This window comes from Gorilla gorilla, chromosome 9, assembly GCF_029281585.2.
Source record: "Gorilla gorilla gorilla isolate KB3781 chromosome 9, NHGRI_mGorGor1-v2.1_pri, whole genome shotgun sequence".
NCBI classification, from domain to species: Eukaryota; Metazoa; Chordata; class Mammalia; order Primates; family Hominidae; genus Gorilla; species Gorilla gorilla.
In genome coordinates this window covers 68,150,837-68,219,322 of record NC_073233.2, presented here as the reverse complement: position 1 = coordinate 68,219,322, position 68,486 = coordinate 68,150,837, and the positions used below count along the sequence as shown (strand labels likewise).

The 68,486-nt window shown below is 40.0% G+C and overlaps 2 protein-coding genes across 6 annotated transcripts; both read right to left on the bottom strand.

Annotated features, from left to right (window-relative positions):
- Positions 1-8,309: 8,309 nt before the first annotated feature.
- MS4A14 (membrane spanning 4-domains A14) lies at positions 8,310-29,019 on the bottom strand. Its single transcript, XM_019037246.4, is given in 9 exon segments — positions 8,310-8,522; positions 8,524-10,023; positions 19,479-19,523; positions 19,525-19,581; positions 22,411-22,560; positions 25,017-25,067; positions 27,488-27,616; positions 28,750-28,854; positions 28,856-29,019. Coding segments are annotated over 9 exon segments (2,142 nt in total). The 5' UTR covers positions 28,889-29,019; the 3' UTR covers positions 8,310-8,450.
- A 504-nt stretch (positions 29,020-29,523) lies between these two features.
- On the bottom strand, positions 29,524-46,950 carry MS4A7 (membrane spanning 4-domains A7). Of its 5 annotated transcripts, XM_055354215.2 has the most exons (9): positions 46,787-46,950; positions 45,412-45,466; positions 43,784-43,877; positions 42,180-42,340; positions 40,246-40,380; positions 38,696-38,752; positions 35,872-36,078; positions 32,678-32,779; positions 31,507-31,680 (listed from the first exon to the last, which is right to left on the bottom strand). In XM_055354215.2, exons 4-9 carry the CDS (start codon positions 42,324-42,326, stop codon positions 31,606-31,608), a joined length of 723 nt encoding a protein of 240 aa, XP_055210190.1. In that variant the 5' UTR covers positions 42,327-42,340; positions 43,784-43,877; positions 45,412-45,466; positions 46,787-46,950; the 3' UTR covers positions 31,507-31,605. The 5 variants fall into 5 exon arrangements, with proteins under 5 accessions (XP_004051319.2, XP_004051320.2, XP_055210190.1 ...); XM_055354216.2 differs by lacking the exon at positions 43,784-43,877 and having other exon boundaries at positions 42,180-42,339; XM_055354214.2 differs by lacking the exon at positions 45,412-45,466.
- Between the last annotated feature and the right edge of the window lie 21,536 nt (positions 46,951-68,486).

Genomic DNA, 68,486 nt, shown 5'->3' with positions numbered 1-68,486 from the left:
CATTCTTTAATTATCCAATCTTCTTGACAACCCTGTGCTGAGTACTACTCCTGTTCATATTTATAGGTGAGGAAACTTAGGCATGGAAATTTTAAGAAACTTTCCCAAAGTATCCCAGCTAGTAATGGTGCTGGGTCAAAATTATGATCCAGTTGCTTTACCTTTAGATTCCATGTACTCAATTTGATGCTTCAGAGCTTTGCCTTGAGAACTAAAGCTTTCTCCAGTGATGCATAAAACTTTAAGTCTCTGACCAGAAACTCCACATTTGAATCCTAGGGTAGGTCAGAGAAGTAAAAAAAAAAAAAAAAAAAAAAAAAATCACAGGGACCACAGGGAAAGAAAGGTGTATGTGTGTATGTGTTAGTGGGGGAAGCAGAGTGAGAGATGAGAATTTCCAAATGTCCAAAGAGTACCTTGTGAACTGATGGAGGATATTATGGCTGAAAAAGAGATCTGCACTTTCCTTAGGACTCTTTGTGTCTGTGTGGTTCACTAACAGTAACAGCCTTTTAGAAATGTGATGGGCCTGCATGCCTTTCTAGGCATGATAACCACAAGTGAGAGGTTGCATAAATATAGATTATTATTTTCCAGAGAAGATCTCTGGATCCATGTTTTAAAATAATACATTTTTGTTCCTGCTAATCCTATATCTCAATGAGTACTTGCTTAGTATACATTTGCATCCCAGCAACTCCTCTGATCTGTGCAGGTGATTTCAACTAAGACTCATTCCAGATTGTGGCCCCAAGACTGTGAGTATAAACAAGATACGATGGTTAACTTTATGTGTCAACTTGACCAGGTCATAGACTGCCCAGATACTTAATTAAAACATTATTTTGGCTGTGTCTGTGAGGGTGTGTATGGATAAGATTAACATTTGAATCAGACCTATGGTGTGGGTGTGGGCTAGTTGATTATGGTGTTCCTAGAGGTAATATAGACAGAAATCCTTTTAAATTACTCCTTGATCTATATAGGCAGAAAAGTTCTAGGTCATTGAATGAAAGCCTAACCTGAATCATAAAAATATAGACTCATAGCCCCTCAATCCATTCCCAGACCTGAGCCAGTTTACAGACCTGCAATAAAATTTACAAACCCAGAAAGAACTCCTTGAATGAAAGAGGAGACCAGGTCTCCTTAAGGAAGGACCTGGTGCATTACCAAGAATTCGTACTGTTGATCTTTCTCACAGCCTTCCTCAAAGGGACCTGCAGCCTTTTTCCAGGGTACTGAGCATTGGGGAAAAGGAAATAACCAGACCTCTCAGGGACTACTAGACACTGACTCTGAATTGATACTAATTCCAGGAGACTCAAAGCATCACTGTGGCTTACCACTCAGAGTAAGTGGTTGTGGAGGTCCGATGATCCATGGAGTTTTATCTCTGGTTAATCTCACAATGGGTGCAGTGGGCTCCCAAACCCATCCTGCGATTATTCCCCCAATTCCAGAATGCATAACTAAAATAAATATACTCAGTAGGTGGTAGAATCTCATATTATTTTCTTACTCTGTGGAGTAAGGACCTTCATGGTGGAGAATACCAAGTGGAAGCCTCTAGTACTGCCTCTGCCTAGGAAAATAGTAAAGCAAAAGCATCACCACATTCCTGATGGTACTGCAGAAATTAATAAATCCAGCAGTTACTTAAAAGATGCAAGGTTGGTGACTCCCAACACATTCCTGGAGGGGCTACAGAGATTAATGACACCATCAGTAACTTGAAAGTTGCAGGGGTGGTGATTCCCACCACATTCCTATTCAACTTGTATGTTTGGCATGTGCAGAAGACAGATGGATCTTGGAAGATGACAGTGGATTACCAATTGGAGGTGACTCTAATTGCAACTGCCTTACCAAATGTGGTTTCATTACTTGAGCAAATTAACACATCTTCTAGTACCCAGTATAATGTTATTGATCTGATAAATGCTTTTTCTTGATAGCTATTAGTAAAGACCACCAGGAACAGTTTGCTTTCAGATGACAAGGCCAGCAATACACATTCACTGTCATACCTCGGGGGTATATCAACTTTATAGCTCTATGTCATAATTTAGTTCACAGGGATCTTAATTGCCCTTTCCTTCCACAGGATATCACACTGGTCCATTAGATTGATGACATTATGCTGATTGGACCTAGCGAATAAGACGTAGTAACTACTCTAGATTTATTCATAAGATATTTACATGCCAGAGTGTGGAAAATAAATCTGATAAAACCTCAGGGTCTTGTACCTCAGTGAAATTTCTAGGGATCAAGTGGTGTGGGGAATATTGAGAATCTCTTCCAGCATGAGGATAAGTTGTCGTATCTGGCTTCCACAATGAATAGGAGGCACAACATCTAATGAGTTTCTTTGGATTTTGGAGGCAACATATTCCTCACTTGGGTGTGTTGCTCTGGCCAATTTGCCAAGTGACTTACAGAGCTGCTACCTTTGAGTAGGACCAGAAGAAAAGCTTCACAACAGGCCTCGGCTTCCATGTAAGCTGACTTCTGCTTGGACCATACCATCAGCAGATCCAATGGTGCTTGAAGTGTCAATGGCAGATAGGGATGCTATGTAGAGCCTCTGGGAAGGTAGGCTCCTATAGGTTTATTGCTGAATTTTGGAGAAAAGCCCTTCCATCCTCTTCAGATAACTGAAAGGGGTTACTGTGCTGGATAGGGTGATTGTTTCTGACGACTAAGGGGAAATTAGACCACTATTCCACAATGGAGGTAAGGGAACACTATGCTTGGAATATAGGAAATCCCTTCATGCATCTCTTAGTATTACCATGATCTGTGATTAAGGTCAATTAAGAAAACTGCAACAGCTCAATCCAGTCAGGACCACTAAGTATCCAGGCTTTTCAGGAATGAAGTTTGGGTCATTCTACCAGATAAAGAACCATGGCCAGCTAAGGTGCTTGCTGAAGGCAAAGGGACTACAGAATGGGTAGTAGAATAAGGTAGTTATAAATACGAGTTACGTCCACATATCCAGTTATAGAAACTACACACACACACACACACATACACACACACAATCTGTTCTTTCTCATTCTCTAATCATGTAACATAAGGCATGTTTATATTATAGTATTAAGTATTGTTAACTTTACATCATACAATTTAAATCAGAGAAGTTGCTAGACAGTAAGGAGAAGAGTAAACATCATTCACAGACTTTACCCCTTCTTCTGAGAAGAGGTTGGTACATTTCCAGTTGTATACATGATAGTTGTAACATATTATGAAGAATTATCACCTTTTAGTCTTTATTTGGAGATTAAGTATGGCTTAAGGAGATGCATATGAGTGTCAGGTTCACAAGGGATGGCCTTTTGATGTTTAAATTATGCATCATCTTGATTGAACAATAGGTGCCAAGACTTTTGGTTAAACTTTATTCTGAGTGTGTCTATGAGGATGAGTCTGAATGAGGTTTTTACATTGGTAAACTGAATAAAGCAGACGCCCTCCCCAATATGGGTGGGCCTCATTTAATCTCTCATTCTTCTGTTACTGCAGCTGAAAGTCAATTTTCTTTGTTTCTAAGTTTCTTTTATTTTTCTCTGCTGTTAAAGCCTTCCTTTAAAAAGATCCATATCCATACTCTGGAGAGAAAAACTCTGGGAGCAGAGCTAGAGCAGTTAACTGTTGTGGCAAGATGTCACCCGCTTAGGAGTCTCCAGATCCTCTAGTTTTCTTTTTTTTAAAATTATAAATAATAATAGTGTCTTTAAATCTTATTCCATGAATGGTGGTAAAACCCAGTGTTACTCTCAATGTCTCCAATGAGGGCTTAAATAAAACCAAAGCCTGAGCAAGAGAGAATTTGCTTTCTCTGCCTGGCTTTGAGCTGGGACACTGGTCTTTTCCTACCTTCAGACTAAGACTTGAACTGGAATTTAAACTCTTGGTTCTGAGGCCTTCGTACTCAGGCTGGAACTATACCATCAGCTCTCCTGGGTCTCCAGCTTTCAGATCTTGGGACTTCTCAGCCTTATAATCATGTGAGCCAATTCCTTATCTATCTATCTATCTATCTATCTATCTATCTATCTATCTATCTATCTATCATCTATCTATCTTCTATATATCTATCATCTATATATCTATCTATAGCTGTCTGTCTATCTATCTAATCCTCTTGGTTCTGTTTCCCTGTAGAACCCTGCCTAATACACTACATTAGAAAGAACTGACTATGCCCCTTACTCTTGCTCCAACCTGTGCTTCTTTATCTGTTTTGTTGATGGTAATGATGTCTCAGCCAGCTAATCTTTTAAGCTAGAGCAGATGGTTTATTCTTCATTTTCTTCAATGCTACACCTCTAGTTTCTGTCCCATCCTGACAATTTTACTCTTGAATTATCATTTTAGTCTCTACTCTTCTATACATCCCTACATCACTTAGCACCTCTTTCTTCACTATTTTAAGAGTTTCCAGTTGACTCCCTGCCGCCATCTTTCTTTCTCCAGTTCATCCTCCACACTGCAGCCACAGTAATCTCTTTAAAACACCAATTCAGTTAGTTCCTGCCTTAAAAGTCAAACATGTTTCTAAGAAATTAGGAAAACATTAATTTTTAAAATTGTGTGTATTTTTCCATGTGACTATTTATGGGAGCCCATAATCTTTCCTGATTGTGGTTATCTTCAATGAGAAAAGGAACTTTGCACAGAAATTTAAGGTTATTAATCAATTTATCCTAAAATAGGTTATCTTGGATTATTCCAGTAAGTCTAGTGTAATAAAAGGACTCCTTAAAACCAGATGCAGGAGAGGGAGTCAGATTTGGGTTTGAGAAGACTTGACACACTGTTACCTGGTTGAAGATGGAAGGGATCACATGAGAAGGGATGCAGGAGCAGTTCCCAGTTGACAGCCAGCAAGGAAATGGGAACCTCAGTCCTGCAGCCATGAGGACTGGATTCTTCCAACAATGGATGAACTTTGAAGAGGAGCTCAACCCCAGAACTACTGCCCCAGCCAGTCCTCTGATTTTAGCCATGTGATATTCTGCACAAATAATTTAACCAAGCTTTCCTGGCCTTCTGAACTGAGAGATAATAAGCTTGTTGTTTTAAGCAGCTACCTTTATGTTAATTTGTTATGCAGCAATAGGTAACTAACACAAGGAGACACGAGTAAGAGTCCTGCCATTTTGAGCAAGATTTGACTTTTTTGTGCCTTAAAGACTCTATTACTCAGCTTAGACTACCTTCTAGCCAAACAGCTCCATGCATTCCTTGCCCTAATATGGGTTTTTCTTTTAGATCACAATCCAGTTGAATATTCAAACTGGAGGTAATCCACACAATGATTTATGGACCAGGCTCCATTCTCTAGAGACTCAGGGTCTTGTGGATCCTAGATTCTCTGCATCTGGCCAGTGCACAAGGGAAACAAATATTGTAGATATAATGTTGGTGATTTTAGGAGTCAAACTTTACATTCTGTTGGCAATAGTTACCATCTCACCTACCTAGATGCAAGGTGGCTGGGAAGTATAATTTAGCTGTAGGTTGTTGATTCTAGTAAATGAAAATGCAATTGTAAGCAGCCAGCTTATTTTTTTTTCCACAGTTCTTGGGAACTGAGTGTATAAGGTAGCAGTATCTCAAATCAACTTTTCCCAATTTTACTACAAATAAGCCTGACATATTCTAGGAAAGACATATTATATTTGTAATAAGACAGTTTTTAATAAAAAAATTAGGTTGCCTTTAAGCAAATCATAAATTTTCTAGTTTACCACAGCCTTTTGCATTTTGTCTTTTAAACAGATACTTCAAACATTATTTTTCCTTATGGGTCTTAAACACATTTGATTTTGTCAACTTCAGACCCAAACTCATTGATAGGACAGTATTAGGTGTCTCAGAAAGGGGAGGTCAAGGGAAAATGCCTTCAAGAAACAGAGAGAAAAGAGAGTCTTCTGTAGACTAGAAAGGTAACTATGGGTTCTGGGGGCCTTGGGAGCTTCTGACTTGCCCCTTAGCATCTCCCTCAGTGGGATGGAAAGGCCTCAGAAGAAGTGGTTTTTTACATTCTTCCATTCTCACATTGTAAGTCTAACCTATAGGCGTTGTATTCTTGCAATTTTGGAAAAATTTCCGTGTTCCAAATGTAGCATAGAAGCAACAAGTTCACAGGACACATACGGTATATTTGAACTTGGCCTATAAGTTTCTCAGTGGTAACTGGTGTGGACTAGTCGCTGATGATGGAAATTGCCTCTCCAGTGACTTGGCACTATTTAAGATTCCAGGATCTTTGTACATTTCTGCAGAAATGTATGTGTGTATATTGGGTAGATATAGGGATGAACTGGCAAGAGTAACTGTGTGGGCTGGCTTCTCAAAGAATGTGATACAAAATTGTGTGTGTATATATATATATACACACACACATTCTCTCTCTCTCTCTCTCTCTCTCTCTATATATATATATATATATATATATATATATACTTCCTAAACACCCAAGTTTGTAGACTGAAAGTTAAACTCTACATAAGCACTGTAGAAACATGTGCTAATCTAGCTAAAGAAAAAGGTAGAAATTATTAGTATTATTCAGAGTAAGTTAAGTACCAGGTGGTGGTCATTCAGGAACTAAAGACTAACTCAGATAAGGACTCTATCAAGGTCAAGCAATCATGTGAAGCTCAGGAAGCTAATATTTTACTACAAAGGCACAGGCAGCAAGGAACATATAGCCAGTCATAAGGAGCTCTGTATCTTATTATACTACTACATATAACTTCTCCGTTCACCTCTAAGTAGAGACTCCAGGCTCCCATTATGCCCTTAAAAATGTTTTATTGAATGTATTCTTGAATCAAGCCTTCGTGCTGAAATTCTGTAGAAGACACAAATATGACAGTCTGGATTATTCACAAGAAGGTGAGAGAACTGTAATAGTGAATTGTCATTACAAAAAATGAATAAAGTTGGGGAGAGATCCCTAGAAATACCTATTATAGAATTTTTGAAACAGGAAGTGCAAAACACAGAAGTTAATGGGGGTGATAAAAATGGAAAGAAAAGGGATTGTTAACCTTTCCAAATGTATCAAAGAGATAAAGGGAAAGAGGATTGGAAAAAAAAACACGATTAGGCTTGGAAGATTGAGGTAACTGATAGCTTTTGATAACACAATTTCCTTTGATGACAGAGGATGAAATTATGTATCATAAGGGTTGAGAAATTAGAATCAGTAAATGCAGGCATAAAGAAGGGAGCTGAAGCTTCACTGAATACAATACAGTATGTCATATTTTCTATTATGACATCTGCATCTCTGTTCTTGCCTAATTTCTACTTTCCTGTCTCTAGATATCTCTTAATCCCTCCCACTCCATCGTCACATTCTGTATTCATTGCCACATTCTACCTCATTAATAATTGAGCAAACTCAGTCCATATATCCTCAACATAAATATGAGGAGGGAGAGTAAATAAGAGGATTGGAAACAGCAAGACAGGGAAATGGGAGAAATTTTTGTTCCTTGCTGACTCTTTTGGTTCTTGAACCCTTAGAGAGCCTTCATAGACTTCCCTGTGGTTGATTTTCTGAACTCCTATAATGCCAAAAGGGGGAGATGAAAAATACTAGCATCATACCAAAGTAGGGCCATTAAACATTAAGTTATAAAATGAAATCGTGATTATAAACTGAAGCACTAACTTTGATGACAAGGAATATACATGTGAATTATTTCTTCACATACATAAAGTGATGATACAGTGTTAACATTTGGTTTGTTGTCATTTTATTTTAAGTAAGAACAAATTGTTTGAGTGCTCAGCATGCCCTTCATTTTTTTGTAAGTTAATGAGGTGGCAACCACAGTTAAGAACACAGATTGGAGGAGGCAATATTGTTTTTCCCAATTTAATTCCATTAATGGGGGCAGTGTGGTATTGGGTAGATTCTGCATGTTAGTCAGAGTCTTCAGATTGCTGTTGATCTTTTGGATCACATGAAGTAGAAGTTAAATTCACGTCTTCTTTATATGAATTTGAGGAAGCTGAAGTGTCTGGTTGCACATCTTGTTCTGAATCTAGATTGGACAAATAGGCTAAACATGTGTCTTGTACTGAGCTTTGGCCAGAAGAAGAATGAAAATCTGCCTTCATGTCTTCTGATTGCAGGTCCCCTGAGGTTTGCCCTATACATTTCATGTCCCCTGGTTTGATGTCTCTAGTGTACATATCTCCTTTTTGTGTAACTCTGGATTGAAGGTCTTGTTGGTCTTTATCTTGAGTGTCTTGACATTCTAGGTTATGTTGGGCTGTTGTGTGCTGGGTTTGGACTTCTCGGTATAGAGCTTTCTGCTTTAGGGCTTCTTTCTCTAATAGATCCTGTGTTTGCCAGTGCTTCATTTCAAATTGCCATTCTCGTGCTTTATAATCTTTGTTTCTCCAGCCCTGAGTTATCCAGTCAGGGGATTCTTGGCCAAAAGATTGACAGTCCTGGGTTGTCCAGCCTGGAGATTGCTTTTGTGGGAATTGCCAGAATTGGTATTGCTGTATTTGGGATTCTGAATCTTGACATAACAGTTTTGGCACTTTCTCCACCTGAGCTTGCTGTCCTTCGGCTTGAACATTTTGGAATTGTCCTTTCGGGGATTTCTTCTCTTGGGCCGGCTGGTCTTCAGTTTGCTGATCCTGGGTTTGCTTCTTTGAGTTTTGCTCCTTATCAGTCTGCTGGTCTTTAACTTGTCCATCTTTAGATTGTCCTTCTGGGTATTGTTCCCCTTTGGCTTGCTGATCTTCAGCTTGCTGATCTGGGAGTTGCTCTTTAGTTTGATTAAGTTGAGCTTGCTTATCTATGGAGTGCTTCTTCGGGGATAGCCAGTCTTTGATTTGCTGGTCTAAGGATTTCCGCTTTGGAGATTGCCAGCCTTTGCTTTGCTGATCTAAGGAATGCCTCTTTGAGGATTTCTGGCCTTTGGCTTGCACGTCTAAAGAATGTCTCCTTAAGTATTGCAAGGCTTTGGTTTCCTGGTTTAAGGAATGCCGTCTTGAGGATTTTCTTCTATGGAGTTCCTCCTCAGATTTCCATTCTTTGGTCTCTTCCATAACTTCTGATCTAATATCTTGATATGACATTTGTAAAATTTGCTGGTTTTGAGGTTCAGTGTTTTCTGGTTGAAGATCTGGGGGCTGCTGAAGTAGGTGTTGTATTTCAGGGAACTGCACAATATGGGATGTTGAGGCTTCAGGTAATATGGCATGCGCTGATAGAGCTTGGGATAGCATATCTTGGGAAGGTATGTCTTGAGGTGGCATGGCGTGGGATGGTGTGTCTTGAGATAGCATATATAGGGATTGCATGTCTTGGGATGTCATGTCATGAAACAGCATATCTTGAGATGATGTGTCTTGGGATAGTATGCCTTGAGGGGGCAGGTCATTAGCTGTCAGATTAGAAGACTGTTTGACATGGGATGATGTAGACTTAGATGGCATGGTTTGTTCTGACAGGCCTTCTACTGGTAGAGCTTGGGATGGCAAATCTTCAGGTGATATATCTTCGAGTTTTAGTGCAGAATGGGATGGAAAAACTTGGAGTGACACAGCTTGGTCCTGCAGAAGCTTGGTTTGCATTTGGGAAGGTTGTACAATAGCAGATTGTAGATCTTCATCTTTCATTTGTTTAAATGTAGAGTCTAGCTGAATGGACATATTTTCTGAGGACTTTTTCTCTAGTGTGGGAGGCAAAGGTTCAATTTCTTCCTCTGAAAATTTGGGAGATGGAAGGATACTTTGCTTTTGTTCATTTGGCACAAATTCCCTACCTTTATTACCTGGTTGGGAGACTAAAGGACTTCTAGAGAGTCTTAACTTGAAGAAAGCATAGCCTCCAAAGAAAACAGAGTGTGCATTTGTTGTTGAATCATCACTGGAAAACTCTTCTTGAAGCACAAATTGTAATTGATCATTTTCTTCTGGGGCAGGTTGTTCACTATTTTGAGTAACATCCGAAGGCAAGAAAAACAGAACCTATAAAAGCAAAGATGAGGGTAATTAATATGACAGAATCATGTCTGATTTTTTTTTTGTTTTCCAAGTTACTTTTCATTTCTGACTTAAGACAGTAGATAGGAAATAACATCTAAATGAGAAGGCAGAAAACGAATGCCAGTCCTGCCTTTACCATTAACTTATTGGTATTATTTTAGAAAAGTCATCACCTTTTAGTCTTTCAAATATTGAACAGAGGAATTTGATTAAGATTGCCTCAAAAATTCCTCCCATACTTAATATTATAAAGCTTCTGAGACATTTTATATCATCTAGTCAATATTCATATATTCATGCTTAATCTATAATAGTTTATTGATCACCCAGATGAACTAAATGCTGGGAATCAAAGACAATTAGATGTGGGATTTTCCCTTAAGGTGCTCACAACTATCTGTACATCAACATATAAATAGATAATAGTAATACAATTCAGCAAATGCAATTACGTAAATAGGTACTTAGTGCTTTATGGGAACGTAGAAGATGACCTAATTCTGAGACAACTTGGAAATGCTTTACAGAAGAGGCAATATTTAATCTATATCTTAACAGCTGAGTAGGAATTACTCAGGCATAGATGGTAAGATGAAATAAGACAGGAGTCAGAATCCAGGTAGAAGCAGCAGTGGAATAGCGGGTACAAAAACACAATGTTGTGATATAGCATGGTGTGATGGCAGATGGTAAGCAGTTAGATATTACTGATATTATTAGGTGGTATGCTAGGCTAGGAAATTTGGACTTTCCTTTACAAATAAGAGGAAGCAATTGGAGTTTTTTAAACAGCTAAGTGACCACATCTGATACAACCTGCAATGCTTCCCATTAGTTCTCCTTTTATTATTATGATTTTTAGGAGGTTGTTACTGCAGCACAACCTGCTGCTTTTTATTCTGACTCCATGAATTACACCTTTCTGAGATAATTCATAGAGTCAGAATAGACTACTTGTTCTATTTGATGAAGTGGATCAGAACTCAGTGATTAAATGAATTAATTATGCTTACCTCGTTCGCTAATAGCAGGCCTAGATTGAGAATCTACACATTCTCTGAAATAATACATTGCATTTCCCACTCTTCTAACTAGTTTTTCACACCTATATTTTATCCCTATTGGAGGACTATTTATGTGAGTATAAATGGTACTTTGGAAGAGATTTCTATATTTCTAAGAATCCTCAAACTTTTGTTTCATGTGGATTTTAATTTATTCTTCCACTTAAAAAGAGGTTTGGAAGAAAGAATTATAGTTTCTCTGTTTATTAAAGCTCTTAAGTGCTATGATTTTAAATTTCCTCATCCATTAATGAGAACTCAGTGATTACCAGATGCTAGACAATGTTCCAAAGTCATCACAAAAATTGGTATGACATCCCTATGAAGTTATTATCCTTCTTTTAGAATTGAGGGAATTGAGGTTTAGAGATGTTAAATAACCAGACCAGTATCGTAGAGCTGTTTACCTGGGAAGGATTTAAAAATTGTAGTTGAATCTGAGGTCCTGTGCTTTCCTCTCTGATCTAGCTTCTTGTATTAATAACGTCACCTACTTCCTACTTCAGGGTGGCTAAGACTAAAGACCAAATGAAATAATACTTTCAAGCACAGAAACTGGCACAGAGAAATTTCTCCGTAAATGTAGAGTTCACTTTCCCTTTCCTTTTCTTGAGATCAAGGTACATATTTTATTATTTTTGAATCCCCTGTTGTACTTTGCACATTACTGTGCCATTAGTGGATTAAAGATCTGTATTCACTAAATTCAATTGAAGAGTTATTTAGTGTAAGTAACTTATTTTAGTATTGTTTCTAAAGGGCTTAAAACAGGGTTTGTACTCTCCTCTAGTTGTATAATATACAGATAATACAATAAAGATGAAAGCATGAGATGAAAAATGACAAAAGCCAATACCCATTCATGATTTTAAAAAATCTGCACAACAGGGTAAATTTACTCTGTAAAAAACTTACAAAAAAACATCATATTTAAGGGTAAAATATTGAACATTTTCACCCTAAGATCAAGAACAAGGAAAGATTGACTATTTTCATCACTTATTTTAAACATTGTATTGGAGACTACACAGTGTAATAGGGCAAGAAAAATGAGGCATAAAGTTTGGGAGTAAAAATGTCTTTATTAATACTTAAAATGGTTATCTACTAAGAAAATTCTAGAAACTCTATTAAAAAAAAGTTATGGGAACTAATAAGTTAGTTTAGAAAGGTCGTAGTAGACCAGTATATAAAAATAAATTGCATTTCTATATGTAGGAATGAACATTTAAAAAATAAAATTAAAAATACCATGTACAATATCAAGAAAAAATGAAATAATTACAGATACATTTAACAAAGTATGCATAAGACTTATACATTGTAAATAATAAAATAGTGCTGAGAGAATAAATGAGATGTAAGAAAATACAGACATGTTTCATGGACATGGATCAGAAGACTACATATTACTAAGAAGTAAATTGTTTATAAATTATCTATAGGCTCAGTACAATTCCAACCAAAATCCCAGCAAGATTTTTGTAGCAATCAATAAACTAATTCTAAAACTTATATGGAAATTCATATGACCTAGAACAGCCAAAACAATTTTGAAAAAGAACAAAGTTGGAAGATTTACACTATCTGATTTCAAGAATTACTCTAGCATAATTTTAGTGGGGCAGAAGAGAAATCTCCATAGAGAATTGAAAAACAATAGAGAAAATCAATGAACCCAAATGTTGATTCTTTTAAAAGATCAACAAAATTGATAAACCTTTACCTATACTGAAAAGCAAAAAGACAATAAAACAACTAAAACAAGACATAAAAGTAAGACATTATTACTGACCTTATAGAGAGTAAAAGTATAAAGTATTGTAAAAGAATACTATAAAATCTTATATGCCAAGAAATCAGATACTGTGTAAGAAATGGGCAAATTCCTTGCAACACACAAATTACCTAAAATGATTCAAGAAGAAATAGAAAATCTTTACAGATCCATAACAAGTAAAAAGATTCGTAATCTAAAAGTTCCTAACAAAGGAAACTTCTGGATCAGATGGCTTCACCAGTGAATTCTACCAAAATTTAAAGAAAAAAAAAAAACAATTATTCTCAAACTCTTCTGAAAACTTGAAGAGAAGGGAAAATTGCCTAACTCATTCTATGAGGCCACCATTACCTTGATACCAAAAACAGATAATTATGCTACAAGAAAAGAAAATTACAGATTAATATCCTTTATAAGTGTAGATACAAAAATTGCCAACAAAATATTAGAAAAGGATTATTCATATGATGAAGTGAAATTTATAAGCAAAATACAAGGATGGTACAATAAGAAAATCAATAAATGTAATACATTACATTAATATAATGTTGGAAAACCCCCACACAGTCATCTCACTTGGAGTAGAAAAGGCATTTGATGAAATGCCTTTCATGAGAAAACCTCTCATAAAACTAGGAAGAGGTGGAAAATTCCTCAATATGTAAAGTTTATTTATAAAACACCCACAGCCAATATCATACTCAGTGGTGAAAGATTAAAAGCTTTCCCCCTAAGATCAGGAACTATATAAGAATGCTTTCTTTCACTGCTGCTATTAAATATTGTACTAAAAGTTCTAGCTAGAGCTATTAGAAAACAAAAAGAAGTAAAATTCATCCAAATTAGAAAAGAGGAGATTAAGGCCATCTCTATTTCCAGATGACATGATCTTCCTATATAGAAAATCCTCCCAAATCCACAGGAAAGCTACTAGACCTAATACAGGATTGCAACAAGGTTCAAGATACAAGAGCAACCCACAAAAAATCATTGTTGTTTCTGTATAACAGCAATAAACAATATAAAAATAGCATTTAAAAAGCAATTTCATTTATAATACCACCTAAAATAATTACATACTTTAGAATAAATCTAACCAATGGGATGAAAGACCTCTATGCTAAAAAATACAAATCATTGCTGAAAGTAATTAGAGACCTAAATAAATGAAAAGACATCTTGTGTTCATGTATAAGAAGATTTAAAATTGTTAAGATGTCAGTGCTGCTCAAAGCAATATACAGATTCAATACAATTTCTATCAAAATTCCAACAATCTTTTTCTTATAAATGGAAAAATGGATCCTCAAGTTCATATTGAATTTTAAGAAGCCCTGAATAGCCAAAACAATAATGAAAAAGAATAATACAGTTTGAGTGATTATACTTTCCAACTTTGAAACGTACTGTAAAGCTACACTAATTAAAACAATACAGGGCTGGGCGTGGTGGCTCACGCCTGTAATCCTAGCACTTTGGGAGGCCGAGGCGGGTGGATCACCTGAGGTCAGGAGCTCGAGATGAGCCTGGCCAATATGGTGAAACCTCGTCTCTACTAAAAATACAAAAATTAGCCTGGCATGGTGGCATGCGCCTATAGTCCCAGCTACTTAGGAGGCCGAGGCAGAAGAATTGCTTGAACCCGGGAGGCAGAGTTTGCAGTGAGCTGAGATCTCACCACTGCACTCCAGCCTGGGTGACAGAGCAAGACTCCATCAAAACAAAAAACAAAACACAACAACAAAAAAAAAACCCCAAAAAATATGGTACCTGGCATAAGGGAAGATATATAGACCAATGGAATCATTCAGAAATAAATGCTCACTTATATCACATATATAGTAAATCAATTTTCAACATAGACACCAAGAATATTCAATGGGGAAAGGAATTTTTTCAACATATGATGCTGGAATAACTGGGCATCCACATGTGAAAGAATAGAGTTGGACCCTTACCTTATACCATATACAAACATTAACTCAAAATCAATCAGACACTAAGCCTAAGAGCTAAAACCATACATTTCATGGAAAAAAGTTGGAAGATATCTTCATGACAATTTGGCAATAATTTCATGGATGTGACAAGAAAGGCACAGAAAACAACAACAAAATAATAGATTAATTATACTTCATAAAGAACTTTTGTGCATCAAAAGTCATCAAGAAAGTGCAAAGACAACCTACAGAATAGGAGAAAATATTTGCAAATCATATACCTACTGAGGGACTAAGATCCAGAATATATAAAGAACTCTACAATTCAACAACAAAAAACAAACAGCCCAATTAAGAAACAGGCAAGACTATAACAGATATTTCTCCAAAGAAGATGTATACATGGATGCTCAACATCAAATCATTAGGTAAAAGCAAATCAAAAGTATGAGATACCACTTCACACCCATTAAGATGGCCATTATATAAGGCTGGGTGTAGTGACTCATGCCTTTAATCCCAGCAGTTTGGAAGGCCAAGGGGGAAGGATGGCTTAAAGGCAGGAGTTCAAGACCAGCCCTGACAGCATAGCAAGACCTTGTCTCTACAAAAATAAAAATAAAAATAAAAATTTATGTGGGTGTGGTGGCACATGCCTTTCATCCCAGGTACTCAGGAGACTGAAACAGGAGAATCACTTAAGCCCAGGAGTTTGAGGCTGCAGTGAGCTATGATCTTGTGCCACTGTAGCCTAAGTGACATAGTCTTTGTATAAAAATTAAAGAAAGAAAGAAAAAGAAAGAAAGAAAGAAAGAAGCAAAGAAAGAAAGAAAGAAAGAAAGAAAGAAAGAAAGAAAAAAAAGATGGCCATGATAAAAACAAATATGATCCAGAAATCCCATTACAGGGTATATATTCAAAGGAAATGAAGACAGTTGGAGAAACATCTGTACTCCCATATTTACTGCAGTGCTATTCACAAGAGCCAAGATGAGGAATCAACCTAAATGCCTATCTACACATAAATGAATAAAGAAAATGTAATATATATATATAAAATATACATTATATATTACATATATATAATGTACACACACACACAAACAATAGAATACTATTCAGCCATGAAACAGAACGTAATTCTGTCATTTGTGGCAACATGAATTAACCTGGAGGACATTATATTAAGTGAAATAAGCCAGGCTGAGAAAGACAAACACTGCATGATCTCACGCACATTTGGAATCTAAAAAAGTTGACTTCATGGAAGTGAAGACTAGAATAGTGGTTACCAGAGGCTAGGGAAGGTAGGGAGGATGAGAGGACCGGGAAGGATTGGTCAATGGGTATAAAATTCTAGACAGGAAGAGTAAGTTCTTACTTACTATAGATAGTAAGAATAAGTTCTATACATAGTAGCATGACTATAGCAAATTACAACGTAGTGTATATTTCCAGGTGACTAGAAGGGAAAATTTTGAATGTCATCACTACAAAGAAATGATGTTTAAAGTGATGAATGTGGTAATTACCATGATTTGATCATTAGAAAATGTAACATGCATTGAAGCATCACACTGTACCCCATAAATATGTACAATTATGTGTCAATCATAAATTGAAAATTAAAAATAAATGGAAAATAATTACTCCCCCTTTTCCCCTGTTGGTTGGTATTGATGGAGATGTGGAGAAATTGGAATCCTTGTACACTGCTGGTGGAAATGTAAGATGGTGCAACCAAGGTGAAAAACAATTTGGCATTTTCTCAAAACATTAAACACAGAACTTCCATATGAGCCAGCAATTTCGCTCTTAGGTATATATCCAAAAGAATTGAAAACAGGGACTTGAGCAGATATTTTTACACCAATGTTCGTAACAGCATTATTCACAATATGCAAAAGGCAGAAATATCTGTGTCCATCAACAAATTAATGGCTAAGCAAAATATGGTATATACACAAAATGGAATTTTATTTAGTCATAGAAGGAATGAAATTTTGATATATGCTACAACATGAATTAATCTTGAAAATATTATGCTTACTCAAATAAGCCAGTTAGAGAAGACAAATATTGTAAGATTCCACTTACATGAGGTCTCCAGAAAAGGCAAATTCATAATATAGGAAGTAGGATAGAGGGTACCAGGGGCAATCAGGAGGGGAATCGGGGAGTGATTGTTTTGTGGTACAGAGTTTGTGTTGGGGATGATGAAAAATTTTGGGGCATAGATAGTGGTGAGAGTTACACAACATTATTAATGTATTCAATTATTTGAACAAATGACTAAAATGATACCTATTATGTTACATATATTTCACCACAATGCAAAAGAATTACTCTAAAGATACAGAAATTAAGAGAGTGTAGAATACGTGGAAGGATAGACATAGTGGCCAGAGGGAAAAGTATCCAAAAGAGACCTACAAATAAATAATAAGTAAATTGATTTTCAACAAAAATACCAAGGTGATGGAGGAAAGCGTTGCATTTTCAACAAATGGCGTTAACAACTGGATATCTCCATGAGGGGGGATGTGCATTAACTTCTAACCTTACCCTACAACTGTACATGAAAATTAAGTTAAAATAGACCATACATCTAAACGCAAAAGCTAAAATTATAAAACTTCTGTAGGAAAAGATAGAAGAAAACCTTCATGATTTGGGGGTAGGGAAAACCTTGTTAAACAGAACACAAAAACCATAACCGTAAAAGCAAAAATGATAAATGGAATTTCATCAAATTTGTTTTTTTTCAAAGAAGCTATTAAGAAAATGAAAAGGCAAGTCACAGTGTGAAAAAATATTTGTAAAGGATTTGTATTAAGAATTAATTAGGCTGCTATAAGGCCAATAAGAAGAAGATAATCCAATAAAATTCAGCTAAATATTTGAACAGACATCTCAAAAGAAGATACACAAATGGATAATAAACATATAGCAAGAGTGTCATCATCATTAGTCATTAGGGAAATGTAAATTAAAACTACAATGAGGTGCCACTACATACCAACTAAAATAGCTAAATTATTAATAAAACTGACAGTTTCAAGTGTTAATGATATTATGGAGCAACTGCCCCTCTCACATATTGTTGATGAGAATGAAAAGCAATACAGCCACTTTGACAAACTGTTTGGTATTTTCTTATAAAGTTAAACATCTGGTTACCATATGAACTCGCAATCAAATCCTAGATGCAACACTCCAGGAGAAATGAAACTATGTCCACACAAACATATGAACTCAAATATTCTTAGTAACTTATGATAATAGTTCAGAACTTTAAACAATCTAAATACCCATCAAAAGGTAAATGGACTGGGCGCAGTGGCGCACACCTGTAATCCCAGAACTTTGGAAGGTCATGGTGGGTGTATCACTTGAGCCAAGGAGTTTGAGACCAGCCTGGGCAACGTGGCAAAACCCTATTTCTACAAAAAAAATACAAAAAAAATTTAGCTGGGGGTGGTGGCGCATGCTTGCAGTCCCAGCTATTTGGGAGGCTGAGGTGGAAAGGTTGCTTGAGTCCAGGAGATTGAGGCTGCAGTGAGCCGAGACAGTGCCACTGCATTCCAGCCTGGGTGATAGAGTGAGGTCTTGACTCAAAAAAAAAAAAAAAAAAAAAGGTAAATTGATAAACAAATTGTGGTGTACCCATACATAAAGGGAATGAATTCTTGATAGAGGCAACAGCATGGATGACTCTCAAAAACATATTTCTGTGTGGAAGAAGCCATATAAGCCATATACAGAGAGTACTTATGATTCCATGAATATGAAATTTTGGAAAGTCAAAACCAATCTAGATGATGAGAACATTGACTACAAAGGGGTTCCAGTGAACCTTCCGGGATGCTAGGAATGCACTATACCTTGATTGTGATGGTAGCTAAACATAGGTACATTTTGTTGTTTATAAATGATACCTCTATAAAGTTGATGTAAAAAAAAAGAGAGAGCTAGAGAGAGAAATGAAAACTCCATAAATCACAAGGCCTGTACTGGTATTTGGGACTTAGTGAGCAGGCTCTGGAGACATATCACAGGGGTCAGAATCCTGATGTTTTGTGATACTGGAGAGGTTAGTTTAGCCTCTTTGTGCCTTACTTCCTTCATATGTAAAATAAAGATGTTATAATAGTTTTGTTAAGATTAAGTTGGTGCTCAGTGATTATAACAGTGACTGACATAGTCAGAATTCAGTAAATATAATCTATAACAATTATTATAAATACTATGTAGTATCAGTATTAATAGCTTTTTTTCCTATTTCTTTTGTGGTGGTGGAACTGTGTCACACATCTTATGATCCAAGAATACACACCCCATGTCACAGTAATTTGGGTTCCCGTTAAGTCTGATATTACATATTTTTGGCAGAGACATAAGGAGCTATGTCTTAACAGAGATGACTGAGTATAAAGCAGATAGTACAAGAAAGGAAAGCATAGTTGTTTCAGATGGTGGGGTGAGCTTCAATCTTAAGCTTGCCCCTCTCTGACCTTCCTAAATTTAGATGTTTTATTTCAGCATCTGAGCATGCTGCTCTTCCTACTAATAAATCAGACATCATTGTGTGCAGTATCCCAACAGGAACAGGAACCTGTTCTCTTAATAATATTAAGAGACATCAGAACACACCTCATCTGACTGTGTCCAGCACTTGCTTCTAAAGGATGCAATCAATAGTCACAGAGATGCTGAGCTCTGCTATGCTGATGATCAGTAAGATTAACAAAATTCCCTGCAAATAATGAGGAGAAATAAATGGCATTTGAAATGAGAGCTGTTATTTTAAATATATAAGCTGAGAACCCCTTACACTCTATCACCAAGTATGGGAAACCCATATTTTGGATGGTTCTGTAGCCATCAGACACTGCACAATTTTCATCTTGTGTCTTTCTGATGAGGCAGGGATAACAAACTCCAATGTCCATGGGAGCTGGGCAGTCATTGTGAACTAAACAGGGAAAGAGTAGAGAGTAATAGTATTCATAGGAGGCATCCATTACTCAATTCCAGCCAATTGCTGTCATGTGGGAACATGGATACCATAATGCCTATTTTGTTTGTTTTTCCCTAAAGAGCCAGATAGAACATATATACAGGCTGGATATAGCCCACAGATTGCCATTTTGCCCATTTTGCTTTAAGGTAATGTTTATATTGAGAAGTAACATGGTACCTTATGGTGTCTCAAAAGTTTAAACTATGAAGACAGAAAGACCTGAGTTAAAGTGGGTCCAAGGTCGGCCGGGCACGGTGGTTCACGCCTGTAATCCCAGCACTTTGGGAGGCCAAGGCAGGAGGATTAACTGAGGTTGGGAGTTTGCGACCAGCCTGACCAACATGGAGAAACCCCCTTTCTACTAAAAATACAAAATTAGCTGGGCCTGGTGGTGCATGCCTGTAATCCCAGCTACTCGGGAGGCTGAGGCAGGAGAATTGCTTGAACCTAGGAGGCGGAGGTTGTGGTGAGCCGAGATCGTGCCATTGCACTCCAACCTGGGCAACAAGAGCAAAACTCCATCTCAAAAAAAAAAAAAAAAGTGGGTCCAAAGTCCCACTTAACCTTGAACAAATAACTGTGTGTTTCTGAATCTTGGTTTCCCTGCAATACACCCAAAATCTTAAATATTCAATATTTGTTGGTAAAACTGAAATGTATGAAGACCCTATTGTATGCAATTTACTGACTTTCTCCATTGAACAAGATATACCTGGTCTTGGATTTTGTAGAACTTACATCATGGTAAGGGAGGCAGACAATAACAAGTAATTCGATAATTATTTACCTAACTAAATTGTGATAAATGCTGTGAAGAAGGATTGGGAGCTATGCGCTACTCTAATGGGGGATCTATGCAGATATGAGCATAGGGGTGAGGTCAGGAAGAACTTCCTTAAAGAAGTGGTATTTCAGTTGAGATTTAAGTATGAGGATGAGTTAATTGTATAACTGGCCTGGTGACCGTTCGAAGCTGGAAGAAGCTGATCCTATGATCATCTTGGGGCCGTGGATACTTGACACATTAAGGGATTATAGGAAGTGGCTGGAGTGTGGAGGAGTGAGAAGGATGAAGTCCTGGAATAATGTTGGAAAGATAGGTAGGATAGGTGTTACAGGGTTTGGTAAGGCTGTTAAGACTTGGGTCTTAATCATCATACGTTTTACAGGAAGCCATTAAGTAATGGCTCAGATATACATTTTTAAATGATTACTCTAGCCACAGTATAGACAATAGATTGGTCTTTAGGACAGGGGTCAGTCCAAGAGACATCTAAAGCCCACTGTTCTGGCTCTTTTAGCTTATGATGTTTGGGTTACAGCAAGAAATTGTTAAGTTATGTAAGTGAGAACTAGGAAGAGATTGTTCATGGTTCTGTATGCAGGTAACTAATCTTGCAATACCCATCCATGGACAGCAGGAAATAGCGGAATTTCATATATCTGGAGATTTAACCCTTTCGGGTATATACAAGTTCTTCCTCGTGTATACCAACATAACAAACAGTAGTTGCCTCCTGTCCATTCAGCAGTGGCCAAGAATTATAATGTTGTATCATGTTCCTGGTCCAGTTAGGACAGGGTTTTATCGCTTATGTTGTTTTCTGGCTTTCTTTAGTAATCTATCATGAGTCTAATTTTAGAATTTATCTCAGAACACATGAGAGAGTCCCTGGGACCATTTCACTGAGTGATTGTGAGGATTAAATTACCTCTTGTATTCAGGAACTAACTTCTCATTTCTTATTTACTGAGGAAGACCGTTTTCTGTGATTCCACTTTATTTCCCTTCTAACGGATTCAAATATTCTTCAAATTATAGAACCCATGCTTCAAGATATAGCTGGTAGGAATAAAATAAAACCCCAGGACTTGCTTAGGGAACTAGAGAGAAAGGGCTATTGGAGTCACTGACATGCTTAAAAATAATGTCACTGATTACTTGTTAGATAAATACTTTAAATTGCACAGACAACTACATTTCCTGGTAAAAGATCTCTCATCTGCTTTAATGAATAAAATTGCCACAATTATGTGAAATAATGTATGTCTTAAGCTTATAAAAATCCTTATTTTATTAAATGACTTCTAAATACCTTCCCCCACTGTATTTTGATCTCAGTGTTATTGAGCAAACTTTTAGATCATTTTGTTCATTAATGCTGAAACAGTAAAATTTAATTCAATCTATGGCCATAATAATTGTATTAGCTAAACCTACTGACTATTTAACTGTGCAAGGTACTGTTTTAATTTAAGCAATCCTCACAACAACCCATGAGGTAAGCATTCTCATTATGTTCATTTTCCACTTGAGGAAAACCGAAGCTTAGAGAGAATACAATATTAGGCCAAGGTGACAAGCTTGTGTGAACAGGATTCAAGTCCAGAAAATATCGCTCCTTAACCATTGTAACAGTAACCCCACAGTACCCTTCTCAACTGTCAGTTCAAATGCTGACACAACTTCATTTAATAAAATAAAAATCAGTGAATCATTACATCATGGACACAGTTCAGAGAAGATTTTAGAGATTCTTCATGCAAAATAAGAACACTTACAATGAAAAGAGTTCTACCAAAAACACATATTTCTTCAAAGGATGGCATCTGGCAGTACTTGTCTTGATGTCTGTAGCTGAGAATGGTGAAAGTAATCCCAGTTATCACAACCAAGGAGCTGATAACATTCATGCCCGTGACACCTTGACCCTGAAAGATAGTTTAAAAATGATAAAATAAATAAGATCGAAACCAAAGCAAAAATATCTTGTAAGAAATTTTTAATGCTTTTATCTTTCCAGATACTTCTCAGGGAAGAGTTGTTCTATCAGGTCAGTATGACTGGAAGGCTTAATAAACTAAATTCTAACTCATTAAAGTCAGAAGACAAACCAAGTTTTAGAATGGGCTAAGGATGCTCTATGGCTAATGCTAAAGAAAATGTTCATTTTATCCCATTTTATCTCATTTTATCACCACCATCTTTCATAATCTGGAAGCAGTACAATGTGTTAGCAAATATCTTTGCTTGGAAATGAAACCTCATTTCAAGTCCAAGTTTCACTAGGACCTTAGGCAAGTAACCTAATCTCCTGGAATCTCAATTTCTGCCTTTAAAAATGTGAATGTGTCACCTAACTTTTAGGGTAGTATCCATTTATTCATTTATTTCATAAATATTTAATGTGCACCAGATACATGTGAGTACTGCATTAGGCCCTGGAGAAACAAAAATGAACAAAAGAGGTGACATCCTGCAATCATGCGGTTTACAGTCATTCCCTGGGAGAATTCAAGCAATGATCAACAGAATCGTTAACATTTAAAGATGTTAACCTATTTGGACTGGAGTTTAAAGGTGTTTTTTCTTGAACTCATTGTTGCAATAAAAATATTTCACATTGCCCCACCCAATTCCCTTTATTCATTCCTATTTTTTTGGAGGGGAGTGTGGGTGGGTGGGGTATGTATATCCGAGTTCCTTTACAGGAAGGGGGTCATCTGATTTGTTCCTTCCTACCCACTCCCAGGACTGATATCACTCTTTTAAAGGAAAAACAAAGAAAAGCTTCACATTTCCATTCATCAGGTATTTGCTGTACCTTTATTGATTGTGTTATGACTACTGTGGTGGAAAATACAATGATGCCTTTACACAGCCAGTCCTTTCTGGAAGTTTGTGGCTTGGTGTGGCAAACCTCAGAAGTGTACTTGTGACTTAATGTTTACCTCAATCCCAGGTTTTTATTGCAAATAGGCACTTTGGCAGAAAATGCACAGGAACATATAGATAGGCCGTCTCTCTCTTGGTTTTTAGTCCCCTTGTTTTCTCAAGGCTCTATTTTGGCTCCTATAGGACATTTTATAGACTAAGGTCTCTAGATAATCAATCCCTCATGTGTATTGGGCTTTACAAAGAACATGCCCAGCCTAATCTCTTCTGATTCTCATTATACTTTTGTGCTGCAGGAAGGACACTTGTTGTTATCCCCATTTTACAGATAAATGGAATTAAGGAAGTAAGTGACTGTGAGCAATCACTTTCATGGTTTGTGGAAGGGCTGTGATGAAAAGCCAGGTCTTCTGATGCCTGGTTCAGCATCCTGCCTCCATCATTCCTGCGCACCTCCATCTGCATAGCTCTCAGTGAGTCAGGAGTAGGTTTTCCTTACCCATAGTTTATTTCTCAGCTCTGGAAGGAAGTCAATACAGGGAGAACAGCATTTGGGGCTTCATCTGCATTGTCTGCATGTATTTCCATAAGCAGGGATGGAAACATTTATCCGCCCTCCCCTCAGAATGTCTCTATGCCTTGTAACTATCCCTAGAGGAAATTGGCAGAGGACCATAAGAACAGAGTTCAACTGACTTTCAGAGAGGCCCACATCCCCAGGACCTTAAATAAGATCAGAGTGGTTAGAAAGGAGTATGAACATTTAAGCATCATCTTGCCTTTTATAAGTAATGTCTCATTAAACCCTCAAAATAACCCTTAGAAGTAGGCACTTTTCCCTTCAGGTTAACACAGAAGTGAGTGATAGCCTTGGTTCAATCCTAGAACAATCCAGCATTGATGCCCAAACTCTTTCTTCCAGACCTTGGGCAGGATCTAAAGAAAAGCCTCGGTTGGTATTGGAGATAGGGCTAGGATTGGGAGGAAGAATTAGTGAGAGCTTAGGATTGGTTTTGGTTAGAGCAAGGTTTCTCAACCTTGGTACTATAAACATTTTTTGTTGGATAATTTTTGTGTTGGGGGGAGGCTGCCTTGTGCATTTTAGATGCTTAGAAATGTCCCTGGCCTCTACTCACTTGTTGCCAATAACACCAGTTGTAATGACCAAAAATGTCTTCAGATGTTGTCCAATATTTCTGGGTCCTGGGGGTGCAGGGAAGGGAGTTACCCCTAATTACAAACAATGAATTACAGGGATACAGAATGGTTTCCAATAAACAACTCTTTTAGTTTACTTGACCAGGGAAATGGGAACAAGTGTAAGAATGTCTGTCAGGCAAACAGTGGCACTGGCAAATAGGAATGATCTGAACTGCAACTTTGATGCATACAGATTTTCCTGAAAGGTAACTTTATTACTAAAGGCTTCATACGTAAAGATGATATAAAACAAATAGAAGATTTTAAATTTTATGTAGTTTAAGTGGCTTACCAGAATTTTTGATTTCTTATTGGTTACTGTGAGGTATCCTGTAAGAATAAACTGTTAAGAAGACAAGAGACAAAAGTTAACAGGTGATGTGTTTGACCACCTTGCAGTATAATTTCCCTTGGATTTGCAAAATATCTGTCTGTGAATCTCCAAGACCATCCCGTTTTTCCACCTGAGCATCAGGGAGTAGGGAAGGTAGGCGTAGGTAGGGTAGGAAGAAACTTTGTGCTGGATTTGCTCAGCACTGAACAAGCGCTCTCTGCCAGGGCCAACTGGGACAAGCAGGCTCCTCTAAGATCCAGAGGACCAGATGTTTGGTCCAGCTGGGGCTCCAAAAAGAGATTCCTGAGCTCTGGGCCTTGAAGAGAACAGGAGGAGCTGTGCCTGTTCTGAGCAGGTGAAGGGAGACTTTCTCAAGGAAGACCCCTCTAAAGGCTGATATGGGGACTGATATCTAGTGTAGTTATCACAGTCCCTCATTTCTCATGATCGTAGAGCCTAGTACCACCTCAGGAAAATGAGAACTCTGTCACTCCATGTGGAGTCCCTTACTTTTTTAATGTTCTGGGGATGGGAACCTTCTCTGTGGGAACTGGCCTTGGACTTTGGGGACATCTGGGTCTTAGAGTCCAAGGATCTGCAGCTGACTTGCAGAGATCAGAAAGTTACCTTTGATACCTCCCTCTGCTTCACTCCCCACATTGGATTGCCAAGTCCTGTCACTTCTACCTCCGAGTCACTCTCAAGGCTCTCCATCTCTAGCTCCATTGCCACCAAGCTAGTTTGGGAAACTCTTTCCTCATCTGTGTGATTGCAGCCTCCTCTCATTGGATTCTCCTAGGTTTACTGTTATAATTGAATTAATTTCTCACTTGAAAAACACAATGATACTTCAACAAGTCTTCAAATGTCACTATCCTCTTTAAAAACGTTCAGTGGCTTTCCCATGCTTTCACATTGAAGTTCCATTTTCTTAACATGACTATAGGGGTTGGCATGACCTGGTTACACCCTACCTTTATAGCCTCATTTTATGCCATCACGATAGATTCATTGGTCTTCTTTTGGTTACTCTTTCCCACATCAAGCCCTTGGCTCATGCTTTATCTTTGCCAGGGATGCTTTCCTTCCACTTCGCCTAGTGAGCAGCTACGCAGAAAGCACTTGCCTGATCTCCATGGTCAGGTGAGTCGTCTATTAAACCGTCACATCGCACCTGGAACTCTCCTCTTAGAGCACTTAGCACAAGCGTAGGAACAAATATTTGGGGTTACTTTTGACTTTCTCATGTCTAATCTCCCAGTTAGATGACAAACTGTCTAAATCTAAGAACAATTCACCACTTCTCTCAGAGAGGAGCTGTTTTCCAGTATTCTCAGTCTCAGCACCTAGGATGCCATTGAAGATGCGTTATGTGCTCAGTAAATATCTTTTAAGTGAAAAGTAGAGTTTTCAAAAGCAGCAGGCCAGAACCTCATTTTAATTCACACATGCAGAGTACACAGAGTCACACTGGGACAATTCTGTTGTGAAATGAGAAAGTGAGGGGTTGGTCTGTTTGATTTTCTACAGTATGGCATGTATAGTTTGAAAATCATATTGAATATTACATTATTTATATTGGGAAAATGAAAACACTGCTGGTTGTTTCTGAAATGCACATTATAGAAAAGGCATGGAGTATTTCTGTTTATCAAAAGAGACTGTGGATTTTTAATAGTCAGAGATAGTGGCCTAATTTATTTATTATTTCACCTATTTGTTCATTGATTGATTGATTGATTCATTCCTTCGTTCATGCACACTATGCCTCAAGCATGATTCTAGGTTCTCAGAATATAACAACTAAAACAGACAGTAACACTGCTGTCTTCTCAGGAGTGTATGTTATAGTAGGAGAAGCTCTCATGAGTCTGTCCTTAAATATTATGGCACAAAATTAGGAATCCAGGCTGTGGGGATTGGATAGAAATAGCACTGTATTAAGAATAATATTTATGGCTATATGATTATCTAGATGAGTGCCACTCATAAAGTTGTCTCTGGGGCTAAGAAGGAGGATGAGTGATAATAATTTTAAAATTCTTTTTAAGCTTTCAGAGTCTGTGATTCCATGAGTGCTAGCTAGGCTAGATATGTTTAAGTTATTCTCTACTTTTGAGCTCAGTTTCCTTATTTGCAAAGGAATAAGTAGGATATTTGTGCATCTAGTCTCCCAGGTTGGTATTGAGGAGCAAATGTCTTACTATACACACAAGGGATTTGGAAACTTTTAAGCACCTGAGAGTAGTTATTACAATGATGATGGTAGTGCAGTGACCAAATGGAGTTGCTTCTTTTGCCGTGAGGGGAGCTGCCTTTTTTGGTCTCCTGGAGGGCCATATTTATGGAATTCATTACCCTAGGACGTGAAGCAGTTCAAATCTATCTTTATAGCAATTTCTCCAAAGCTTCTAATCGACAGTACTCACAATAAGTGCTCCCCAGAATGGATATCCTGTGAGGACAACAAGGGGAAGTCTTTGGGAGAAACGGATGTAATTAAGTGCAAATATAGTTCCAAAGCCCACAATGATTAGAGCAAGCAGGATCTGGGTAGCCTGTGAGAAGAGAAATGGGTACATGAGGTTACAAGTATCCAAGACCCTGTGGGCTACCCCACGTCCCTCAGGGTGTGCCTCCATGGCACACCTTTCCCTCCATCCAAATGCCTTCCTCTCTCATTTGTCAATCATTCTCAGATTGTTAAGAGACTCAGTTCAATGTGTTTCCTTCCCACTTTGCTTGCCTGGATCCTTCAGGTTCAAATCCTTCACTTTTATTCTTTATTATTTTCTATCTTCCCTGGTGTTACCAATTAATCTTATATCAGACAGATTTGAGTACATGTCTGACTACCCCCCAGATTATAAGCTTCTTGAGCACAGGGACTATAAACTATTCACCTTTACATTTGTTTTTTCTTCTGTCTCACCAGTATCCTATTATTATCCTAACAGCCCCCACCCCCACATTTTCCAGCACTCAGTATAGGCTTTTGGAATTGGGGCTCATCCCAGTTGTCTAAAAGTTTAAAAAGTTTGATGACATAGAGTGGAGAACCTGAGATGAGCTTGCATTTCACCTCCCCTTCATCCATGGACCCAACTAGGGATGAGAATAGCCCAGTGGGCCTATCAGCTTGTAGGAATCTGCAGGGAAAAGAATAGCAGCAGTGGTTCTCAGGGCGCAACTTCTCTGGCAGTCTAGATTTTGTCCCCAGGCCACATCTCTGGGCTGTGGCACACCAAGTAATGATTTTTGCTGTTGTACAAAGGATGGAGGCTGTGCATACAGCTCTCCCCTGGGTGCATTTGTGATGAAAAATGTTTTGCATGCCTTATCATTTGGTTCACTGTGGAGCTTTGAATATGGGTTTTGAAGCACTCCCAATTCCTTTAAGAGCATGAAGGGGAAGTCAAACCTCTCCACTTATGGTTTCTTAGCTTCAAGGGAGGTGCTACCACACCCTGAAGTCACTTCCTCAATGAGATATTTTAAAAAGTTATACTAGTTTCTTGCTTCCCCCTCTGCTGGGATTCAAAGATCAGTACTAATTTCTCATGTAAGGTGAAGGGGGAAAAGTAGAATTAACTCCCTCCCTGAAAATAATTGCATATCTCTGCAGACATACATGAATAAATAAACTTCTTTTCTCCCCTTCTGGAAGACCTATTGATTGGAGAGGACTTACCCCCAAGACTCTTGGCTCTCCCTTCAGAAAATCCAGCAGAGAGCTATGAGGTCTGTAGGGAAATGCAGTCAATACAGTTTCGTTTGGTTTTATAGTGATGACGTTGAGTTGCCCTTCTGTCCTGGGATGTTGACTCCATGATTCTATGGCAGAACTCTAGTAAGGGAAAGAGTGAGCAAACATTGCTGCCCAAATCATGGTCTACCTCTCCACCAGAGTCACATGGAGCCCTTAGAGATGAGCCCTTAGTGATGACTCTACTCAGTAGTAGAATCTCAGAATCATAGTTGAGTCACAGAGTTTTAGAATTCTAGAGCATGCTCAGCCCCCCATCTTCCTGGTAAAAAGTACCGTATCCAGAAGACTTATTCTCTTGTCAATTTGCTTACAAACATATGGTAAACAAAGAATAGATGGTATATATGAAACAAGTCCTTATACATATGTTAATGAGTTATAAAGGAACTAAAACTTATGGAATATTCCTTATGTTCTGGGAACTGTGTAGAAGGTGTTGACATGCACTAACATTTACTCTTTTAACAGTTCTACAATGCTGAAACTGAGGAACAGCAAGATTATGTCACCCAAAGACATACGGGACAGGGGAAGGGGCAAACTCAACTTGACCTGTCTCCAAAATCTATGTTTTTTAAACTCAGCCACGCTTCTGCTCTCCTTTGAAAGGAGTTTCTCACTTTTACTTGATGAATTTTCTAACTTACTGTTTAACCATATTTCTCTGTATTATAAAAATCAGTAGATAACTTTGAATTTCGATTTTTTTCCATCTTTATTGAGGTATATTTGACAAATAAAAATTATATATATTTAGGGTGTACTACATGTTTTGATATACATATACATTCCAAAATGATTACCACAATCCAGCTAATTAACATATCCATCACCTCACGTAGTTATCTTTTTTTTTGTAGTGAGAACATTTAAGAACATTTAACAATTCTTTGCATTTTCAAATTAAACAAAAAAAAATCAGTAGTAAAGATGCTATAGGACCAGATGGAGTTGCCCCTTTATAACAGAGAATATTTTAGCTTTCATAAAGTTAAGCAAAATCTAATGATAGTCAAATCCTTCCTGGTTTGAACTACACAAATACTAATTAAAACAACAGAAACTGCCTTTAGAAATTTTGCTTCCCATATTGATCCTTTATATTCCTAAATTTATTACAATTTTAACTATGAGATAATGAAGGTAAATTGTTCCATAAAACTAAAACCAATGTATACACATAATAACTTGAGTATTTCCTGGTTTGTAGCGACCATCGATAGCAGGGTATCTCAAAATGAGCACTGATGACATTTGGACTCAATAATTCTTTGTTGTAGAAAGTTATAAGATATATATTTTTTAAACTATGCTACTCTTCATTTATTTAGGAAGCCTCATATGCATAGAGAGTGCGAAGTTAAACTGCAGCCACACTGGAATTTCCATAATTGCCCAAGAAATCGAGTTTAATGCAGAGGCTCACACAGAACGTATTACACAAAGAACAGACAAGATAATTGCAGCAATGACTGGGAAGAAAGAATACGCCCATGTGGTACAAAGTGCAGGGGTGATGATCTGAATTACAAAACTGTGCTATAGATCAAACTAGAGCTAATACCCAAACAAACAAATAGACATTATTCTTTTCAGCATGAGCAGCATTTAGCTCCAAGCTAGAAGCAGAAAACATGCCAGTCAGAGATTATCTGTAACTTAAGACTAAGATGTCTTCATTGACTCCTACCCTGAAATGACAGAAGAGAACACAGTTTATGTGCCAATGACTAAATATTCTTTTTTATTTTATTTTATTCATTTATTTAAAATAAATGAATTCAAAGACTATATATAGTCTATTTTTATTTTTATTTATTTATTTTATTTATCTTGAGATGGAGTTTTGTTCTTGTAGGCCAGGCTGGAATGCAATGGTGCAGTCTCCGCTCACTGCAACCTCCCCCTCCCGGGTTCAAGTGATTCTTCTGCCTCAGCCTCCCAAGTAGCTGGAACTACAGGTGCGCACCACCATGCCTGGCTAATTTTTTGTATTTTTAGTAGAGACGGGGTTTCACCTTGTTGGCCAGGCTGGTCTCAAACTCCTGACCTCGGGTGATCCGCCCACCTCGGCCTACCAAAATGCTGGGATTACAGGCGTGAGCCACTGTGCCCAGCCAAGAAGGCCGTTTTTAAACAATAGAACGAGCACCACTGGTTGGTGCCACAGGATTGCAGAGATTTGGATTTACATGGTAAGATTCATGGGAGGCAGGGACGTGCTTGCTGTGTGTTCAGAGGTAATCCTGAGCACTTGAGAAGATCTCTTTGCTGCCTTCCACCTAATGGCTCATGAAAAAGGGCCCAGTAGGTCTGTTTCTCAGAGAGTGTCCAGGGCAGAGTAGTTTAATTATATATAGTCTTTAATTTTTAATTAAAGTTTTCTTACAATCCCTAATATGTAATATTTAAGCAATATCAGTGTGAAAATAATACAGAAACAGCCTGCAGAGTCACGCGACTTACCAAACTCACACTAGCATGAGTGCACATTTTCCCTTCTGTGTATCACCTTCTGCTCAGTTTACCCAAAGCAGTTTATAAAGTTTATGACCATTTTGGAAGACTGGCTGATAACATTTTACTGACTTGGGCTTTGAGGAAATTATTTTCAAGAGAAATTAAATAATGACTCATAGTAAACAAACACAAAACAAAGGTTTTTTTTTTTTTTAGTTTATTTCACAGTATCTAAAATGGCAGAGATTTCAGGAAAGTCTAATCACACTTGACCATGAGTGTTGGGTTGCTTTTCCTTCCTCTGAGGCCAAGAGTTACTTATATCCAAGACCGTGAAGAACTCTTTTTGACCTGTTGGATATGATCTTGTGACTGGGTCAAGGAAAATGAACTCTAGAAAATACATAATTGGTTAGAATTTTTAAACTTTGATTTCGGAGATTAAAAAAGATAACTCATAATACCTTTTCCCCAAGTTTTGTGTAGTACTAGTTCTTCCAACTTTGCCATAATATGTAATTGCAGCAATATTAATTAAAAATAATGCAATTCTCCAGTCTGCTAATTATTTTACTATTTTAAATAGGATCATAGTTAAATCATAATTCATCCAAATTCTATAAACATTTCTTTTGTTGTAGCCTTTAGGGGAAATGAAAATATTTTAAAATTATAACATCAAGAGCTAAGGGGATGTAAGGAAGAGCACAGGGAAGCATAAACAGGACAGAGACATTCTAGTAAAGTCTCATCACATTAACAAGGAAACTTGGCGAGGGAGACTCTCTCGGGAGGCAGGTGGCTGTGTTCCCGATAAAAGTGAGGGGATACGCGTTCTCATTCTCAGCCCAATAGTCTGTGTCATTCATTTTCTATGTAATTTTATCCAAGCCGTGGTTCTTTCATGAGGGGTTGGGCTATGTGATTTCTAAAACCAACTAGCTTAATATTAAGCAATTCTCTAACTGGTCTGCTTCCCAGTAGACACCAGCTGATCCCAGAAGACTAGAGTGTCCTCCGGAAGGAGCCCATTTATATAAAGTCTTTTTTTTTTTGAGACTGAGTCTCACTCTGTCACCCAGGCTGCAGTGCAGTGGTGTGATCTCAGCTCACTGCAACCTCCACCTCCTGGGTTCAAGCAATTCTCCTGCCTCAGCCTCCCAACTAGCTGGGACTACAGGCATGTGCCACTGCACCTGGCTAGTTTTTCGTATTTTTAGTAGAGACGGGGTTTCACTGTTAAACTCATTTTTTTTTGTTATAAAAGTGGCCTTCCATATGCACCTCATGAACAATAATTGATTCTTCTTTTTGCCACTTTTTGAGCCTGGATTATTGTAGCCTGGACCTGAGACACAGCAGGTATCACATGACATGTCAGCATACTCACCCCAGGGTTGTTGGAGTAGAGCTGTTTCCACCAAAAGACAGAACTGTATGCAGCTAATAAGAGCTCCAGCACAGTGAAGACGAGCATCACCACTAGGACACCCTGCAAATCAGGACATGAATGGCTGGTACGCAACACAAGCTAGCCCTTGTGCCTGGCTAAGAGGAGACAGGGCGATGAGGCTCCAGCAATGCAGAGAAAAGGAGACAGGGAAAATTGTTTAATCCTCTTTTCTGCTTTCTCTTTCAGATTTCTTAATGGATGAAAGGAAATAAGCAGCAACTGCATCATCTCAGAACTTTGGTATCCCACCTAATGATAGATGAGAGTAATCTGCCACTTATCTCTGGTTGCTTTTATTATTTTCTTTTTGACTATGGTGTTTTTATTGTCATGATGATATTTCTAGGTGTGTATTTGATTCTGTGTATCCTGCAGTGGTCTCAGTGCATTCCTTCAATCTGAAATCTCATGTTTTTATTAAATTCTAAAAAATTTCTAGTTATTTACTTTTGCATATACTCTCTCTTTTATAATCTCTTACTGGGACTCCTACTAGATATGTATTGAACATCTCCACTTCCCTGCATCCATCATGCCTTTTAGGCTTTCATCCATCTTTTTCAAACACACATAATGTGTTGTGTTCTGTGTGATTTAATCAAATCGAAATTCCATTTCACTCTTTGTTTCCTTGAATATATTGAATCTGCTGTTTAACTGATCTGCTCAGTTTTTAATTTCAAAGACAATTTTCATTTCCAATGATGTGATTTCGTTTTTTTCTCAAATGCACATATATTTTTTTTCCTTTACTGTCCTTTTTTTTTTTTTCCATTTTGGTTTCTATTACTTTTTTTTTTTTTTTTTAGACAGGGTCTCATTCTGTCACCCAGTCTGGAGTGCAATGGTGTGATCTCAGCTCACTGCAACCTCTGCCTCCCGAGTTCAAGTGATTCCCCTGCCTCAGCCTCCCAAGTAGCTAGGATTACAGGCATGTACCACCCTCCCTGGCTAATTTTTGTATTTTTAGTAGAGACGGCATTTCACCATGTTGGCCAGGCTGGTCTCAAACTCCTGGCCTCGGGTGATCCCCCTGCCTCAGCTTCCCAATGTGCTGGGATTACAGGTGTGAGCCACTGCACCTGGCCTGGTTTCTATTACTTTTTAAACATCTTTAATGATTTAAAATGTATTTTCATAATAGCCTTGTTCAAATTATTATGTTATCTCCAATTCTTGAGCTTCTGACTTTCATGTTTCCCCATTTGCTGCCGCTACTCATTTTTTTGTGCTGTTGTTATGTTTCTCATAATATTTGGTTATTAGATAACTTCAGTGTGTAGATGGTGGTAGTAGTAGGGTTCTTTGATAGGGAGGCATCTTGTAAGTTGGGTTTACGGACATCTCCTTAGATAGTAGTTTTAGATTTGATTCTGCTAGAACCTTAGAAGTTTCACATATCTCGTAACAGTTTTTAACTTAATGCTTTTATTTGAGATTCCCCTATTTTATATGTAATTTTGAATTCAGATGGCACACTTGCACAAAGCTTAGTGAGCTGATGGAAGGTTTTCTTGAAACTTCTTGGGATGTTGGGCAGAATTTTCTTTATATTATTTTCACAAATTGAGTAAATATTCAGTATCAGCTTTCAACATTTTTGCAGGGTACTCCATATGAGCTTTATGGCCCTGTCCAATGCCAAATCTTGTCATGGATGTTAAAACTGTGTGATCCTAGCCTCTAATACCAATATTCCTATTCAGACTTCCTTGGTATTTTGGCCTCAGCTCTTGTTTGATGATTTGGCTTTAGGATCCTTCTTAGCTTCTGGAACCTAAGTCATCATTCTTCTTAGATTTGTTTTTCCTTCTGCCCTCCCTTCCTTTCTTCTTCCAACTTTGGCTATATATTTTTTAATTTTTAAAATTTCATTACTTTTGTTCAGGTAATTGCTGTGTTAATTAACAAAGAGTAGGCCTTTGGAGTCTGCTTAGTCTGCTGTATTGCAACTTCTCTGATATTGTAGGAAGTTCTTTTGGACTCCAGTTGTCTCAGAATGGGAGGCAGTTTGAGGTAATGAAATTCATTTTCTTTAAATTAAACCCCCAATATGCCTCTCCCACCCCCATTGCTTTACCAGATGTCTGTTGTGCACCAGGATGACACTATCTACTGGGTTTCCTCCAGACGGGTCTCTGTGCTCTTCCACTTCCTCAAGTTCCTGAACCAAAGGGGTTGCTTTTGACAATCTCTGGGTCACATGAGCAGACCCACGGGAGTGCAAAAGCTAGCACACATTTTCTGAGATTTGTGAGATAGATGGATCCAAGGGAATGAGAGATACTACCTTGGGTTCCCTGTGCTCCTACTAGGAGGATTCACAGAGGAAGAAGTCTTTCTTCTTAAAAGGCCACTGGTTTATGGTTTTAACACCATGATACTATATTTATAGGATTGAATAAGCAAGGCTTGTCACCACAAACAGGTAGTGATCATCAAGTTTGGGAGAAAGGTGCCAAGAAAATGCTGCCCAGAGAGGTTGACATTTTTTCTAGAAGTCAAATCTGCTGTCTCCCTTCCCACCACTCTCTGTCAGCCCTGTTAGACCAAAGTACAAAATAACTATGTATTTGGACTTAAGGTTCAAGTTTTGTGCCTAACATAATGTAGCATACAGGCTTGCATTTGAAGATTAACTTAAACACTGTACAGCCTCTACTAGTCCTCAATTCACTGATGATCAGAAGACAAGCATCTTTAAGGGGTAGGGGCATCCAACCCCTGGAAAAGAACCCAAAAGAGATAATCCCAAATTAAAATATAATTCAAATGAAGAATATTTCTGCCTGTGATGAGTAGGAAGAATATTTCTGCCTGTGATGAGTACAACAAAGGTTGTACTTTAAGAGTTAAACCCATTAAGGTTGGAATGTTTGTGATTAAGAAAGACCAGTGGAGGGATAGACTCCCTACTGTCCTTCTTGATTTCCTCTTTCGACTTTCTATAGTACATCCCCCACACCATGCAGTCAGCAGACAGGCCTCTTCCAACCACAAGTTTTTGTTTATTTCTGTCTGTCTCCAGGCATTCGGACCGACCAACCAGAGACTGCCAGAAAAGCAGAGAGTATGCAAAGGGGAGACACAGAGATTTCACATGACAGGATATTCAATCTGAAACTACTCACTGTTAAACTGACACTGGTCAGGAGACAATCTTTGATTTCATATATTGGATAATAGTACTCCGAATAAGGCAATGAGGATAGATAATCCATTTCTGAGCCACAATGTTGAGAGGCAGTCCTCAGGGCTACCATGCTGTCAGCAAGGAGGAAGAGGCCTGCTCCTGCAGTAACAGAACTCACTGCATTTGAGGTCAAGCTGCTCAGGTCCTGAAAGAGAAACTCTGCATTGGGTTCTCATCACAGAATCAGCACGTGACACTATTAGTCCTCTGTCCATTGTACTGCAATGGTGCTTCCTTGGGTCTGTTTCCTTCCTGTTTCCTTGTGTGGGTACAAACTGTGTTTTATTCATCTTTGTATCTCTTGTCGTTATTTAGTTAATCATGTGATATAATTAGTAAATGCTTATTGAATAAGAAAATGCATGGATAATTCCTTCTTAGGGAGAGGGGTTCTGGCCCCTTGACTCTCTATAGCTCTCAAGATAGAGACAGTGCTGCTCAGGTCACTGCCAACATCTCCCATGACTTCCTCAATAGCCTTAGAATCATTCTGTTGCCTTCAGGGCTTCTAGAATATGGGCTTCGGTCCCCTCTGGTAAACTGAATCCATGACTTTGATTTACATAAAAGAGCAGCTTCAGAGAAAAGGTGGAGGCAAACTGGAAAAGTTGGAAAACCTATCTATAGGTCTGTGGGAACATAAAATAGACTTTCAATTGACAAGCAATTGATCCTGAATTGACAATCAATATTTGTTCAATATGACAAGCGTATGCCTTCGATTTTCCTAAGTGACAGGGCATGAGGCAGAGGCGCATGGGCTTAGACCCTGTGCTTCTCTCTCCACCCATTCACAAACAGAAATATTATCAGACTGTAGCCACTTTTCCCACAAACCTTGGAGGGAGAAAGGGAGGAAGCAGCTATAAAGCCTTTGCTTCTCTCCGTAGCAGCCTTTCTCTCTTCCCTGCCACACACCCATAGAGGTGATTTAGGGAAAAGCCACATCCTGACTCAAGAAGATACAGGGCCTGGTTAGGCACAGATGAGGACACATGGATGGTGCATGAGGCTGGTATATGCTCCTGATGATTGAAGCTGCAGTCTAGAACCCAGGATTATGGAAGAGAGTTTTGAAGAGTTCACAGCATTCATTGGTTGGAGTCATACTTCTGGACTTAGAATCTGAAATCCTCTCCTCCTATTCCCAGCTCTGTCACTGGCCCATCATCTGTCACTGATCCATCTGTGTGCTTGAGCAAGTCCTTCTTACTCTGGGCTTCAGTTATCTCTTTTATAAAATGTGGAAGATGAATCTTCTGATCTCAGAAGTGGCTTCCCAAATGCACTGAATACACAGAAAGGGAAATCTATGCTTGGACTTGACAACAATGTGGGCTCCACAAGTGGGACAAAGAACAACATGTGGGCTCCATTGCTCATATGGTAGCTTTGGGCAAAGATACTGCCCACTGGGACTACTTTTCCTTCAAAGACTCAGCACGTGAATCCATATAGCTACAGAGCTGGAGTAGAAAAGGGCAGGACAACCATCCTTCCCAACATACATTGTCTTCCAATGATGCTTAAACAGAGAGGAGCATGTGCTGGAAACCTCGCACAGAGCCTGGCACATCAGTGTCTTTGCTAGTGAATCTTCATGCTATGGGAGAATCCTGTCTCCTAAAATGTAGAAGAGGAGTTGGGAAATGGTGTGGTGAATGTGGTTCTCATAGGCCTGATCCACCTGTAGGTATTCCAACTTTTTCAGTTTGCTTTTGTCTTTTCTCTGAAGCCACTTTTTTAAGTAAGAAGACATACATTGGGTTTCTAGGGAGGGACCAAAGGTCATATTCTAGATGCACTTAGGGCAATGTAATAATTCTAAAGTTGTTGAGGAAGCCAGGGGTATGTTGGCAGTGGCATGAGTGGTATTGTCTTTGAGTTTGGTGCTGCAATCAGTGCTGACATTGCAGACATCCCCCTCACCCCTACTCCATCACCCTCATTTTCTCCCACCTTACTTTAAACTGATTTTTTTTCTCAAACATCGAATTATCAAGCATGGGTCTTTGGATGGAAATAGTCTCCTCCAGCCTGGATGAAGATGGCAACACCCTCTTCTGACAGAGGAATGAATGCCTCCCCACCTGATATTTGACTGAATGAGGTTTATTTCAGTTGCTTAAATAGTAGAACTTTGAAAATATATCATGGACTTCTTTCAACTTGTTACCATGGTCACAGAGTAGGGTAAACCAGTTATTCTGGTTTGCCTGGGGAGTAAGGGGTTTCCCAGGATATAGGCTTTCTGGGCTAAAACTGAGACAGTCCTGGGAAAACCAAGACAATTGGTCACCCTGACGCTGAAGGGCTAGAATTTGTGTGAAGTCCCAACTCTATGAATTGGGACATTTGGCATCAAAAAGAACCCCAAGAAGCAGGTTTTATAGAAAAAAGGATCTGTAGGCTCTCTCTGGGATGGGTGGCTACCTTACTCAAGGTCAAGGTTACAAGCTATAAAGAGTCCATGGTACATTTAAAAATGTACACTTTTTAAATAACTGAGGTAAACCTCCTCCAAGCTTGGAATATAATCCAGGAGCAACATTGTGTAGACGAAAGAGCACTGGTCTAGAAGGCAAGAAATTTGGGCTCTACTCTTGGTTCTACCAATGGGACAGCCAGGAAAACCTGGGCTTCCTAGCCTGTTCTAGGCTTTTTCTCTCTAAATTGTAAAATAGGGATTTTTAAACTAGAAGAATTAACTCTGACGTTCCTTCAATTCCAACCAGCTGAGATTTGATGGTCCTTATACTTACAAAGGGCTTAGTTGATTGTTTTCCAGAGATAATTGAGAGGGATCCAGTAATGCCAAACTGCCCAGAAGAGAGAGAAATGATCAGTTCAGTTGTCTTGTGGAAATGTGCCCACCATGTCACTGTCAATCACTCAATCAAAAAGTGATGTTGGAAAACTTTTAGGGAGAGAACACTGCAGAAATCATGTGGATCTATATTGCTAGATAGGCCTAATTCCCACCTGATATAAGAATGTCTATATTGACTTTGAATGACATGCAGATGCACAGAGGGGTTGGATTTGTTTTAGTGGAAATCACTAGGAACTGAGGAGGCCTGGAGAAAAGGTGTACCTGGGAAGGAGAAGAGTGTTACTAAATTACAGGGTTGAAAGAGAGGAGGTTGAGATGGACCAATGACTTGAATGGACAGAGAGATTGGAACAGCCAACAGAAGCACTCAGGAAAGAGGCTCTGATGGGACAAGGTGCGAAACACATGGACTGGAAGTTATTGGTGTATGTTGCTTGAGTCAGAATGGGAGTCGAGGAAAGTGGGAAGAGCAGGCTCAGATGTGAAGTCTTTATCATAAAGCCCCAGAAATCAGTATTTAATCTCAGTGGTATTAAAGATCCAGCTGGCAGAGGAAGGGTATTCTGAGAAGCTGAAAAGTTGCTTAAGTGTGTGGCTTGGATATTGAATAATCACAGGCAAAGAGGGTCCAGTATGAGCTAACGCTAGCTTCTCTAAGGAGATGTGGGACCCCCAACCACTGGTTACAGGAGAAGTCAAGGACAAATTGTGCTCTGGGGCAGGACCAGGGCCTCCTTATGTGACTGCACAGTTTGTGTTCACACAGGGACTGTATCCACACAGAAGTGGTACCTTAGTATAGTTCATCTGCCTAGAATATTTGCTTTTTATCCTTTGTACCAAATATTACGTGGAGAAGAAATAACCCTTTGTGGGAAGTGTGAGTCTGCCCTGGCCACTCTCTGAAAAATGGATCTACTGGGCCCTTTTTCATGAGCCATTAGGTGGAAGGCAGCAAAGAGAGTTTCTCTAGTGCTCAGGGTTACCTCTGGACACACAGCAAGCATGTCCCTGCCTCCCATGAATCTTACCCTTGTTAATCCAAATCTCTGCAAACCTGTGGCATCAACCAGTGGTGCTCGTTTTATTGTTTAAAAATGGCCTTCTCACTCTCTACCTGAAAAGTTGATTATTCTTACAATGGAGGGAATCCAATGGCCTCATCAAAGCCTCAAAGAGGGATATGGAAAAGCATCCACTTTTCTAGAGGTATGCTGTAATGCCAGGTAAGAAATTCTGTGCTGGTATACCCATTGTATTACCATTCCCTCTTGCCCCCTGCTCTGCAGGAAGACAGATTAAGTCTCTCTGCTGCTCTTCTTGAATAGGGGAAATGTGATGTGGGGCAATGATAGAAGGAAAGTCGAGGCCTTGCCGCCTTTTGCCTCCTGGCCTCTTGGAGTCTGAGTCACTCCACAACTATGCACCTGGTTAGCATTTATAAAGCATGTCCCCTCTTAGAGTCCCCATTCTACTCACACACAGAGCTCCTAAAAATGGGTACCCAGACATCAAAGTGGTGGAAATTGCTGGATTGAAGTGGGAGGGGTAGGGAGCAAAAACCAAGATGGCCCCCAGACTTGAAATCAACAGGCAACACAGGATCTGGACAGTCTACAAGAGAGAAGACAGGAAATCTAGACTGCACTTCAAACAGATAAAAGTGATTATTTGAATGCACATGGTAAAGTATAAAGAGTATAAAATACATTATAATTTGTTATATTAAAGAGGAAAAATGTTACAAGGAGCCAATCGATATGCTTCTAGAGGAAGTCATGTATAGCTAACCTCTTCTTTTCTGATAGGATTATTAAACCAGCAAATCGGAAAGTGATCATACACACATTTTAACTTTTTTTGAAAAAGATACTTGACAGTTTTTAAATTTATTTTCTTGAAAAGTAGATAAAAAAGTTGTCCAGTGAGGTGGAAATAGAGAGCAAACTTTTCACAGGAGTGTTAATGAAGAGATTTTTCAGTTGAAATTAGATAGAGCAGGTCATCTCTTCTGCTGTAATTCATCTTATTTTGTTCATCATTGGATTTTAATAATAATTATTTCACAAGTGGGAGAACTGAAGTTTAGCTGTTAGCTTGCTCTAAAGCCCATGCTTTTGCTCATAGTTTAATGCATGTGCAATTGAAAGATGATGCAAACATAGGAGAAATAAAAAAAGAAGTCAACCATTCACATCATCAACAGTTATTGAATACCACAACAGGTATGTTGTGTGCCAGGCACGAGGGAATGAAGCAAATGAAAATCACTACCATTGGAGAGCTTATATGTGTACTATGTCTTGTCTGTAAAGGTACAGACAAGTTCCATGCAAGGCAGAATAGAGTTAAGAGCAAAGTAGTAGGACATGAGGCTTGTGAAGTACTGGAGGCATGGTGCAAACTATGTAGGGATTTTTAGGCTATGTTTTACCAACTTTGCTTTTCATTTTGAGCAAAAAAGGAATCCCACTGGATAATTTTGAGCCAGGAGAATACATGATCTAACTTTCATTTTTAAAAGATTACTCTACCTGCTGTACTAAGAATAGATTGTAAAGAAACAGGGCAGGGAGATCCATCTAAATAGGCAGCGAATAGGACCTGGGTATTATAAGAGGGTATTCAAAACCACATGGAGATTAAAGTTCTGGATATGAGGGATGATGATCTGGGACACTTGGGTGTCTTATAGTTACTCATATGAACGGGGAAAAATGGGTCATGAGATTAGTCTTGATCGTCTCATCTCAAAATATTTGAAAAATGAGCTCAAAGTTAATTTAATCATATTGAGTAAAATCCATATGGTTAAATAGAAAATTTTTACTGTACTAACGACAAAATAAGAAAGACTAATTTGTGGCTGGGCACAGTGGCTCATGCCCGTAATCCCAGCACTTTGGGAGGCCAAGGCGGGCAGATCACGAGGTCAGGAGTTCAAGACCAGCCTGGCCAATATGGTGAAACCCCATCTCTACTAAGAATACAAAAATTAGCCGGGAGTGGTGGCGTGCACCCATAGTCCCAGCTACTCGGGAGGCTGAGGCAGAAGAATCACTTGAACCCAGGAGGCGGAGGTTGCAGTGAGCTGAGATCGTGCCACTGCACTCCATGCTGGGTGACAGAGGGAGATTCTGTCTCAAAATAAATAAATATATAAATAAATAAAATAAGAAAGTCTAACCTGTTAATTGTGAAGCATGGTAGTGAAAAAGATCTAGTGGTTTTAGTTTCTAGAAACTGCTGCAGAGCTTTAAGAGTCTTCCCTTAAAGCTCCATTTCATGTCCTCATTAGCCTGGAGTCAGCCAGAAAAGAGTGAAAGAGTTTCCCAGACCCACTGTAGATCTGTAATCTAGATACATTTACAAAGTATTTTCTCAATATTCCCCTTATAATGAGGTGGACTTACCCCAAGAACGGTGGTTTCTGTTGGCAGCCCGTTCTGCAGGTAATCTTCGTTTTGGTACATGTGTCCAGGTTTCTCTCTTTGAGGGATAGTGATGCCCTTTGGTGTAAAGCTGTGAGAAACCCCCGTGGTTTGGGATTGTAATAGCATGATGCTGATGATGCTGGAAGAGGCATCAAAACTCAGTTACTTCCCAAGGTTTGACTTACAGACATAAACTTCCCAGGGACCATACTTTGTAGGAACTTAAGAAGGTATTTGCCATTATTCCAAGGCTGGTTGTCCTTCAGAAACAAAACATGGGGATCAGTGGAGCATTGGAAAGTGGGCATGCTGGGCACAGTTCATCCATTGTGGTCAAGAAGCATGTCACTGGGAGAGTACTGTACACATTTTGAGGGGTCCCACAATTGAGAGGTGAGCAAATCACATAGAACTTGCTTTGTAGCCCTGAATGTGTCCATCTCCCTCTCCCTCCAGTGACCTCTGCTTCCAGCTTCCCTTCCCTATCTCCTGTGTCTCTGCTTCACTTGTGCTACCTTCTCACACCACATCTTCCAGGATTACACTTTTATGCTACACCTGCACTGATCAGTCTTCTACTCCAGTCTTCATTTTGTCTTCATAAAAATGTTGAGGATGAATGCTGTTCCACTTTCCTTTCCTATAGTGAGATGGCCTGTCCCATCCGGAATCTTCCTCCTTGCTTATATTGGCTTCGTAATTAGTAATGTAAACATTTACTTAACTCCTGCTGAATTCCAAGCATTAGACCATTGCAGCTCTAATCCTTATAACAACCCTATAACTTACATGTTATTAAATCAATTTTATACATTAGAAACCTGGGGCTAATAAGCTCAAGTGACTTTCATTGAATGAAATAGTCACATAAAGTACTTAGCCTGGCACTTAGAATGTGTTCAATATATGGTAGCAAATATTAACAGCCTGTGTTTACATGACTGGATTGAGACTTATCTGGCTCAGACGCTTGTGATATTTTTTTCTCTATGCCATGTTAATTCTCCTCCTCTTCCTCTTCCTTCCTAACATTTCCAGTTCCCTTGTAGATTCCAGGAGCAAGTTGTCTGCCACCACTAACTCAGCAGCATTGCTGGGCCTCTGTGGTGTCAGCAACAAGGCTCAGCACCTGAAATGTTGCCCAGATTTGTTTTCAGCTCAACATTCTCCCTACTGAAGGCCAGAGTTTAGTTAAAGGCTTGTCATCCTTGAAAGGTGCCACAGCTCTGCTGCCTGACATTTTGCCTCAATGTGTTGGTGCTTTAGGAATGGTTCCGGCCTCTCTTGGGTGGAGTGAATAACATGTAAAAATTGGAAATGACACCTAGAATCTCTTCCTAGTGAGGGAGATGGAAAAGTGCACTGGGATGGGAGTCCAGTGCCTAGGCATCTAGTTGCACATCTGAGCATATGTCTTGGAGTCCAGTCCTATGTTCAGATCCCATATCCACCAATTACTGCTAAACTCACCCTGGGCAAGGTATTTTCACCACTTCATAGGTTTGTGGTACAGGTTGGATAAGATGACACATATAATGGACTCAACATAGGGGGAGGCATGTGATAAACTCCCAAAACATATCAGTTTTATCTAATATTCATTGGAAGCCCAGTTCTGATATTGATGAGCTGGCCGTAGACAGGATACTTTCCCTCATGCATCCCCAGTTTCCTTATCTGTAAAATAAGGATAATGACACTATCCTGAAGGACTCTTGTGAGGATTTGAATGACACACTTGAGTGCCTTTTGTTGTAACTCTCTGAGTTTTATCAGGTGTTCCATAATAGTCGATCCATGTTTGGACCTCCATTTTATTTCTACTCCTAGATCTGTGCCTTAGTCTAGTTTCTCATGCTCTCCGGGCATGAGATACTTTATCTGAAGAATTATTAAGCCTAAAGTTCTCTTTGTTTAAGGAGATAATTTTCATTTCTTGGAATTTTGAAATCTGGGTAGAAGTGTGGGTGAGGTTACATGTCCTGAGGGGAATAATATTGAAGCTGAATCCCCGCAGTGGAGCCAGGGTGAGCCTTCCAGCACATCTTTAAAGCCAGAGAAGGAGAAAAAGTCTCAGGCTTAGAGAAATTCTAGGTTCCAGAATCAAACAGTAGTTCATGATAAAATGATAATCATTGCTAACATTGATTGGGCACGTACTATGAATGTGGCATTCTATTAAGAGCTTTGTGACAGTCTCATTTAATCTGCACTCTCAGAGATGGGTGCTGAACTTTGAAGATAAGAAAAATGAGGCTTGGAGAGGTGAAATAGCTTGTGCAAGGTTGCTTATCTAGCAGGTAGTGGAGGCAAGATTTGGGCACAGGCCATCTAACACCAGAGCTCTTCTATATCCCTGTAGGTTTGTGCTCGCCCGGCTAGCTACAACTGATTCTCATCCTCTCTATTCTTCCTCCCCTATTGTTGAAGCATTGGCTGCCACTCATCAGTTCCATATCCTCTCCCAGGGACATTGCTGATCTTAGGGAATATAGGTTGAAGATTTCTATTTCCCAACTTGCTTTCATGTTGTAGAAACTTGGCTTTTACCTTGCTCTGTGTGGCTCAATAGCCCAAATATACCAACTAGACTCCTTCCTACTAGTCTTCATCACCAGCCTCCTGAGTTCTGGGTTCCTTTCTTTATTTTTCGAATCTCATACCTAAGGACTGCAGAAAATGCTTGATTCTCAGCCTGAAGGTAGGACTTGAAAGTTTAATTGATACTTTCAGGCTATAGCCTATCTGATACCATGAACATTCATTTTCCTTTGTTATTTCTTAACTGTTTGTTCTGTTTGAAAGAGTGCATAAAGTACCACCATTACAAGGGAATACAGTTTGAAGAAGAAAACAAATTAGCTCCTTAACTTTCAACTGCCACCCAATCACTCTCATTTCCTATGCATATATTCTTTACGTTCTCTCTTCCCATCTGTCACTTTGTCTCTCTCCTCTTTATATATGTTCACAGACATTCACAATTCTACAGAAATAGTCATTCTATCCGTGCCATTTTATAACTGTTCCTTTTGCACTCAACATTATTCTGTAGACATCTTTGACCAATGAATAGAAATAATAAAAATCCTAAATTTAAAAGCAAATGATAGATTCTGATACATGGCACAACATGGATGAACCTTGAAGACAATATGGCAAGTGAAATAATCCAGTCACAAAAGGACAAATATTGTATGATTCTACTTACGTGAGGCACCTAGATGAGTTAAATGCACAGAAGGTAGAATGGTGGTTGCCAGGGGCTGGGGGGAGAGGGGAATGGAAAGCTGTTGTTTAATGGGCATGGAGTTCCAGTTTGGGAAGACAAGAAAGTTCTGGAGTTGGGTGGTGGTGATGGTTGCACAATGGTGTGAATGTGCTTAATGCCACTGAACTGTACACCTAAAAATGGTTAAGGCTGGGTGCAGCGGCTCATGCCTGTAATCCTAGCACTTTGGGAGGCCAAGGCGGGCAGATCACCTGAGGTCAGAAATTCAAGACCAGCGTGGCCCTTCTCTACTAAAAAAATACAAAAATTAGCCAGGCATGATGGTGAGTGCCTGTAATCCCAGCTACTCAGGAGGCTGAGATGGGAGAATCGCTTGAACCCGGAAGACGGTGGTTGCAGTAAGCCAAGATCACGCCACTGCACTCTAGCCTGGGTGGCTGAGCAAAACTCTTTCTCAATTAAAAAACCAACCAAACAAACAAACAAAACAACAACAACAAAAAAAACATGGTTAAAAGGCTACAATTATTTTAAGTATATTTTACTACAACCAAAAAGCCAAATGGTATATTTAAATAAATGGAGGTCTCTAGATTCATTTAATCAATCACATATTCATGACTATTTAGGTGGTTTCTATTTTTTCTTTTTGCCACTATGAACAATGCAGTAATGAACATCTTTGCACTTTTGTGATGCCTCCTGCATTTAATTATTTCAGAGTGACGTGTGGAAGTGGATTTATTACATTTAAATCTATGACACTTAAATTTTGATACACGTTGCTACTTCTAGGAGGAATCCTATATAACTAAGATTCTTTATGTTTCACAAAAGTCTCCAGACTGATGCTATCATCTCCAAACACCACAGTCTGAGAAGATGCTTTGTCCTTCCACATTCGCCTTGTGGAGATAGACTGGAGAGACCCACACCTTTCAAGACAGCTCTAAAATCCGTGCTTTGAAGATAAATCATGACATGGAGGTCAACAGCTCTGCCCAGCAATTTTCTGTATTACAGAATTAGAGTAGGACCATGGGGTTCTGATGCAAGATTCAGTCTAATTGCACAGTATTTGTTGAGAGTAGACTCTGTGTAAGACTGAGTGACACACCAGGAGAATGCAGAACATTGAGGAAAATCACCTCAATGAGGGAAACCTAAGAATGGTTTTACCCAATTTTCTTATTTGACAAGTGAGTAAACTGAGACCCAAAAAGGGGACTGAGCTGACGCTCCAACTCACACAGGTGGTCAGAATCAGAGACAGGATGATAATCCAATTCCCTGGCTGTCTTTTCAAAAGCACACAATCTTCCCCAAAAGTCATGATCTAAACCAAGGTGCCTACCTGTTCTCACAGCCTGGTCCTGTGTGCTGTGGCTGGGGGTCAGCTCACCTCTGGGGAGCGCTCAGCTGAAACCTCCCACTGGCTGTTCCTGCCAGAACGATCTTGGTGCTCTGCTCTCCAGCCTCTGAGACTTCCTGTCCCTTTCTTAGAGCAGTATTTATGATTACACAGGATGTGAATTTTGCTGTAGTTACAGACAGTCGATATATAAAAAGTGCCTCTGCTTCCTCTTTCTAAATTCTGAGGTCTGGAAAAATGACACAAGATAGAAGTGACACATGAGAAAAAGACCTTTGTGCAGACTAGTGATTTGTATGGTCCCAGTTAAAATTCATTTTCCCTACTCCTACATAGAATTATTTAAGTCATCTAGTCTTGCTTAGCCTGAGTTTTCTTGTCTATTAAATGGTGGATGGATAATAATAATTCCACTCTGTAGATGTTGGGAGAATTAAAGAAAAAAGATGCAAAGAGTTTACAAAAAGTAGACACTTAATAAATATTGATAATAGTAATGTTAGTTTTGAATTTTGGAGAATCTATTCTCTCACTTTCCAGGCTCTTGGTAAGCTGAAAGCAACCTGTGGAAAATTCCGTGTCTCCTTGTTACTTCTTTTGGGTGTTTCCATTCTCCATCTTTGGCCTCATGCTCAGGGAAGTCCAGGCGCATCTTGGGAAAGATGCCAGTGGATTGGCGTCAGAGGCAGAGTCATCAGGCTCCACACAAGCTCATATCTGGGGAAGTATTTGTTGTTGAGGGGACACTGTTGCCACTTTCACATCCCTTTTAAGGCTTCTTGTAGACTAGCCATTGTTCAGAAGGGTAGGGTTTAAGATGGCTCTGGGACGTGCAACAGCTGGTGGCACAACATGCTCCATATACAGTCTCCATTTCCTGAAGAGTGGCAAGGCTGTCCCTTAACAGAGGAGCAAACCTAAGCCTGGGAGATTTAAATAACTCATAAACTACTTGGAGGGTATTTTAGTCCAGTTCTTCTCCAAATGAGGTGATATTGCTGAAGGAATCTGCCCCCAGTCACATGTCTAGTCTGTGGAAGAGGCAGGAATCTAATTCACATCTCTTGGCACTGAGGTCTGGGCTTGCTTCATGGCAAGAGTCTGCCATTTGGTCAACATCTTTTTTTTTGAGATGGAGTTTTTTGCTCTTGTTGCTCAGGCTGGAGTGCAATGGTGCAATCTCAGCCCACTGTAACCTCCACCTCCCAGGTTCAAGTGATTCTCCTGCCTAAGCCTCCCCAGTAGCTGGGACTATGGGTGCCCACCACCACGCCTAATTTTTGTATTTTTACTAGAGACAGGATTTCACCATGTTGGTCAGGCTGGTCTCGAACTCCTGATCTCAGGTGATACACCTGCCTTGGCCTCCCAAAGTGCTGGGATTACAGGTGTGAGCCACTGTGCCCAGCTTAGTCAACATCTTCATATCCACAACCAGCGCTGTCTTTGCTTAAGAAAACTTCCAGGATCCAGACCTTCCTCTGGGTCTATGACCTGTTTTGACCAAATTGTCAAAGAACCTTGGTCATTTGGGCTTCTTTCACACTTCTTTTGAGCATCAGAAGGAATTCGTGAAAAAATCAGTTAAATATCCAGTTCATTTTCTCATAAACAAAATTTGAAAAAAGATTTTTCAGAATTGTTGTGAGGATCAAGTCAAATAACATAAAAGTCCCCACCATAGAGCCTGACATAAATGAACCATTTAGAAAATCTGGTATTTCTTGTCCAACATCTCCCATCCCCTTTAGAGAAAACTGTATTTTATCTCTAGATTGATCTCTGATCTCTAAGTGTAGTCTGTGTTTACTCTAAATTCATGCTCTTGTCCATTGATGGAAATCTCCTCAGCCCTTTGCAAGCAGTCCTGGTGCTCTAGACAGGCAAGTGACTCACAGTCCTAGTGCCTACTTCAAGGATACGATCTCCCCGCCATCCCCACCCCAAGCAGACCATGAAGCTAGTAAAACGGAAATGCGTCTTATGTGTTGGAGGACTCTAACAGCCTTGGACAGACTAACTGTATTTTTTTTCTCTAGCAGTGGAGATGATGGGCTGGGACTAGGGCACAAGGTCTGGCTGGTTATCCAGAGAGAGATTCCTTGGAGCAGTGTTCACAGACCCCCTTGATGTTTGACTTGGTTATTGGCTCCACTCACGGAATTTTCTCCCTGTTTCTTAGAATCTCGTATCACGCCACCGGAATGAAAGTGAAAGGATTTTTCCCCCCAACTTCAGCATTTTACAGGTGGGGAAACTAAAGACCAGGAATTGCTCAGGGAGTTAGTAGTGACTGGGCTGTGGCTGATTCATGCAGTTTCTATGTCTGTATTATTTCAGTGTTTTCTTTTTGCCTTTGCAGTTCTTTAATACACAGGTAATGACTCTTTCTAGCAAGTATTCTCTGCTAAAATAACAGGAGGTTTCTGTCTTTTGGCTGATAACCTGAATTACAGAGAGGTTAAGTAACTTACCCTGTCACACACCCTAGAAAGTAATGAAGTCTAGATTTGAATCCAGGTAATCTTAATTCAGGGACTGTGCTCTGTGATCTTTTTTTTTTTTTTTTTTTTTTTTTTTTTTTGACGGAGTCTTGCTCTGTTGCTCAGGCTGGAGTGCAGTGGCGCGATCTCGGCTCACTGCAAGCTCCGCCTCCTGGGGTCACGCCATCCTCCTGCCTCAGCCTCCCAAGTAGCTGGGACTACAGGTGCCCGCCACCACACCCGTTTAATTTTTTGTATTTTTAGTAGAGACGGGGTTTCACCGTGTTAGCCAGGATAGTCTCGATCTCCTGACCTCGTGATCTGCTCGCCTCAGCCTCCCAAAGTGCTGGGATTACAGGCGTGAGCCACTGTGCCCGGCCGGGACTGTGCTCTTAATTGCTATATTATTACTTCCAGGAACTTGCTTTACTGGTCATCTGGACTTGAACAGTAAATCCCCAAACCTGGGGTGAGACCCTACCTTCCAAGTGAAATACAAACAAATGGTTATTTCCTGGTGCTCTTGATATCAGAGTAAAACAGAATTGCTGGGACTCACCATTCAGTGATGATGAATAGGGCAAAAGAATGCAATTTTCTCAAATGGGGATGAGGCTGAGCATCTCTAGCTTTGTATAACTGGAGGCTACACATGACAATGGGCATGATGGGATGACTAAGCATGGGGGAGTCTCTTTCTACACCATCCTCAGCAGCTCTGCCAGGTTTCTGCCTCTCTTGGTCTCTGCCTCTGCTGATCTCGCCATGCACAGAGCAGGCCTCGCATGGTACTTCACAGAAAATCTCCTTACTGAAAAGGTGTAGGGCACAACATTCCTTTAAAAAATTCCACATGAAAAATATTCCTCACTTTTCATTGAAATACCATAGTTTGAGTGTTTCTTCTGTGCCAGGCTGTGTTCTAGGTGCTTGGATTGCATCAATGGACAGAACAGAAAAAACCACCTTCCTCTATGGGGTTTTCATTCTCCTAGAATGTTAAAATAGAACAGTGAGGAAGCATACTACATAGTCCCAGTAATAAGCCTAGTAACAAGGTGAATAGACCAATGGAACAGAACTGATGTTAAGAATAGCATTTTACTCAGGATTAAGAAACTTACTCAAAACCACTCAACTACATGGAAACTGAACAACCTGCTCCTGAATGACTACTGTGTACATAAAGAAATGAAGGCAGAAATAAAGATGTTCTTTGAAACCAATGAGAACAAAGACACAACATACCAGAATCTCTGGGACACATTTAAATCAGTGTGTAGAGGGAAATTTATAGCACTAAATGCCCACAAGAGAAAGCAGGAAAGATCTAAAATTGACACCCTAACATCACAATTAAAAGAACTAGAGAAGCAAGAGCAAACACATTCAAAAGCTAGCAGAAGGCAAGAAATAACTAAGATCAGAGCAGAACTGAAGGAAATAGAGACACAAAAAACTCTTCAAAAAAATCAATGAATCCAGGAGCTGGTTTTTTGAAAAGATCAACAAAATTGATAGACCGCTAGCAAGACTAATAAAGAAGAAAAGAGAGAAGAATCAAATAGATGCAATAAAAAATGATAAAGGGGATATCACCACCGATCCCACAGAAATACAAACTACCATCAGAGAATACTATAAACACCTCTACACAAATAAACTAGAAAATCTAGAAGAAATGGATAAATTCCTGGACACATGCACCCTCCCAAGACTAAACCAGGAAGAAGTTGAATCCCTGAATAGACCAATAACAGGCTCTGAAATTGAGGCAATAATTAATAGCCTACCAACCAAATGGCTCTCATGGGGTGAATAAGCTTTAACATATTGAAACGAGGGGAGTTTTCCCTTATCCCCCTTGCAGGGTGCGTGATGGGGGTGTGGCTCACTTCTTTGGTGCCCCGCAGCTCAAACCCCTAAGGGAAGCATGCAGACGGGAAGGTCATGGGGAGCGTGGGCTCTGATTCCATGGCAGCATCTAGGGTTGAGTGTTTACAGCTCCCGAAGCCCAAATGGGTGTGTGTTACAATGTGCTCTTTCAGCTTAGCTGTCCGCAGGCACCTTGCTTTAATGAGCTCAATTAGACCCTCTGCCTTATCGCAAGGACAGAGGGCTTTCTGTATCCCAGGGTTCTTGCCCAAGTGTCCCAGAAAAATCAGATCATATGTGGGCTTGGAGAGTGAGTGCAGGGTTTTACTGAGTGGTGATAGTAGTTATCAACAGATGGACAGGGAGCCAGAACAGGGATGGAGTGGGAAGGTGGTCTTCCCCTGGAGTAGGGCTGCTCAGCAGCCTGGCTCTCCTCCAACCACCCTCAGCTGAATTTCCTTTGGCATCTGCTTTGTTCTGCCATCGATGGTCTGCCAGCATCTGTTGGTGTGTTCTCCTGCCAGTGTGTTCCTCTTGACATCCAGCCACTTGTGTGTGTATACCCACTAGGGTATCAGGGTTTTTATAGGCACAGGAGGAGGGGCATGGCTGGCTTGGAAATGCAACATTTGGCATGAAAACAGGAGTGCCTGTCCTCACCTAGGTTTGTGGGCAAAGGCCGAGGGTGGAACCTCGCCAGGGACCCTGCCCTTCTCTACTCAGCACTTCCCTGCCCCTCTCCCATATCAATATGTTGATGGATTTATTTAAAAAATTGTTCTCTAGCCTAGTGTGAGAATCCTGAAACTGTTCTGGATATCAATCTGAAGACGCAAATGATAGACATTTAATGCTTGTAAGGCCCATAGCTATGGAGACGTGGTTGACCGTAATCATGAATTTTGCACATTCATTCTCGAAAGCTCACCTGAGAATGGTGACAGTGGCACATAAGAGAAAAAAGGAGGAAAAGAACAATAAAAAGGGCAAAGACAAAGATACCTATTATGTATTTAGGGGCTCAGAAAACAATACCCCAAAACAATACCTCAGAAGCAAAAGTTTTTCTCTGACTTCCTTTCCTGTCTCTCAGTCCTATCTTCCTTTGAGGCTAGCTGTACAAACAAGAATCCCTCCCCAAGGTGGGTCATAGAAACCAGACACCCCTCTTGCCACAGCCAGCCTTAAAACCTAAAAGTGTTACTCTAACTCTCCTTCCACTCTGTCTGTGTAAAACTGGTCATAAATCATCTGAGCTATCTTGTTTGACTGTAAGTCATAAGATGCCCATTCCAGAGATGGTCCTGTCCTACAACCAAAATGAAGGAATGCAACACAGAGAGGCCAAGAAAAACCTAGACAGACGGGTCTTGCTCGGTTCCAACTCAGCCTATTAGCATAGATTATATCCAGTCATATTTCTACAGGGCTGTCCTTACTTCGTTGAACCTAAGCATACAAATGGATAATTTCCCCTATATTTTTTGGATCTTCATTCTGAAGGCCCTCATGCCTATGTGTTGAATAATTTGTATGCCTTTTCTCAATTAATCTGACTTTTACAAGTTGACTTTTCAGGGAAACTTCAGAGGGCAAAGGGGAAGCTATACCCTTGGCCCCTGCAATATTCTTTTTTTTTTTTTTTTTTTTTTTTTTTTGAGGGAGTGCAGTGGTATGATCTTGGCTCCTCGGCTCACTGCAACCTCTGCCTCCCGAGTTCAAGTGATTCTCCTGCTCCAGCCTCCTGAACTGGGACTACAGGTGCGTGCCACTACGCTCAGCTAATTTTTTGTATTTTTAGTAGAGACGGGGTTTCACCATGTTGGCCAGAATGGTCTCGATCTCTTGACCTCATGATACGCCCGCCTCAGCCTCCCAAAGTGCTGGGATTACAGGCGTGAGCCACCGTGCCCGGCCCTGGGCCCCTGCAATATTCTTGCCATTCTTGTAAAGACTCTTGGAAGCTCCAATAAATTCGAATCCCATCTCTTAGTGATAGTCTTTCAATTCCTCAAAGATAGAAATATTTACAGGCAACTGTGATTCTTTAGTCTGTAATAAACTTGGAGAGAGGTCAGATAACTGTCTTTTAAACTGGGGTTTAGAAGACACTGGGATTGTGTGTAACCACAACAGGTGCCTTGCTAATCCTCTCTAGCACAGTCTCCCAAAGGTGTCTTTATCTCCAATATGACATCCTGGCTATTTTATAGGTTTGCATTTTATATCTATAAAGTTTGCTTCATCTTATGCCCTCCTTTGCACTACCACTGATCTAAGCCTATTAAAATTGTAGTTATTTCTATCTCCCAACAGCAGCTGATCTGCACTATTGCCCAGTAATTTCTCGAAATCAGAAGGACTTAATTCCACTTTCCTGATCCTCAGAAATCATCATATTCTTCAAGTTCTCATCCCATTTCTGTCACATTTGTCCATAAGATAATCCCATTTGTAGCATCTCTAAGACCTAAGACTGATTGAATTTAACAAAACAATTTGTTCCAATAATTTGCCGTAATTAGGAGAGCTAAGTGAATTTTATGAGTTCTCTTTCTTTTTTTAAAAAAATTGAATACTATTAACACTTTCTGTTAAAAAGGGCTTAGTATAAAAGGGTTTCTTAAAACGGGCCTGGGACCAATATGTGTTTGTCTGTTTTTTATTTCTCCAAATCACGCTTTACTTCCTCAGTGAAAATGCCATAGTTCCTTTTTTTGTTCACATTTTCCCTTTTTTTCCCTAGAAGTTTCTGGTGCCTATTATTACAAATGTTAACAAACTCTTAGAAATATCTAGAAATCAAACAAAGCTGCATTAAATCTAAGAGACTTCACAATCATGTTATTTTCCCTCCCAAGGTAGACAAAAATGCATTTTCCCTTTGTTTATTCCACCAGGGAAAACTCAGAAAAAAAAAATCTTATTAAATTATAGGTTCTATAGCCTTAATTCTTTATAGCTCTGCTCACTATCCACAGCATAGAAGAGCTTCTTTTACTCACATATCTTCCTGGAAGGTATGTGAGTCATTCCTGTGACATTATGTGGATTCTCCATGTCAAGGAGGGTCTGTTTATTTTGAACTGGCAGTTCTGGAAGTATGTACACATGACAAAGTCACACATCTGATTACCGTACATTATTGTATGTGTAGTGAAAAACTAGGAAGCCAATATTTAGTTAATGGCTAAAGAATCTATCTGGGCTAAAGGGACGACTAGAGACCTGGGTAGACACACAGAGATGAGCAGAACCCCCATGCCCCTCAAAACCACATAAAATACACAAATATATATGCAAACAAAACAATCCCCACAAACAAAACCCAATACAAATAATACTCTGCTGACAAAATTCTTGAGTGAGTCATTGTTTACACAGCTGTTAATTGTACAAGCTAGAAACTGAATCCGGTTCTCCATACTTTAAACTCATATTGTGCCAATCACGAAGGCGTCACAAAAACAAACTGAGACGTTCCTAGTCCTGGCAAAGGTAATATTTCCTAGGTAAACCTTTGGCTTCCCCGATAATTGGATTTGAAGGTAATTGTCTACGTCTGTGTTACACTAATGTCCAGCATCACCATAAGACATGTTGATGCAGTTATAAATTAAAGCATTTATGAGACCTTGAGAATCCAAGCTGATGAAATGCTCTCACCCTGGCCTTCATGAAATAGCTCATGTTTGCAATGCTGATATATATTCCATTATTTACTAATCTTGCTTCCCTGAGGTATTAATAGTTCTGCTGAGTACTGACAATAAATGGTAGAGAACAGGTACTATGGACCCCTGTAGGCAACACAGCATATAAGAAACAATGTTGGTCTTGGACTTATAAACTCTAAGTCTGAATCATAAATCTGGGTGAGTCACTATGGCTTTCTGTAGATTAATTTCTTCACCCGTTAAATACTAGAAATCAATAAAACCAGGAGATTTTTAAGGTAATCCCAGCTATAGCATTAAACAAATGGTGCATTCTAAATGGTGGGGAAAGGTGACTGAGGTAATTATTAGTGAAAACAATTTTAACCTCACTTTTAATATTAGAATAACTTGAAGTTTATTTGCTCATTTGTACAATTATATTATTTCTAAAAATACCTAGATTAGTATATCAGTTTGAGATTGCATTCCTTAATGCCAAAGCTTCACCAGTTAGAAAAGCAGGCTTTTTCAAGAAGTCTAGGGAAACTGTCTAGAGCTAATTAACAAGACCTACGATATTGTGACCGCTCAGTGGGTTCTCTCTGCCCGCTTCCTAGACAGAGCCAGTTTATCAAGACAGGGGAATTGCCATAGAGAGAGTTTAATTCATGCACAGCTGACTCTATGGGAGACCCTCTAGACTTTTATTATTACTCAAATCAGTCTCCCCAAAGACTCAGGGATTAGGTTTTTTAAGGATAATTTGGTGAGTAAGGGGCCAGTGAGTTGGGAGTGCTGATTGCTTGGGTCGAAGATAAAATCACAGGGAATCAAAGCTGCCCTCTTGCACTTAGTTTCTGAGTGGGGGCCACAGGACCCAGATGAGCCAGTTTATTAATGTGGGTGGTACCAGCTGATCCATCAATTGCAGGGTCTGCAAAATATCCGAAGCACTGATCTTAGGTTTTACAATAGTGATGTTATCCCCAGGAGCGACTGGGGAGGGTGAGAACTTCGCAGCCTCCAGCTATATGACTCCTAAACCATAATTTCTAATTGTGTGGCTAATTGGTTACTCCTACAAAGGCAGTCTAGACCCCAGGCAGGAAGGGGTCTTGTTTTGGAAAAGAGATATTGTCTTTGTTTCAAACTGTAAATTAAGTTCCTCCCAAAGTTAGTTTGGCCTAGGCCCAGGAATGAACAAGGATGGCTTGGAGGTTAGAAGCAAGGTGAAGTTGGTTAGGTCAGATCTCTTTCACTGTAATAATGCTCTCAGCCAGAATTTTGCAATGGCCATTTCAGTATCATCAGTGTTTTCAGATTCTCAGGTTTTTGTGCTCAGTTCTCCATAAGGTGAGCTTTCATCTCCGTGGGAGCTGTATGGTAACAAGTTGGATAATCCATTGTCAGCTTTCTATTTGCCTTTTCTTTTGAAAGAATATGAAGAACAAGAAGGAAAAGAAGGATGGTGGTGAGAGGAGAGCAGTAGAAGGGAGAGGAAGGGCTATGCCTAAATAAGAAATTAGCCCATTCCCACAAATTCCAGCAAAATTCTTCTTAGGTCTCATTAGCGAGAGCTATGTCACACTGCCATTTTTATATACAAAGAAGGCTGGGAAATATCATCTCTTAATTGTGCAGAGTCCCACTTCTGAATAAAGTAATCATTCTTTTATAAGAAAAATGGGGAGATCAGATAATAAAAAGACAAATTATGTTGACTATTATATTACTCTGTTTTCACACTACTTTAAAGAAATACCTGAGACTCTGTAATTTATAAAGGAAAGAGGTTTAATTGACCCATAGTTCCACGTGGCTGGGGAAGCCTCAGGAAATTTACAACACAATCATGGCGGAAGGCAAAGGGGAAGCAAGGGCCTTCTTCACATGGTGGCAGGAGACAGTGTGTGAGAGTGCAGGAAAAACTACTGCTTAGAAAACCATCAGATCTTATGAGAATTCACTCATGATCACAAGAATGGGCATAGGGGAAACTGTCCCCATAATCTAATCACCTCCCACTAGGTCTCTCCCTAAACACTTGGGGATTACAATTCAAGATGAGATTTGGATGGGGACACCATGCCTAACCATATCAACTATCGACATTGAATTTGCAAGATAATTTCTTTTGGAGTGTGTGGATTTATCTTGGTGAACAGGATTCCTTGCATATTTCAGATAACCCAATTGTGAACTTACTCAAAGATTTATCTGAAAATATTTGTTCTTAGAGCTCCCAAGATGGTGGTGGGCTGCTCCCAAGATGGCACCAAGCCTTTTGTTCTCTGACCTGGGGTTCTTGGCCTCACGGATTCCAAGGAATGGAAGCTTGGGCCATGCTGTGAGTGTTATAGCTCTATTAGAAGCTGTGGATGACAGAAGAGAACTGTGGAACCTGGTGACTAGTGTTCAGCCTGATTAGGACGAACCCGGGCACTTAGCCGTGCAGGAACAATAGCGAGCCTTTAGGGGCAATGGGCGCCTCACTGGATCAGGAGTGCAGGGGACACCCTGCCAGATCCGGAGGGGTACAAGTCAGCGGTGGTTCTGCGACAGCGGCAAACTGCAGTGGTGGACGCGAGTGATAGCTCTGCTCCAGCCAGAACAAACACGGACCAGAAGAGCAATCAGTTGCAAGATTTAATAGAATGAAAACAGAGCTCCCTTACAAGGGAGGGGACTCAAAGGGGGTTGCCGCTCCCTGCTCGAATGCCTGGGTTTATATCCCGATCATTGTCCCTCCCACTGTGCTCTCAGGCAATATATGATTTGACTATTTCTTTACTTCCTGCTGTTAGCCTAATTTGTATTTTAGTGAGCCCTCTTTACTACCTGATTGGTCGTGTATGAGCCGAGTTACAAGACCTGTGTTTAAAGGTGGGTACCGTCACCTTCTCCAGCTAGGCTTCGGAATTCTTAGTTGGCCTAGGAAATCCAGCTAGTCCTGTCTCTCAAAATGATACCTTTATGACTTGAACAAATTTCTAAGTATTTTCTTAAACCAGATGGTAGCAGAGAATGGGAATGAAACAACTTTGCCATCTTTTTGTTGATATTACTAAAACACATTTGGAAACATTTTATTTTTCATTTTTACACATACACACACTCCTATATCATATAAAATTTTAGTGGCATTTAGAAAACAAAATGTATTGCTCAGGTTTTTTAATTTTGGTTAGCAACTAATTTTGAGTATAAAAGGAAAATATTTTTAGGAAACAAATCAAAACTGAATGTTTTTTCTCACTGCAGCTGATTCAGTTGACCGAAACTGGTAAGTGATTATAAACAACAGGACTTGTTTTAAACAACTCACTTTCCCAGCCTTAAGACTGAAGACTGCTAGTCTTCAGTCTTCAATTTGCATAACTATTATGAAACCTCTTTCTATTCAGTTTGAAAAAACCCCTGAATTTCCCCCACCTGGTGAATACTTAATGAATTTCCCCACAGGGAAAGAGCCACGGGGCTCTTTCATTACTGGGCACATACACAAACACATAAACTCAGCTTTTCAATTTATATTCTATTTATAAGCTCTAGTGATCTTTAATTTGTTCTTCAACACAAGTGTAAGATCTTGTCAGAAAATGGGATTCAGATTTTACCAACATCTGACCCAATACACATGTGATTTGAGATTCTTTTTAATTGATACATGATCTTTGTACATATTTATGGGGTATATATAATATTTTGTTACATGCATAGAATGTGTAATGATCAAGTCAGGGTATTTAGATTATTAATGTTGGTTAAAATTTTAAAAATAATGTTGGTTAAAATTTAAAAAAATTCCATCCTGGCTAACGTGAGTGAAACCCCGTCTCTACTAAAAACACACAAAAAATTAGCCGGGCGCGGTGGTGGGTGCCTTTAGTCCCAGCTACTCTGGAGGCTGAGGCAGGAGAATGGCCTGAACCCGGGAGGCGGAGCTTGCAGTAAGCCGAGACCGCGCCACTACACTCCAGCTTGGGCGACAGAGTGAGACTCCGTCTCAAAAAAAAAAAAAATTTTTTTTTGAAAAATTATTTTATTGATATAAAATGCCTTCCTCTTTAAGTGATGTTCAGATAAAATCTTTTCATCACTGAATCCAATATGAAACTGCCTTTGCAAAATTATGACTGAGACAGTGAAAGACATTTAACTTAAGTGACTCCATTTTGCTTCTAACCTCCAAGCTGTCCTTGTTCATTCCTGGGAGTAGGCTGAACTAACTTTGGGAGAAACTTAGTTTATAGTTTACAGTTTAAACAAAGACAGTAACAGCCCTTTCCCAAAGCAGACCTCCTTCTTGCCTGGGGACTAGATTACTTTTGTAGGACTAACATTAGACACAAGATTAGAAAATATGGTTTAGGAGTCATGCAGCTGGAGGCTACAAGATTCTGACCCTTCCTAAACTGCTGCTAAGAGCAGTGCTTGAGATATTTTGCAGACCCTGATGGATTAGCTGGCACCACCCAGATCAATAAACTGGCTCATCTGATCTTGTGGCCCCCACCTAGGAACTGACTCAGCACAAAAAAGCAGTTTCAGGGTGGGTGAGGTGGCTCATGTTTATAATCCCAGCACTTTGGGAGGCCGAGGTGGGTAGATCACCTGAGGTCAGGAGTTCGACACCAGCCTGGTGATTCTCCTGCCTCAGCCTTCTGAGTAGCTGGGATTACAGGTGCCTACACCATGCCCAGCTAATTCTTTTATTTTTGGTAAAGACAGGGTTTCACAATGTTGGCCAGGCTGATCACGAACTCCTGACCTCAGGCGATCCATCCGCCGCGGCCTCCCAAAGTGCTGGGATTACAGGCATGAGCCACCGTGCCCGGCCCCACAACTGTTCTTTCTAAGATCCTCAGTAGGGCTAGCTCTCCCCTGCTTCTTGTTTGAAATCTAAGATGTTACTACTGTCAGCTAATGGAAGAGTTCCTCAGTCACTTTAGTAATTAAAATATAGATTTATGCAAAAATCAAAATCCAACTGTCATTCATATTAAAATTTCTTCTTTTCCTCAGTTGGGCCTGCTTTAGGCAGGGCACCTGACATGTAAAGTGGGGGTCAGTGCTATTTCTTCTCTAACTCTTCACCCTGAGGATTGCTAAGAGGGATTCCTGATCCTCACAGAGTCAGGGGCAGGAATGAGGAGGGAGGAACAGAAAAAGTCTCTCTCGATTGGCCGTTTCCCAACTCGATGTCAGTGCTATGCAGGCTGGTGGGTGTTGAACGCATCTGTGGTTCCATCACTGGGATTCCTTGGCTGGGCTTCCCCTCAGTATCCTCATGGACTTAGCTGGCAGCTGACGATTTATCCTATGTCCTGTCCCTGGATGTCCATCAGAAAATCTCCAGCCTCATTCTCTTCAACGTCTCCTTGCTCCCTCCTGATTTCTTTTCAGACAAGCTCTAAGACCATCCATGTAGAATCTCTTTCACACAGCGTACAGGTGGAAGTGCAGACCACCCCCACACAACCTACTCCTCTTGCTTAATTGTGCCACCATGAGAGCCACTCTAGGGTGGCTAGATGATTCCTGCCTCTTGGTCTTCATGCCCTTTTGTAGTTATTTCCCTGTAAATATAGGGAGGATCTGTGACTTGCTTTGAATAACCAGAATCCTGCAAAGGTGACAGGATGTATGTGATTTTGGGTATGTGATTATATGATCATGTCACAGAAGACTGTAAACTCTGTCTTACTGGTGTCTCATTCTCGCCATTGCTGGCCTTGAGAAACCAATTTGTCATGTTTCAGTCTTGATATGGTAAGAGAGTATAGGCAGCCCTTAGGAATTGAGAGAGGTCTCTAGCCAATATCCTACAAAGACCTCGAGCCAACATCTGGCAAGAAATGAGACCATTTATCCTACAACTGCAAGGAGCTGAATTCTAGCAATAACATTGTACGCTTGGAAGTGGATCCTTCTCTAGTCAAACCTCGTTTGAGACCTCACCCCTGCCAATACCTTAAATGGAACTTGGTGAGACCTTGAAGCAAAGAACTCAGTTAAGTCATGCCCAGAGTCCTGACCTGTGAGATAACAGGTGTGCTGTGTTAAACCCCTATGTTTGGGTGATTTATTATATAGCAATAGATAAAAACACTGGCTATAGAGTAGACAGTCCAGGTCTTAGCATTCTTTGGTTTCTCCTGGTGTGTTGGACTCAAGTTTCTGATTTTCCCTAAACTGCAGAGGATCTACAACATGATCCCCATGCGGTCCCATTCCAGCCTCTCTCTCTGAGCTGCAGATGGGGGGGAGGTTCCTCCTTCCTTCTCCTATAGTGACAGGAGGGAGGAAACCACACAAAACATCAACAATGTCCTTCTAACGAAATTCTCCAGTACAGTTTCCAAATGACATTCTGTTTCTAATGAAATCCTCTTCCTTCAGTCTTACTCAATTTCTTACTCTTTTACTCAATCTTTAAAGTTTTATAATCTGGTTGAGAAAACCATGTTTGGCTCTTTTTTCTTAATTTCTACTTGGGTGAATGGGGTTTTATTGTGTAAATTAGGAGCAATTGTCATCTCTATGGCAAACCAAGAACAGGGGCGGTGGGTGTGGTCTCTTCAGGTGCAGACAATGAGGAGAAGCATGGTCTGTAGAAAATTTTACAACAATAACAAACTGCCATATGCTTTTTAGCATCCATTTGTAAACAAGTCTAAACAGTATTGGTAACAGAATACTGCTCTCAGGAGCAACAACAACGAAAAAGATCTAAATTCTACCTGAATAATTACCTGCTCCGGGGGCTGACTCCTCCTTCTGTCCTGCCCCTTGGCACAATTCTGTGTCATCTCTTGTCTTCGGGCCGCAGATGAAACTGAACAGAATGCCTCTCCTGTCTATGCTCTGTTATATATCTAGAGGGACAATTTAGCCTCTAGCTTTACACTGCCACATAGGGCTGAATTATACAGAAAAAGTAGTTCCTCAGGACACTTTGCTGCCATCTGCTGGGCAATTGTGAAAAGTACACAAAAAGTGGTTGGAGCCTCAGAGTTGCATAGCTTTCCCCCAGCATACACTTATGTGAGGGTGTTTTGTGTGTGTGCACGTGTTTGTGTAAATGCATGTGCCCCCAGCTATAAGAAAGCATATGGACCATTTAGCACTATCGAAGATATGAAGAATTGAGATGCATAATTCCCTCCACATCTTACCATTTTCTTTGGTCTAGCAAGAGTGGTACCAGGAAGCCACTCGAGTGGTCTTGAGGATTCTAGGTGTGCCTGTGGGCAAGTGTTGGAGGGAAGAAGTGAGGAGGGTGTCTGGCTATGGAAGGGTAGTCTAGCTCTATCATCTAGCTCTGGTGTCTGGCTATGGAAGGGTAGTCTAGCTCTATCATCTAGCTCTATCATCTAGGGAAGCGAGGCAGGGAAAGATGGAAGAGGAAGGAAAGGAAGCTCATAAGTCTTGATGAGATTACATTGTCAGGCTTTGTTCTAAGTGCTGAATATATATATTTTCTCATCCTGTCACCATGGGGTACTATTACGTTTAACTATCTTCTTCTGAAAACAGAGAGGAAGACCCCAAAAAGTTAAGGAAGTTGCTCAAGATATTTTTGTGTGTGTTTGAAGAAGTAAATAGGCTTCTGGGCAGAGTGCTCATATGTCTGGTCTGCTGGGTTGGATATCAGTGACCTTTCTGAGCCTACGCTGACCCTGAGTTTCAGGATCTGTAAGTGGCCCTAAGCTCCGAGACCAGACTTGCCCACACCAGCAGGCTCTCTACCTTGGCTTTTGAAGCTGCGGCAAAAACAAATGCAGATGGCCAATTGTTATTTTCAGTGAGTGAACGTGGGGGCTTCCTTTGCTTCTGTCCTTAGAAATAAAAATAAATCTTCCAAGCCAGCTGCAACTCTGCCACCATACTTACTCTGACGACTGCAGTAGAGTGTCAGCAACAGGTCATTGCAGGAACCTGAAACTTAGGTCTTTGTTTCCAAAGTTTGGGAAACACTCATAGTGTCTGAACATGGGGTGAGAAGGGAAAGGAAAACTGGGTTGTTTATAACTGTTGGGAAACAAAAATGTGCTATGTTTTCATGAGGTTTCTCTTCAATTGCTTTCCATTTGTTTGAGAAGAAATCTACTGCTTGGTTAATATGAAGTATCTCTTAGGCAGAAAGTTTTCCTTCCCATCGTTCTGGAGGGTATAGTTCCTTTGCACTTTATGACTCACACATGACATTTTGTCCTGAAAAGAGTACTCACTGTTGTCTGAGGGGGCTACAGTGAAACACACAAAAAAGGAGGAAGGCAGAAGGTCAAACGAGGAAAAACAACTATAAATATTTGCCACTCAGGGACTTTTATAAATTGCAGAGCTGTATAAAAATGGTACATTAAATAATAATAAAATAACTTTGAGGTTCATAGGAGACTTATATTTTCTTCTTTTTCTTTTCTGTATTCCTTCTGAAAGAATCAGATATATAGAAAGGTGAGATGATAAATAAATGATTCAGAATAATTTATAATGTTTATATGCTAATTCCAAAACTTTATACACATAGATAAAAATGCAGAAAATAATAAAACAGGTATCTACATATTTCCCCCAGTGATTCAAGTGATATTATCATTTTACGTGATTATTTAGATTCACTTTTTTCGTCTCTACAGAAATAAAATGCTGCAGGTAGCCCCAAAGCTCTCCCTGTCTCCTCCTCCCCCTCCCTCCTTCCCCAGAGGTAGCCACAGTTAGGAGGGAACTTCATCTGTCTCCAGCCTCACATTTCCTTCCAGCAGAACTTCCTATAGAGAAATACACCTGTTTCTTTCCTCTCCTTAACCTGGTTCTCTTCAGGGAAGGAGGAATGCTGCACAAAGTTGCAGAGTTTGGAAGGAGGGCTTGGGCTTGTGTGGCTCAGCCCATCTGTGTTTCTTCATTTGTTTTGGAGACAGTCTGCCTGCTAGAAACCACTATCATCTGCTCTTCCCTTCCCTTGCTAGGGTTTGGAGGTGCCTCCTCTTATGGGGGAGGCCTGGGGTGACCCAGCTCTGCCAGTGACTGGTTGGACACATCAATTGAATTTCATTTGGCCTTGAACTGAAGGAATGCTTTTCCTTCAGCATATCAGGAATAAAGTGGTATTTTGGTTTTTCACCTGAGCATTTGCCATATCTTATTTTGCAAGTCACTGTAAATATGGGACTAGAAGAAAGGGGTATTATTTATATTCCTAGTCCCTTAGTTCTCCTAAAAACATATGTTCAAAGACTAGGAACTTTGAAAAATAAATTAAAGCAAGTACTTGGGGAGATTGATGCATCTGACAGCGCCAGGAGGTAGACAATCCTAGGCAGACAGGGGCAGGAGTCCGGTGAACACCACCTTTAACCCAAAGAGAGTTTAAAGCCTGAAAGCCAAGCTACAAGTCTCAGATAAATCTGAGGCTGGATGGAGAACCTCTCTTCCCATTTGGCATGCTTTTCTCTGATTGGTCCCCACCCTTCACCACCCTTCCCCTATTTTACATGTACCTACACTTCCATAATTGGCCTTTTACATTGTCATGCCCACTTTTGAGTGGTGTCTTTGTTTTAGCCTTTTCTGCATACTCACAAACTAATCAGCCTGCACTCCTCCATTCTGAGCCCATAAAAGCCTGGGACTCAGCCACATGGGAACTGCCCACCTCTGGGTGAGAGAGACCACCTGACTTTGGGTGGGGGACCATCCTTGTAACCCCCTCTCTGCTGAGAGCTGTTTTGTCACTTAATAAAATTCTTCCCCACCCTCCTCACCCTTCAATTGTCAACATAACATCATTCTTCTTGAACGTGGGACGGTAACTCAGGACCCACTGAATGTGAGTACAAAAAAAGCTGTAACACTGTGGCCCTCTCCCCTTTGCCAGTGGAGGGCAGCCACCCCATGCAACAGGAAGTAGCAGCAGGACCGAGCTAGCCCCGGAGCCATGGGCAGGATTAGGGCAATGGGACTGACAGAGCTGTTAACATGCCACTGTTCACTGGGCTGCAGATGGCAGAACTAAAAGAGCTATTAGAATGTGGCAACACCCCCTCTGGGGCTTCAGGGATATGGGCATCCCTGCCTGGGTACCACCATGTTCCTCTTGTCTGAATGCCAGAGTCCACTGCGGGAGTTGCTTGTGACATGCCTGGTCCAGCTGCAAGCCCTGCACAGAGCCCACTCCTGTGCCGGTGCTTGAAATAGCTGGCCCAACCCCACACTTGCTTACTCACACACCCCTTCCCACCAGAGGCTTATTGCACAGTTGCAGTGCCCATGGGATCTGTGCTGGAGTGCAAGACAGGTGTGGCCTGCCAGGCTGAGTAGATAGGGCGTCTCCTGCAGTAAGCCTGGGCCCAAGCAAAGCCTGGGCAGGGGTGTCACTGGCTGGAAGTCTTCAACTGGCAAAGAGGCCAAGAAAAATCCTGTGTTACATCTGTTGTAGCCTTGATTGGGTGGTTTGAAGTCAACAATCAAATCCAGTGTTGGTTCTGCACTGGTAACACAGTAGTATGTCATTTAGGGGGGTCATGGGACACTGGGAGATGAAGTGGACAAGCCTTGTTTGAACAATAGATGCTTTGGGAACACTAAGCATCTTGAGGAATCAATGTAAGAGGTATGTTAGGAAGACAAAAATGTCCAGGCCAGAAAGCAAAACAAACAAACAAACAAACAAAAAACAAACCAACAGAATATACTGTAATCAATGAACCACATCAACTTTACATCAACAGATATGGAAATGGAACCATTTAAGAAGCAGATGAATTGTTAGCAGCTTAGCCAAGCCTTCCAAAATGTGGGAATGCTTTAAAAGGATGCAGAATTCTAGGGTCATATATAAATCCTGCAGAAATAAATGCTCCAAAGAAAAGAAACATTTCTGTTTCTCTGAAGTACTACAGCATTTTCGTATGAAGCACCACACTCAGGCCTGACAGTTCAAAGGCCGAGGAGATGCTCAGTTCTAGAATGGAGCACAGTGGCACTGTGACTAGCTGTCCTGAGCCTCCAAGGGCCACTGGCTCCCTAGGCCCTCATAGCAGCTTTGGTTCAGCCTTTCTCTCAGAGGTGTTCTTTGGCTGAAATTACAGTGAGGACAAGAGGAAAATTGTGCCTGTAAGGTTTGCTTTAGAAGCCTAAGTGAGTCCATTGAAAGAAATAGTGGCCATAGCTACTGTGGCAAAGGACTTTTGTCACTAGAGACAGATCTCACTTGATGCAACATGAGGATGCCAGGAACACAGAGACCAGAGAGGAAAAAAACATCAGGAGGTTCTGAGCAAGGCCAATGGGACAGAAGTGCCTCAAGAGTGACTTTGACACCTGGGACCACCACCAAATATCCAAACTTTGCAAAAGTACCACAGTGTAAACCAAAAATAAAATTCTAAGGCCCCAAGTACCTGAATGGACTTCCTCCTCAGCCAGGGCTCTTTTAAAATGTAACCTGAAAGACTGGTTCAGGCCATGATGGGAAGTGTGGTTGAGACATGCCTCTTTATACCTCTCCAGCATTAACATCAACACAGACTTTAAGTCTGATAAGAAACATTTTATAGCCATGGCTGGGAGTGGTGGCTCACGCCTGTAATCCCAGCACTTTGGGAGGCCAAGGCATGTGGATCACTTTAGGTCAGGAGTTGGAGACCAGCCTGGCCAACATGGTGAAACCCTGTCTCTACTAAAAATTAGCGAGGTGTGATAGCATGCACCTGTAGTCGCAGCTACTCGGGAGGCTGAGGCAGGAGAATCGCTTTAACCCAGGATGTGGACGTTGCAGTGAGCCCAGATTGTGCCACTGCATTTCAGCCTGGGTGACAGAGGGAGACTCCATCTCAAAAAGAAAAAAAAAAGGAAAGAAAGAAAAGAAATATTTTACAACCAATTATCTCTGAAGCCTGCTACCTGAAGGCTTCATCTGCATGATAAAACTTTGGTCTCCATAGCCTCTTATCTCAACCCAGACATTCCTTTCTATTGATTCCAGGTCTTTAAATAAATTCGACCAATTATCAACCAGAAAATGTTTAAATTTACCTATAGCCCGGAAGCTGCCCCACCACTCACTTCCTGCTTCAAATTGTCCCACCTTTCTGGACCAAACCAATATATATTTTAAATGTATAAGATTGATGTCTCATGCCTCCCTAGAATGTATAAAAGCAAGCTGCACCCCAACAGCCTTGAGCACATGTTCTCAGGACCTCCTGAAGGCTGTGTCGTGGGTCATGGTCACTCATATTTGGGTCAGAATAAATCTCTTCAAATATTTTACAGAGTTTGACACTTTTTATCAACAATAATGTCTCTAAGGCTCTAATGCTCTGAGAGGGAACATAATATGCACACGTGGATTTCTCCATCCTCCAATGAAAGCAGCATGAAAAGGTGCCTGAATTCAGCGTCAATTGATTTTAAGACAAATCATTGATTCTGGAAATCTGGAGTTGATTGTCATCCTTGAGGCTGAAAATCAAGGTTTCTTGTTCTCCATCTACCCTCCTTCCTTTAGATACTCCTGAGTTACTGCTTTGGTGTTTGGAAATAATATCATAGGTCTAGATTAAGTATGAGGTCTAGAAACGTAATTTTCCCTGGGCTAATTGTTTAAGGGGCTTGATTTTGGTTTCAACTTCTCTATTTTGCAAATCTGAAATGGGTACTAAGAAAAGTTGGAATAATGCCAATGAAAACAAAAAAATCCCCAACCCCATACAGAATCTGCAGGAAACATCTCTGAATGAAATGTAGCAAAACAGAAAAATGGGGGCAGAATAATTTTGAGAGTGTTTGCTTAACTCCCAAAGTAAAGGAGTTTAAGTTTTTATTTTATTTCTTCCTGGGAACCTGGTATTGAACGAGAATTTACACCAAATTGTGTATGTATATAAATTGTGTGTGTATATGGTTGATAATGTAAAATTGGAGAGTTCATCTTATTTTGTGAATTCACCATGTGCCATTTTAGTGAACTCTGTTGGACACCATGGTTTAGCAGAATACAGAGTGAAAAACAAAAGAGAAATTAAACAATTTGAAATAAACCTTTATACTAGAAAAGTTTTAGATTTACAGAAGAGTTGTGAAGATGGCAGAGAGTTCTCCTGTGCCCTGCACTCAGTTTCTCCAATTATGAACATCTTACATTAGTATGATACACCATTAATGAACCAACATTGATAACTGACGTTCATACTGTCCTATTCAGATTTCCTTAGATTTTGATCTAATGTCCTTTTTCTGTTCCAGGATCCCATCCAAGGTGCAGCATTCCAGTCAGGTGTCCATCTCCTTAGGCCCCTCTAGACTGTGACAGTTTTTCATACTTTCCTTATGTTTTATAATATTGAGAGTTTTGAGGAGTACTGGTGCTGTGTTTTGTAGAAACTCCCTCAATTGGAATTTATCTGATATTTTTCTCATGATTAGACTGGTGTTTGGGTTTTGTGGAAGGAGATCACAGATATAAAGAGCCAGTATCATCACATCCCGTCAACAGCCCACACTATCAACACGACTTACCACTGTTACTCTTAGTCACTTGGTTGAGGTAGTGTATGTCAGGCTTCTTCACTGTAAGTTTACTCTTTTTATTCCCCTTTACATTCTGTATTCTTTGAAAGGAAGTCACTATTCACAGCCCAGACTTAAGGGGTGGGG

Bases quoted from the DNA above. Each gene is read 5' to 3' on its own strand.
- MS4A7 (XM_055354215.2), bottom strand. From the start codon at position 42,326: ATGCTATTACAATCCCAAACCACGGGGGTTTCTCACAGCTTTACACCA. The intron at 38,753-40,245 runs GTGAGTAGAATG...TCTTCTGGGCAG, and splicing joins CATTTTTAGGAGCTCTGTGT to TTTGGCATTACTGGATCCCT. The intron at 36,079-38,695 runs GTAAGTATAAGG...TTTCTCTTTCAG, and splicing joins AACAATCAACTAAGCCCTTT to GACCTGAGCAGCTTGACCTC.